At 38.0% G+C, this 72,089-nt stretch overlaps 1 non-coding gene across 1 annotated transcript; it reads right to left on the bottom strand.

The window, feature by feature from the left end:
• Positions 1–44,607: 44,607 nt before the first annotated feature.
• Positions 44,608–44,714, bottom strand: LOC145003696 (small nucleolar RNA R71). The gene has a single exon (XR_013662143.1). It is a non-coding gene; the product is annotated as a small nucleolar RNA R71 (small nucleolar RNA).
• Positions 44,715–72,089: the final 27,375 nt, after the last annotated feature.

The raw sequence follows: 72,089 nt of genomic DNA on the forward strand, positions 1-72,089 counted from the left end.
CTATACAACTCGCAATACGTATTAAATTAACAAATTTTATTCACGGATGTTTTTCTCTCTTCTATAGTTTATGTATTGAAAGTAATGTACTTTCAAAGTTAATCAGGCTTTCAGAATAATTCACTTAAATGTTACAAGTAGGGTAGATACATGTATACTTCATTTCGATTCGATAACAAACCACAAACTTTTAAGGATAATAAGGGTTTTTCCTGGGATCACGAAACTGTTCTTAACCAGATTGTGTAACAAACGAATAACTCAACTCTTCTTATAAGAAAATATGGGATTTTCTTGGATAACAACTTTTTCAGAAAACCAAAGGAAACTTGTTCTTTTACTAAAACAAATTGCTTATGAACTCACCAGCTTTATGCTGATATTTTCAAAACTGCTTGTATTCTCAAGTCCACATTAGACAGATACCCCGCGATCTTTTGGAGAAGACGGATCATTTTAGCAGTCACGTCTTTACTTTTGTTCAAACTAATGTATAGATAAATCATGTATTTCCTTACTTTCAAACAAATGTAATTATCCCTATGTAATGTAATGTTTTGTGTTTACTATGCTTACTATGTACATTGGTTGTGATATTTTACATGATGTCCTCCGCCCCGGAACGTTTTCGCCTTCGGTTTTGGGGTGTGACAGATTGGTATCAGAGCCCTTGTTTATAGTGAACTGAGTATACCGAACCTTACATGGTATAAGACTATAAACACTAAGGGGTCGAAGTGCTCTGAACTAAATGTATACTTTAAAATATAAGTATTTTTCAAAAGTATACAAGAATACCTAAATGTCGGATACCATAACCTCGAGTAGAACAAAACATAAGTAATTGGGTGTTGTGCACTACGGCTAAACCTGGGCAGTTATGTAGTCGTGTCTAGGGTCAATATAGCCTGATCAACTATATTTATTCGAGACACGACCGACATGTGCTTGGGAGTGACTGTGGTGTGCAGCATGCCTAAAACTTACCTAATATCCAAACAATGATTCATCGTTGTAGGGAAACATAAAATACTATAGGAGTATTTAGACAAAGCTTAATACGTTATAGAAAGTCATTCCAAGTGTTGCTACTCATTCTTTCCCTAGTGATAAATTCCCTTGTTTTGGTAGTTTTCCTACATATTATCTCTTAGTAGAACACTTTATCTGTCATAATGAGATATCTTTTGTTTCATATCTCATTATTCAATTAAGAGGACTTACCATCCTCTTTTTATTAATCTTTTTAGATCAATATGCCTCCACAGAAAGGACGCACCTCAAGGAACAACAACCCTCCGCCACTGCCTCCTTCTCAATTCGACCCTGTCCTATTTCAGGCAGTTGTTACTGTTGTAGTGACGGCTGCAATGGCGCACTGGAACCCTAGCAGGTCCAGTGGACCAGGAAGTACCACCTATCCCCAAAACCATGAAGATGATCAGGGGCACCAAAATGAGTGTGATGATAGTAGGAAGACTTCCTGGAAAAAGCGAAAGGGTCAGAGTTCACAAGGACCCTCCAAGAAGCACAAAACTGTGGCAGTCCAAGCTACTACTACTCCTGTCGCTGCGTCTACAGCTCAAGCACCTACCACTAGGTATGTTGGTAACCTCCCTTGGTGTAACAGGTGCAATTACCACCATCGTATCCCTGTCCCATGCTGCGAGATGATCTGCATCAGCTGTGGCAAAAAGGGTCATCTTGCACGAAACTGCAGAGCATCGGCTCAACCAACCAATCAAGCTTTCAGATCGAGTGTCGATCAGGCCTGCTACGGTTGTGGTGAGGTCCGAAACTTCAAGAGAAACCGCTCCAAGGCAGCGACAACTAGCGACATCGGGAGAGTCCTAGCTACGGGACGAGATGAGGTAGTCACCGATCCCAACGTTGTCTCGGGTACGTTCCTTCTCGACAACTCTTATGCTAGTATCCTTTTCGATTATGGTGCTGAAAGAAGTTTTGTTAGCCATACATTCAAACATCTTCTTAAACCTAACCCCCAACCATTAATTGAAACGTTTAGTGTCGAGATGGCTAACGGAGAGAAAGAAAACGCCAACGACATATTCATAGGATGTACCCTTACCCTGAACGATCACTCTTTTCCCATCGACCTAATGCTAGTTTCCATAAAGAGCTTTGATGTTATAATTAGCATGGATTGGTTGAGTCCTAATCATGCTGATATCCTTTGTTATGAAAGATCCATTTGTCTTAATCTCCCATCTGGCCAGACTCTCATGATCTACGGCGATAAACTTAGTTCCAATCTTCACATCATTTCGTGCGTCAAAACTCAAAAGCTTCTGTGAAAGGAGAGCCACGCATTCCTAGCTCATGTAATCGACAAGAAACATGAAGTTAAAGACCTCAAGAGCATCCCTGAAGTCCATAACTTTCCTGATGTCTTTCCCGAAGAGCTCCCGGGAATTCCTCCCGAACGTCAAATTGAGTTTCGTATCGACCTAATTCCTGGAGCAAATCTTGTAGCCAAGACTCCATATCGCTTAGCTCCAGCAGAAATGCAGGAGTTATCCAGTCAGCTCAATGAGCTACTCAACAAAGGGTTTATCAGACCGAGTTCCTCACCCTGGGGAGCCCCAGTTTTATTTGTGAAGAAGAAAGATGGATCCTTTCGGATGTGTATAGACTACTGCGAGTTGAACAAGTTGACAGTCAAAAATCGATATCCTCTTCCTCGAATAGATGACCTTTTCGATCAACTTCAGGGAGCCAGCTACTTCTCGAAGATAGACCTTAGATCAAGATACCATCAGCTTCGAGTTCACGAGAATGATGTTTCCAACACAGCATTCAGGACTCGATATGGACACTACGAGTTTGTAGTGATGCCCTTCGGTCTAACCAATGCACCGGCTGTGTTCATGGATCTGATGAACTGGGTGTGTCACCCCTTTTTGGATAAGTTCATCATCGTGTTCATTGACGACATACTTGTCTATTCCCGAAGCGAAGAAGATCACAAACAACACTTGAGGCTAGTGTTGGAAACTCTTAGAACGGAGAAGCTGTACGCGAAATTCTCCAAATGCGAATTCTGGATTCGGAAGGTAGCTTTCCTTGGTCACGTGATAAGCGAGGAGGGTATAAACGTGGACCCATCCAAGATTGTCACACCCCAAAACCAAGAACGGCGGAAACGTTCTGAGGTGGAGGACGTCATGTGAAGTATCATAACAGTGTAAAGTAGTAAACAAGCAACAACATCATCCATTGCATTAAAAGTAAAGTTTTAATACATGTGTGTTCTTTCATAATGTACAACAATAAAATGAGTAATCAAAATAAGAAGTGTCTTGTCTTTGCTCCGTCTTCTCAAAACCTGGCCATCGTACCTGTCTAACTGATGACCTGAGAATACAAGTAATTTTGAAAGCGAGTATCAGCTTTAAAGCTGGTGAATTCATAAGTATTTAGGTGTAATTGTCTTGTTTTGGAATGCTGTTATGAATGTCATGTAAATCTTTAAATGAACAGTTGATATAAGTATGAAAAACCCTATAAAATCCCATGTTTCCTACTAGTATGAAATGTAGTCTTCTATCAAGACCCGAATGTTTTGTTATGACAATGTAGTCTTCTACCAAGACCTGAATGTTTTGTTATGACAATGTAGTCTTCTACCAAGACCCGAATGTTTTGTTATGACAATCTAGTCTTCTACCAAGACCCGAAAGTTTTGTTATGACAATGTAGTCTCCTACCAAGACCCGAATGTTTTGTTATGGCAATGTAGTCTTCTACCAATACCCTAATGTTTTGTTATGACAATGTAATCTTCTACCAAGACCCTAATGTTATGTAAGCTAAAATGATGGTTTTTCCTTTCTATTGACTAGTACTAAAAGTACTTATTCTAACTCTTCGTTTATGTGAATATATCACAAAATAAAGTAAACAGGAAAAAGTACTAATGTAAGTGTTATCACTGGTTACTAGGATTAACACAACATCGCAATAAGTGAAATATATAAGCTAATGAACATCCAAAGATTGTCCACTTATCCTCTGTAGCAGCAGCAGGGGGCAGGAAGGGTTAGTCCCAAAATCGATCTACCTAGTATAAGTATTAACCGTAGACCTTTGTAGATGGTCATCAACCACTGGTGCTAATAAGATGGGATTCGGAATGGTTAGTCCCGCCTAGATATCCCGTTGAACTAGAATAGAAAGGACAATTTACACAAAAAGTACTAATAAATCATCCTAGTAAGGCGAGATACAAGTATTCATGTAAGCGTGTTCATGTATCATGTAAGCTTATGTAAACGTACTCATGTATCAGGTAAGTATATGTAGATGTACTCATGTATCAGGTAATGTACTGGTATAGACTCATGAATGAACTGACTCTTGTGTGATTCCTTGTAATAGGAATAATGTTTTGTTTCTTCAAACTATCCCTATGATAATTAACTGGAAGGTAATTGGTTGTTCAAGAAGGTAAAGGTAATGGTTTTGCAAGATATCTAAGAGTTTTAAATAATAATTAAGAGTGACTTAATGTCATGTTAATAAACATTTCAAAACTAATACTTTTGTTATCAAGGTATTTTAAGATAGAAAACCATTTCATGCATCACATTTTGTAGTATGTGAAATCTGCTGGATGAAAACACAGTTATAAAATACATATGAGTGATTAATAACATGTTGTTTTCTACTTGTATTCCCCCCCCCCCCCATTAAAGCATTTAACAACATTTAAAATATTCATTTGGGGGTATGAACTCACCTGCTGCCGGTGATACGGATGAACTGATGAGGTAGGACTGCTAGGTGTCAATTGGAGACTTTAGACACACACAATGGTCCTAATTACATATGAAGACATATGTATATAAAAAATTAGTGATTATTACACAAATTAAACATATATAAACATCTTAATGTGAGGAAAACACTTTTGGTCAAGTGTTAGGAGGCTAATGGGTTGCAACAAAGGAGTGCAAGACCTCTAATGGAAGTTTATGGCCAAATAACCATATGTTTTGGAGTTTACGGCCCAGGGGAGTAAACTCCTGGCCGTAAACTCTCAATAAAGTCCCTAAATGAAGCCTAAGATTTATACAACTCATGTGGTGAATTGCTTCTAGGCTTAAACAAGTTTTTGGGCCTCTTTTTAACTCCATTTAGGAGTTCACGGCCTTGGGACCACTCCCCCATGAGTTTACGGCCGTAAACTCATGGTAAGGAGTACCATTTGATGTTTTTGAGGTTTTCTAGTCCCTAAATTAACTAGGAACTAAACTAGGCTTTTGTACTTGGCTTTAGAAGGGTTTATGGCACCATTTGGCACCATTTTATGGAGTTCACGGCCCTAGAACCTTTTGGGTCGTGAACACCTTACTCTTGGTGTTTTAAGTGTGTTAGCTAGTCCTAAACTCATTTAGGTACATGCCCAAATTAGTCTCTTAGCTTAAGGAGGGTTTTTAAGGCATTTTGGCACATAAAAATGGAGTTCACGGCCCAAGAACCTCCTTGACTGTGAACTCACTTTCTCCCTTGATTCTTAATTGTTTGGTGGTCTAAACATGTAATGGTAGTCCCTATGTTGAGTTCTAAGGCTTTGAGGGGCATTGGGACACTTTTGGCCCTTAAAATGGAGTTTACTACCCAAGTGTTCTTGGGCGGTAAACTCCCAAATCTTGGGTTTTTGGCATGATTTTGATGTTTCTAAACACAATCTAAGCTATATAATATAACTAGATCGAAGTACTCACAATTTGGGATAAAAACCCGAAGATCCGTGAGAGAGAATTTGGCTTTTCTCTAATTGGAAATGTAACTAATGAATTATTTGGTTCAGATTTCTATATATAGTCCTGGGATTTTGGCAGAAAATGTTTTTATTCCTGAAATGAACTCTAATATCCTAGAGTATTGGAATAACAGTGTTGCACAAAACCCTAGTGCATCCACTCTCCTGATATTTCCTGAAGTGTTAAACCTGAACTACTCAAACTTATACCCAAAGTCTGGAAGTTCTCTATAATTGTTCTAACTTCTATTGGCTTGATATGGTTTGTTCAGAATGGAAATTTCAGGTTGTCACAAAGATCAAGGCGATAGAGAACTGGTCAACACCGAAGACACCCACAGAAATCCGTCAATTCGTAGGTCTCGATGGCTACTATCACAGGTTCATCCAGAATATTTCCAGAATCGCCAAACCCTTACCTACTCTGACACGGAAAGGTGTACCCTTTTTTTGGAGTGAGAAGCAAGAAACATCATTTCAAACGTGGAAGCGAGCCTTGTGCAGCACACCTATCCTATCCCTGCCCGAAGGAACAGAGGATTTCATTGTTTATTGCAGCGCGTCTAATCAGGGCTTAGGCTGTGTGCTTATGCAGAGAGGAAAAGTTATCGTTTATGCCTCAAGACAACTGAAGGCACAACAAGTTAACTACACGACTCACGACTTGAAGTTAGGAGCAGTGGTCTTCGCACTGAAGATTTGGAGACATTACCTCTACGGAACTACGTGCACGATCTTCACTGACCATAAAATCCTGCAGCACATCTTCAATCAGAAATACTTAAACATGAGGCAACAACGATGGGTAGAACTGCTCAGTGACTACGAGTGCGAAATCCGCTACCATCCCAACAAGGCCAATGTGGTAGCAGATACCCTTAGCCGAAAGGAGAGTTCAAGCCGCAAGGCGAAGACACTGTCGATGACCATTCATTCCCACTTATCCGTATAGATCCGAGAAGCCCAGTTGGAAGCCCTAAAACTAGAGAACGTGTTGAATGAAGCCTTGAGGGGAATGAATAAGAAACTTGAGATCAGAGGTGACGGAGTCTATTTTTTCATGGATCGAATCTGGACCCCAAAGTTTAGAGGTTTCAGAGAAGTTGTTATGAACGAAGCTCACAAGACCAAATACTATGTTCACCCAGGTTCGGACAAGATGTACTTGGATCCCAAGAAACAATACTGGTGGCCAAACATGAAAGCCGAAATCACAACCTTCGTGGGCAAGTCCTTGACTTCTGCCAAGGTAAAAGTCGAGTATCAGAAGCCCTCGGGTCTGCTCCAGCAGCCCGAGATACCTGAATAGAAATGGGAGATGATTACCCTGGATTTCATCACCAAGTTACCTAGATATCTGAGTGGGTACGATACCATTTGGGTAATTGTTGATCGTTTGACAAAATCTGCTCACTTCCTTCCGATTAAAGAATTGTTCAAGATGGAAAGACTTACGCGAACCTACATCCAAAAGATAGTCCGACTGCATAGTGTACCTGTGTCCATTATCTCCGATCGAGATAGCAGGTTTACCTCAAGATTCTGGCAGTCCCTTCAGAAAGCTTTTGGAACTAAGTTGGATATGAGTACATCTTATCATCCTCAGACAGACGGACAGAGTGAGAGAACTATCCAGACCCTAGAAGACATGCTGAGAGCTTGTGTCATTGATTTCGGAAAGTCGTGGGACACCTCTTTACCCTTGATCGAGTTCTCATATAACAATAGCTACCACACTAGCATCAAGGCTGCATCGTTCGAAGCCCTCTACGGTCGCAAGTGTAGATCCCCTCTATGTTGGACTGAGGTAGGGGACACGTAGCAAGCCAAGAGTAGAGTCCCCGATAGTGCTATCACTGGTCCTGAAATCATCCGCAAAACCACTGAGAAAATCATCTAGATCCGAGAATGACTGAAAGCTTCATGAGACTGATAGAAGAGTTACGCTGATAAATGATGAAAACCATTAGAATTCAAGATCCTTGCTAGGATCGGTCCTGTAGCCTATAAACACTGACTACCTCAAGAACTTAGCAACATCCATCCTGTCTTCAACATCTCTAACCTTAAAAAGTATCTATCTGACGAAACCCTAGTAATCCCTCTTGATGAGATCGAGATCAACAAAAGCCTAACTTTGTGGAAGAACCCATCAAAATCATGGATCGAGATATCAAACGTACGAAACAAAGTCGTATTCCAATAGTGAAGGTACGTTGGAATGCCAAGCGGGGACCCGAGTTCACTTGGGAGCGCGAAGACTCGATGAAACAGAAATATCCGCATCTCTTTCCAATTTCATGATTTGTATTTTAAATTCTAAATTTCGGGACGTAATTCCCTCTAACGGGGGGATAATGTGACAACCCGTAAATTATTCCGTCGCTATAACCCGTCCCTGTTAATAAAACCGTTAGTATTTCCGATTTTTATGTTGACTTTTGGATTAGGTCATTTAAATTAAGACTTTTATTATGATCTCGTGAGTGTCCAAACACATTAGAAACACGTGAAAACATCCCAAATTCTTATTTGGAAAATTTCTAGTTTCGACCACATCGGGTTACGACAACTAAATCGGGTACAACCAAAAGCCTCATTTAACGTCGGTATCGGGTAGATTTCCATCGAGCCTCAAAATCTAACCCTATATAAAGTTGAAAGAACTTCATTTGAAGCTTTTTCACACTCTCTTTCTCTACTCTCTCTCTCTCTCTCTACAAACTAAATCTTTGATCCAAAATCACCCGTTTCAAGCTTCAATTTTGTATGTAATCCATCCTAGCTCATACTATAATATGTTTGGCTTTCAAATTCATGTTTAAACCATGAAAAAGGACCAAAAACTTGTGTTTACGGCCCAGGAACAACCCCAAGCCGTAAACACCCTTAAATGGGATTTTGGAGCCCCAAAACCCTTCCAAACCACTTCTGGAGCTTAGATATGACTTAGGGGCTTACAAGATTGGACTTAGAACACCAAAAACTTAAAATTTGAGGGGTAAACTTGAGTTTATGACCCAAGAATATGCTTGGACCATAAACACCCATTCAAGGGCCGCAAACACCTTTTAAGGTGTTAAGATGCCCCTTAAACACCTCCTAAGCCTTGGAATAATGTCTAGAGTCATCCACCATTGTGTTAGGGACCTTAAACATGAAAGAAACCAACACCTTAGGAGATTACAGCTGAAAACCCCCCAAGGAATGGTTCCTGGGCCGTAAACTCCTATAAGGTGGTCGAATGGTGCCCTAACTTCCTTCCATGGCTTGTACCTTGGACTAGAAACACTTGTGCTTGACCTAGGATCACCAAATCACACAAGAAAGATGCATGTGTGAGTTTATGGCCAAAAACTCCTAGTTTACTTCCGTAAACTCCTTACAATGGTCCCTTTGATGGTTTAACCCCTTCCAATGCCTTAGAACTAAACCTAGCATCATCCCTCAATTGTTGTAAGACCAATAAGCAACCAAGAACCCACCACCCATGAGTTTACGGTAGTAAACTCATGGGGATATGGTCTTAGGGTCGTAATCTCCATTAGGAGTTTACTCTTGAAGAGCAAACTCCATATCTAGGCTTACACACCCTTAGATGCTACCCGGATCACTCCTAACACTTGAAATTAAGTGTTTTCGCGCCTTGGAGTGTATATTCTTATTTAATTAGTAGTTCAAAGTCTAATTAGATACAATTATCTACCTCTTCACATTAAATACGAACCTCTCATGTATTCAAGCCCCGATCTGACAATTAGCATCCTAGCCGACACATTTCTCGTCTGGTGAGTTCATACCCCTACACTTTTTCTGTGTTTTCCAATGTTTTCAGGGGGGATACAAGCAAATCATAAAGGTTTTTGAAACTTAAAACTAATATAATTACACGATTTCCTGACAAACTTTAAATACTCAATCCCTTTTGTAATATGCAGAGCATAAGGGAGATTTTCGGAATGTAATTACATAGCTTTCGAAATAGAGAATAGTTTGGGATCGACATTTCTGGTTTTATGGATTCAAAAACTATGACTGCTTTAGTTTATCCATGTTTAATCTACAGTATCTCGTTGAATAATTATCTCGTATTTGATTATTTATATTTTACCAAACTATTTCGAAACTCGAGAACGATCTATTTTTTCGTGAATTGGTAATACTAGCTTGTGAGATTCGTCTTCAGTATTCCCTACGGGGTATCAGTAAATCCTCTCTGGAAATATAACCAGAGTCTCCAAGGGGGAGAGTGTGAAATTTGTGGATAGATCTATTCGAGACTGACAATCCCACACAGTAACTATTAGCTACAGTTAGCCGGGCACGCTTGGGGTGACAAATTTTGGATTCTAGGGACGCCTGGAGAACGTCAAGGAGGTCACGGGACAAATTAGTATGGCTATACGGCTCCCAATACGTATTAAATTAACAAACTTTATTAACGGATGTTTTTCTCTCTTCTATAGTTTATGTATTGAAAGTAATTTACTTTCAAAGTTAATCAGGCTTTCAGAATAATTCACTTAAACGTTACAAGTACGGTAGATACTTGTATACTTCGTTTCGAATCGATAACAAACCACTAACTTTTAAGGAAAATAAGGGTTTTTCCTGGGATCACGAAACTGTTCTTAACCAGATTGTGTAACAAATGAATAACTCAACTCTGCTTATAAGAAAATATGGGATTTTCTTGGATAACAACTTTTTCAGAAAACCAAAGGAAACTTGTTCTTTTACTAAAACAAATTGCTTATGAACTCACCAGTTTTATGCTGATATTTTCAAAACTTCTTGTATTCTCAGGTCCACATTAGACAGGTACCCCGCGATCTTTTTGAGAATACTGAGCGTTTTAGTAGTCACATCTTTACTTTTGTTCAAACTAATGTATAGATAAATCATGTATTTCCTTACTTTGAAACAAATGTAATTATCCCTACGTAATGTAATGTTTTGTGTTTACTATGCTTACTATGCACATTGGTTGTGATACTTTACATGACGTTCTCCGCCCCGGAACGTTTCCGCCATCAGTTTCGGGGTGTGACAGTTAAAGTAAAGAGTTTTGAGAAAGAACAAGGTGTGTGATGCGTGAAACCGGCCTAGCTCAAGTAAGTTTTCTCCAAGATACCAATACATTTTATGTTATGTTATGTTATGATATGATTATGAGAATTGCATGTTAGATTAGGGCTAAGGATCTAGGAAGGATGCCGTTTATGCCTATTGTACGTGTATGAGAACTTTATGCTAGATTAGGGCTAAGGATCTAGGAAGATGCTTGGTATGCCAATTATACGTGCTTATTTACCTGCATGATAGTACTGATTAGATAGTGATATGATAGTTTGGGTAGGATATGCTTGGTTTAGTTTACTCAATGCCCGAATGCTGCTTGCTTTGTGCTATTAGGAGTTCTAGATATCTTTATTTAACTAATAAACGAATACATTACATTACATATTGTGAGGACTAAATAATTTCAAAAGATTAGGTTTAGCCCTATTTCCTAGCTCTTGTTTATGTCCAACCATTGTAGGGTAGGACCTCTCATTCGAAGAATTATTTGGTCCTAGTAATATGTAATGGTATTCGCGAGCTAGTTAGATGAAGGTAGCAAGGACTCCTTACAGAGCTAATGGAGGAGGGTGAGTCGGAGAGTTACCCTAGGATAAGATTAGAGCAGTGAGCTGTAATATTAGAAGGGACTTGGTGAAGTCAAAGAAATCCTTGAGGAAAGTATGGATGGATGTCGAAGGTAGTATATTCCCATACTACTGAAAGCACAGGATCCGTACTCGAATCAGGGAGGGCCGAGATGGAAATAGAAATTTTGTAGAGTGTATGAGACCTTTCGAGATTATGTATGACCCTGACACTTATGTATTTTGTTTCAGAATGGTGGTGATTACGCATTACGGAGAAAGAGGATCGGGATCAGACCCATTGATGAGGGACTACGCGAGTTCATCGCGTTAGAGATCACGAGAGGCATCCTTGAGGCAACCTCGGTGATTTTTAGGTCGATCAAGGAGGGGATTATCAAGCTGATGGTGGATCGCCGAAGGGCATTCAGGAGCGACATAGCATCTGGCCAGACAGGGGCACACACACTCTCCTTCAAGGACTTCAGGGGATGTGGTGAGCCAGACTTCCACATGATGAAAACCCCCATTGTTTCCTGGAGCTGGATCACAGACATGGAGTCTGCTCAGTTGACGAGCTTCTACCCTAATGGGTTGAAGGTCCGGTATGCAGCAGGATGTTTGAGAGACATAGCCATAGATTGGTGGGAGTCAATTGGTGACTCCTTGGGAGCCTCTGCCATTGAGGCTATGACTTGGTCAGATTTTGTGGTCCGGTTTAGGTCTAAGTTCGCACCAGCAGTGGAGCTTCAGTAGCTAGCCAGGGAGTTCCTTGATATGAGGTAGACGACTGAGTCAGTGGCTGAGATTACTGCCAAGTTCAGAGATAGGGATTTTATGGTGCTACAGTATGCAGGGGACGAGGAGATGCGGAAGACCTGCTATCATGATATATTGAGAGTTGACATTCGAAAACATGTCAGCTACTCGGCATTCGCTACATTGGATGACATGATAGTCAGGGATAGGGAGAGCGAGATTAACATAAAGCACCTCCGGAAGAAGAAGGAGAAGGTTGGGCAGGTTAGTGGGGATTCGGGGAAGAAACCCAAGGGATCCGACACTAGGTCGAAGGGCCAGCCGGGCCAGAGCCACTGCAAAAAATGCGGCAGGCCGCATGAGGGGGTATGTAGATTGGGATCATCAGGCTGCTACAAGTACGGAAATACTGGGAACTTTAGCAAAGATGTACTGCCACCACCCCTACATTCCAGACATCAGACCTGATTTGCTTTCACTGCAATCAAAAGGGTCATAAAAAGGCCGACTGCCCGAGACTGACAGCAGCAGCAGCGCCAGTGGTGGCACCAGCTCCAGCGACCCTGTGGCTTATGGTTGGCTGATAGGGCAAGACAGATACTTTGTTGGTGAGGAGTCGAGCCTTCTAGTTGACCATTGAGGAGGCGTGTGCCGCACCCAATGTGGTGATGGGTATGTTTTCTTCACCCTAGCTCTTATTATATGTCGTTTATGATATTTATGTTTATATGTCATGTGTTGTTTAGGATCGTTCCACGTGAACGGTATCCCAGTCCAGGTGTTATTCAATTTGGGGGATACCCGATCGTTTGTCTCTCTCGCACTTAGCAAGAGGTTTCCTGAGTCTTCGGGCATGTTAGATTGCCCTCTAGAGGTCGAGATTGCTAACGACCGATCAGTACGAGCTGTAGAGGTTTTTAGGGATTGTGTTTTAATACTATATGAGGAGCGCTACCTAGTACACTTGATTCCCATTCCGTTGCATGGCAAGAAGGTTATTATAGGCATGGATCGGTTGGCTCCTCCTAAGATGTAAGAGTTGTCTACATAGCTGCAGGAGCTGCTAGACAAGGGGTTCATTAGACCGAGCAGTTCACCCTGAGAAGCCCCAATCCTGTTTGTGAATAAGAAGGACGGGTCGCATCGGAGGTGTATAGATTACCGGGAGCTGAACAAGGTAACAGTTAGAACCGTTACCTACTCCCAAGGATCAATGATCTCTTCGACCAACTACAGGGATCATCTTGGTTTTCCAAGATTGATTTGCATTCAAGCTACCATCAGATGAGGGTCAGAGACGAGGATGTATAGAAGACTGCTTTCCAGACTTGCTATGGCCACTACGAGTTCGTTGTGATGCCCTTTGGGCTCACCAATGCTCATGCCGCACTCATGGATCTCATGAACTGCGTATGCAGAGAAATTCTGGATTGGTATGTGATAGTTTTCATTGATGACATATTGGTTTATTCCAAGATGCGGGAGCAACACAAGGAACACTTGCGAGAGGTGTTGGATACCCTGAGGATGGGGAGCTTTTACGCCAATTTCTCCAAGTGCGAGTTTTGGTTGCGCGAGGTGCAGTTTCTTGGGCACCTTGTCAACCAGAACGGTATTCTGGTCAACCCAGCCAAAGTAGAGGCCGTGATGACATGGGTGGTTCCGAAGTCTCCATCTGAGATTCAAATTTTCCTGGGATTGTCAAGTTACTATCGTAGATTCATTCAAGACTTCTCCAAGATAGTTGTACCATTGACCCGATTGACGAAGAAAGTTGTGGTCTTTCGTTGGGGGGCTGAGAAGCAGACAACATTTGAGACTTTGAGACAGAGGCTATGCGAGGCGCCGATCCTAGCCCTACCAGAGGTTGTAAAGGATTTTGTGGTATACTGCGATGCATCCATTTTGGATTTGGGCGCGGTATTGATGCAAAGATGGAATGTTATCGCCTACAACTCGAGGCAGCTAAAGCCTTATGAGGCAAACTACCCGACGCACGATTTTTAGTTGGGGGTGGTTGTCTTCGCCCTCAAGATTTGGTGACACTACCTCTATGTGGTCCGATGAACCATTTACATGGACCACGAGAGTTTGAGGTACCTTATGGATCATCCAAATCTGAACATGTGCATCATCGGTGGCTAGATGTGGTGAAGGATTACGACTATGAGATCCTCTACCACCTGGGGAAGGCCAATGTTGTGGCTGATACGCTTAGTCGCAAGGCACCCCCGATTAGAGATATTTTCTTGAGGATGACGGTAGTGACTCCACTGTTGGAGCAGATCTGAGAGGCACGAGTTGAGGGTTTGAAGGAGGAGCGCCGGAAATGTGAGCGGATCATAGGCCGGGTGGCCTCGTTTGACTACGACAACCACAAGTTGCTGACCCTGCACGGGAGGGTCTAGGTTTTGTACTGGGGCGGAGTAAGGCAGATTTTGATGGACGAGGCCCACAAATCCAGGTTCTTTATCCATCCCAGGGTAACAAAGATGTATAGACATCTTCGTCCCCGCTACTGGTGGCCCTGCATGAAGCAGGATGTAGCCTGGTACGTCGAGAAATGCCTGACCTGAAGGAAGGCCAATGTAGAACACCAGAGGCCTCACGGCAAGACATAGTCGTTGGATATCCCTATCTAGAAATGGGAAGACATTACTATGGATTTCATCACAAAACTTCCAAGGACCACACGGGGAATGGATTCTATATGGGTCATCGTGGATTGGTTAACCAAGAGTACCCATTTCATACTGATCCAGGAGAGCATTTCGGACGAAAAGCTATCCGACATCTACATTTGAGAGGTAATAGCTCGACACGGAGTTCCAGTCTCCGTGATTTCTGACAGAGACATGCGGTTCACTTCTAGATTCTGGAAGAAGCTCCACAACGAGTTGGGTACTCGTCTGCACTTTAGCACCGCTTTTCACTCGCAGACGTATGGTCAGAGCGAGCGGACCATCCAGACTTTAGAGAATATGCTGTGAGCATGTGTTTTACATCGGCGGTAGCTTGGATACCTACCTTCCCTTGGCAGAGTTTTCCTAAAATAATAGCTACCAAGCGAGTATCGACCATCCTCCCTTCGAGATGCTATACGGGAGGAAGTGCAGAACCCCGAAAATGATGGGGTGCGATTAGGAAGAGGGTCATGGGTAGTACCTACGTGGTACTCAAGATGATGGCGAGGATCCAGCAGGTCTGGAGCAGGCTTCAGACTGCTCAGGGTCGGTAGAAGAGTTATGCCGACTACCGTCGTTCGGACCTGGAGTTCCATGTTAGGGATATGGTCCTCCTGAAGGTGTCGCCTTGGAAAGGTGTCATCCAATTCAGGAAACGGGGAAATTTGGGCCCCAGGTACAATGGACCTTTCAGGGTTGTAGCTCAGGTGGGCAAGGTTGCGTATAGGTTGGATCTTCCAGCCGAGCTTAGCCAGATCCACAATAATTTCCATGTCTCCCAGCTGAGGAAGTGCTTGGTAGACGAATTAACAGTGGTACCTCTAGAGGATATTCAGGTGGATGATAGCCTGAACTACATTGAGTAGCCAGTATCCATCCTTGATAGGAAGTCAAAGGATCTGAGGAACAAGAGGGTCGAGCTGGTGAGGGTGCAATGGTAGCATCGCAAGGGCTCAAAATGGACTTGCGAGCCGGAGGACGAGATGAGAGAGCACTACCCCGAGCTTTTTCCAGACATAGTAGATGACTTTGAGGATGAAGTCAAAAATAAGTGGGGAGTATTTGTAATGCTCAGTTCTTGGCACGTACTTTAAATATGAATTGTTGCATTTTACTCTAAGACTCGGTGAGTTGGAAGCCCCAACTCGTCGAGTCAAGGAGAAACTTGGACGTGGGTGGAAGGCCCTACTCGCAGAGTCGGATGCCCCGACTCGACGAGTAGGGCTGTCTGGATGAAACCCTAATTTTAACGTTATGCTCCCTATTTAAACACCTTAATTGGCTTCCTTTACAGCCTCCGACACCCTCAGACCATCCTCACGAAACCCTAATCAATTTTTGAGTGATTTTGAGCTCCTTGTGTCATCTTGTATGTGTTAGAAGCTTGAGAAGAAAGAGGGGACTTGGGAGATCAAGATAAGGCAAGTAGATCCAAAAGTTTTTGCATATTTCCAAATTGTTTAAGGTAAAAAGCTTCAACCTTGACCATCTATCTCTTATATCTCTACTTAGCACTAGTTTCTACCTTTTCTAAGCTTTAGTAGAGCCATTTTCAGGATTTTGTTAATATAGGGGGTATAACTTCAAATTTGAAACCATTGAGGGTTCCCATGGCATAAAGGCTCCAACTTTATGGCCATGGGAGTCCTATGCACCTTGTGGGCCTCATTTTTGTGTGTTTTAAGCTTGAAGACCCACACATGGATGTAAAGTTTGTGACTTTACATGTAATCTGGACCCTAGGAGGTTAGATCTATGTTCTGGATGCATTAAGGCTGACTGAGATCCACTTAATAGTTTTAGACATGGAGGGACTCGACGAGTCGCCCATACGACTCGGTGAGTCGGGTCGCAGTTTCCCCTAAACCTATTTTGATAATGAGCAATGTGTTGAGTTCGAAGAAGACTCGGCCAGTTGAGTTCATTGTGGACTTGAAGATCATGGAACTCGGTGAGTTCAAGAACAAAACTCGGTGAGTTGAAGACTAATTCCCAACTGCATGAAGTGGAACTCGACGATTTCATGGAGAACTCGGCAAGTCCAGGACTAGATGTGCCATCTTGCATGTTGCAGGACTCAACGAGTTCAAGGGTGAACTCGAAAAGTTAGTTGTATAAGGTCCTGACTTTGTATGAAGGAGAACTCGGCAAGCTCTTGAAAGACCCGACGAGTAGGGTCGAAGGTTTTAGTATTCTAAGGATTATGGAAGTCGGCGAGTTGGTGGGTTAACTCGATGAGTTTAGTCAACCAGATGTTGACTTTAACCAAGGTGTTGACCTTGACTTTGACTATAACCTGAGTTGACCCTCGAAAGGGGTTAAGAGTATGAAATGGTAAATTAAGGAAGATTATTATGTGTAGGAATTGAGAGGAGTTGATCCCACCAACGAAGATAGTTCAGACACTTCATGACACTGAGGTGAGTTACCTTCCAGTAGAAGTGGGTCTAAGGCACCAAGGCCAGCCCACTCGTAAGAGTTATAGTACAGATTATTATCTCTGTGATAATTATCTAATATGTGCTATTTATTATGACTATGTACTAGCATGATATGATGTTAGGTAGTAGGGGGAATAGTCCCCATGTTACAGTCGCAAGGGCCGCAGGGTTGGTCGGGCACCCCAGATATGCTCGACAGTATTATTATGCTATGTGATTATGTGGTAGTAGCAGGGGTGAAATAGTCCCCGTAGCCGGTTGAGTTAAGCCGTAAGGAAGGTCGACACACCAGAATGGGCCGACAGGGTAGGTCGGCACGCCAGAATTGTCGGACAGGGTAGGTTGGCGCCCCAGAATTGCCAGACAGGGTAGGTCGGGCACCCTAGAATTTCCCAACAATATGTAGTTATGTAGTTATGTAGTTATGTGGTATGTGGTATGATAGGGGATCTCACTAAGCTTCGTGCTTATAGTTTTCAATTTTGTTTCAGGTACCTCTTCAGTGAAAGGGAAGGAGCTAGCACGGTACCTGCGCATCACTCTCACACACACACACACCAGATTTCCGCACTATGTCATTCTTTGGATTGCACTCTGATATTATTACTATTTTCATGATATGGATTGAGACATGTGATTGTGGTTTTAATGAAATGAAATGACTTAAATATGTTTTCTTATAAACGGTTTTCTAAATTGTTATATCGAAAATAAAATTTTTGGTCTTAACTTTTGGGATGTTACATTATGAACTAATGAAATCAGTAACCATTCTATTGAAGATCTCTTGCTATTAAAAAGGGAACAAGTAGTTGATTTTATGCTAATGCTATCTAGTTATCAAATTAAAATGATTCAATGAGGAGCTATATTTTAGTGGGAAAATAAAATTAATTTGGAGCTATATAGTGGTGACACGTTGTAAAAATATGGTGTAGAAGGATTCCATTTGGCCTAAATATGATTCTCACTAGAGGAGATAATATATATATATATATATATATATATATATATATATATATATATATATATATATATATATATATATATATATATATATGGGATAGTTCAAATAAAAACAGTAAATAGTGTGAGAACGTAAAAACACTATTTTTATGTTATTATTCTGTAATGAATTTTGTATCAACAACTTTATGCCATTATTCAGCAATGAATAAATGAATAGTTACATGTTAAAACTAAAATTAGAATTTACTACCAAAATATACAAATATAAATTTATAATAGAATAATAGCATTCTAATGGATTTATGAATAATCAAACGTTAATATTTATATGAGAATTAATTTCAACAATATACTTATACAACATTTATTACAGAATAACAACATAAACATAGTGTTTTTACGTTCTTACACTATTTACTGTTTTTATTTGAACTCTCTATATATATATATATATATATATATATATATATATATATATATATATATATATATATATATATATATATATATATATATATATATATATATATATATATCGAAAATTGTTGGCCTATTAAATTCTAATTATTAGTTATGATTTCCAAAGTTTTCGCACGGTTACACATATATTGCTCGCTTAGACTCTTCAACTCTTTAGTAAATAAACCCTAAATTTACTATAATATTTATTCCTCCAAGATTAAATTTCATCACATTTTTGTCTCTTTAGTTTTCTCATCAACAACTCAACATCAGAGGCTTCTCAACCTTCAAGCAATCAAACTTTCAACTCCTCAAGATTCAAGTCGCAAGAAACTCTATTTTTTCTTGATTCAAGTCTCAATAATCAAGCAACCAAGCCTTTAACTTCATTTTTCTTTCTTCGACTCTTTTTCTACGTTCGATTACTATGTTCTTCTTTTCATATAGAGGTCTAGCTTTGACTTTTATTTTCGATTGTGTTGAAATGATCGAATATTTTTTACTATTAAATTTCTTGTTTTTATGAATTGTGTCATGTTTTGATTTTTATGTTATGTATTTATTGTTTGTTTTGTATAAATGGCTGAATGGCTAAGCAGTTATCAAATGTATGTATCATTTGTATAATCGAATGTCTGAATAGCTGAATTTATATTGATTTTTACTTCTGATTGGTGGAATGTATCGTTTGCTTTGACTTTTTTGTGAATTGTTATATCTCATTTTTATATCATTTGTATATATATGTATAATTTATATCATTCGAATGTTGTAATTCTATCAAATTTCTTCTTTTTTCCGGTTAAATTGTGATATCATCTAATTTATAGATTTATAACTGTTTTTTTTACTAAATGGGTGTCAGTCGGGTTCTTTGTACCCGGTGGGGATTTTTTTACCCGCACCCACCGAGGATTAGGCGGGGCGGGGCGGGGCGGGGATAAGTGTGGGGATCGGAGTTCGGGTGCGAGGATGGGTATTGCAGTCTATGCCAATATCCACCCTCGTTTGCATCTTTACCATACAGTGCTCGGGGGTGGTATTGATCATAATGGTAATTCAAGTGGCTTAGTGATCGGAGCAGACATGTGTAGTCAGCAGAGATCAGTTTAAGGGGCATAGGGGCATTTCAATGTGACAATATGGATATGCCAAAAAGGTATGTCACTGGACTTAATATGGATGAGCATGAATCGGTTTAGGTCAGTTTTTTGGCTCCAACCAAACCCACACTATAGAAAGTTAGTTTTTCGGTTTAAAGCTCATTTACGTTAGGTTTTCAGTTTGGATTTTTGAGATTTAGGTTCACGGTTTTATTGTTTTGCAGGTCTATAGGCCTCCGTCCAGACTGGACCACCTTGCAGGGTCTTCAACCTATCTGATCGTCCCCGGGTATCTTGGCCTACAACAAAAATTATGACCGCCTTAACCCAACACAATATGTCGACATATTTAACAGATAAACATAAACATAGAACCAACAAATGCAAATAATCATACAGTTCTAACAATCAGTCATCTACTAGCATATCATTATCCTATAACCAGGATACATAATCTAATGGGCTAGCATTGGTGCCTTTGACCCACGGTACAGTAAGGAAAACTTACCTTGTAGTCTGACGAATAGCTGAACAATACACTACTCTGAATATCAGCTCTATAGTTCACCTATTCAACAGATAGAAACTAAGGCTTAACTATAGCTCGAAATACCTAAAATACCCTTAAGTCAAACTTGGTCAACCCTGGTAAAAATCAAAGTCAACAGTCAAGGTCTAAAAGTCAAAATCCCTTCCCAGCAGAGTACGCTTGCGTACCAAGATAGTATGCCCAATGTACTCTTATGTTCACCAAAAACGAGGCGCTGACTGTGTACGCACAGCGTACCACCAGGTACACCCATCGTACATAACCCAGTCCTAAAACTCCATTAAGAGCTTATTCCATGGCACGTGGATGTCAAACCATGTGGTGTAGCCCATAGCATTCCCAACTAAAGACCATGTGGGGTAGCCCATGGTACAAAGGTGTAAGATCCTGGGGGAGCCCATGGTATATCGTACAGGTTTATGTATACATGGCTTATGTGATATGTAGCTTTCTAGCTAATATGATATGTGGTATATCAACTGTGTGTGTGGTATGCTCTAGGGAACTCACTAATAAATTACCTTACAGGTTGTGGATTTGTTTAAGGTACTTCCAATCCCAAGGGCAAGGGCAAGGTGTGATGGTGTGGCGTGTACCCCCTCTCAGGCACTTTTACGTAATACTCGGATGTTTGGAATAAAAGTTGTATTTGACTTGTGTTTTGAAAACAATTAGAATTGGATTTCTTAAATTATGTCAATGTGTTTGATTATTCAAAAATGAAAATTTTCTTTGAAAAATTGGGTCATTACAAGTTGGTATCAGAGCCTTGGTTTGACGGATCCGGCCACACTCTCGGGTGTCTCAGGACTCACACTAAGGAAATGGTAAAAAAAATTCAAAAATAATTAAAAGCTTTCAAAGGAAGGAAAAGATGAGAGTGCAACGCGTGTGGTCATCTGAGCCAAGTAAGTAGTTCTCCAATGTGTTAGCCATGTTATATTGATATTTGGGCTTTGATGATCGTATGGAACTTGCTATGTGTATGGTTTTAAAATTGTATATAGTTAGGAGCTTATAGCCTTAGAATGATTGATCTGGACTTGTTTCCTGTTCCTTGTTTGGTTGTGGTCCTAGGGTAGAAGCTTTTATTCAAAAGTCTATTTTATCCTTTTCTATGTATAATTTGCATGCATAAAGGCAACTTGTTATGATTGGTCTGATTGATGTGAGTAGAGCAAGTATTAGGGCATCCTAGGATTTGAGATATATGGTATTATGTGGGATATGGCTTGTTTTGGGACAAATTGGAGTTACCAGGTAGAGCTTTAGGGAAAGGTACAGGTATGTGTGGAAAGTAGTATTAGGCCCATACTACTGAAAGCACAAGACATGTACCCAAACCAACATTAGACTTGGGAGCTCTAAGGAGGACCAGTGTGTAAGGATCCTTGTTATGGATATAGTGATCATTATGTTTTATAGTATTGCAATACAATATGGTGGTGACACGACATGGGATTGGGGGATCAAGATCGGGATCTGGATCAGGGGATGGATCAGGCGACACTACTGATGTCATTAACGAGAGGTTGTGTGACAATATGGATATGCCAAAAAGGTATGTCACTGGACTTATTGCATCCGAGATTATGAGGGGCATCCTAGACGCTACCCCAGTCATCTTTGGGACGGTCAAGGAGGGTATGATGGAGATCATGGAGGAGAGGCTCAGGGCATTCAGATCCGAGATTACTGCAGGCTAGGCTGGGGCCCGAACTCCCTCATTCAGGGAGATCAAGGCGTGCGGGGCACCAAAGTTTTTCAGGGTCAGGACTCCATTTTTAGCCAACGCAGGGTGGCAGATATCAAGAACGCCCATCGTACGATTTCTTGCCCGGATGTAGAAAAGGTGGGATTTGCTTCTTGTATGCTGAGAGACAGGGCCCAAGATTGGTGGGGCAAGGTTACTAGCCAGGTGGGAGTAGTCTTTGTGGCTGAAATGACATGGGCCGAGTTCATTCGGCTATTTTACTTGGAGTTTGCACCAGCCATTGAGGTGCAACAACTTGTGAGAGAGTTTCATGACCTTTAGCAGACCACCGAGACTGTGGAAAAGATCACTACCAAGTTTCGAGAATGATCTTTGTCGATCCCACAGTACACTACCGATGAGGATATGCGGAGGACGAGATATCATTCCATGCTGCAGAATGATATCCGGGAGTTTGTGAGCTTTACAGGGTGCAAAATCATGAATGAGGTGGTTGAGAAGGTTCGGGAACGGGAGATGGAGTTAGACTTCTGCACTAAGCAGAATTCAAAGCAGGAACATGCAACGGTGGGTCAGGCTAAGAAGCCTAAGACCTCAGACACTTCCAGCAGGGGCCATCAGGGCCGGAGACGGTGTGTCGGGTGCCGTAATTCATACAATGGGGGTTTTCGGCCAGTAGGGATATCGGGATGTTACTCTTGTCGGACTGCAACCACACTGGCCATAAAATGGCCGACTGTCCGAGGTTGTAGGGAAGGGGAGGAGCATTCGCGGTGCCTGCACACGCCACACTGAGTATCACCGATGGCCACCCTGCTAAGGCGGACCCCCCGACGGTGAAGAGTCGCACATTTCAGCTGACTACCGAGGAGGCTCGAGCAGCGCCAGACGTCGTGGCTGGTACGTGTCTATTACTCTCTATTCTTATTAATTATGTGACTTATGTGTACTATTTTCTTATATAGGGACCTTTTTGGTCAATGGTATATATGCACATGTTTTGTTTGATTCGGGTGCTACCTAATCATTCGTGTCTCTTGCGCTTAGCAAGAAGTTCCGGGACGCACCGGAAACTCTGGATTCCCCACTCGAGGTAGAGATTGTAGATGACCGCACTGTTAGTGTTGCAAAGGTGTATCAGAACTGTGTCCTGAATGTGCTTGGTGAGAGGTTTTGTGTTAATCTAGTACCGATATCGTTGCGAGGGTTAAAGGTGATTGTCGGGATGGATTGGTTGGGGGCTAATGGGGACATGATTGATTGCGAGCATCAGTTGGTGAAGGTTCGAAGCCCAAGTGGGGGGGAACTGGTGATACATGGTGAGAGGGCCTCGTAGGGGCCAACTCTCTCTTCGGCTGTGGGGGCTAGGAGATTTTTGTAGCAGGGGTGTACGGGATTTCTGGCTTATATCTCAAATACGAGGGTGGAGACTGCGACGGATGTGGGCAGTGTGCCAGTTGTACATGATTTTCAGGATGTCTTTCCCAAAGAGCTACCATGGGTGCTCCGGAGAGGCAGGTGGAGTTTCGCATAGATTTAGTGCCGGTTGTGTTGGATTAATGTCTAAGTCCATAAGTATAATTGGTCAGACTTGACCCGACCAGGCATGGTCCATTTGGGTTACATGGCATCGGGACAATTGGATAGACAAGATAAGGAAAAAGGATACTAGTGATTTATATTAATATATTATAAGTTCTAATATATTAATATATAATCATATTATTTAATTAGTATTGATCAAGAATTAATATATAATTAATTAGGTGATCAAAAGGAACTAATTAAATATGGACTCTTAGATATATATATGTGTGATGGGCCAAGTTCATTTAGGTTGGGCTAAGCTTTCATGGATAGTCCATGGAGTGTCTAACCCATGGATCATATCAAATGAAGGGTCATGGGTTTAACCCTAGTCTCGGCACTTTATAAAGATGCCATTGGTTGGTGAAATTTGAACTAGTGTGTGTATACAAAAGGGCAAGGCCGATTTCACTAGAGAGAACCAAAGTATCCTTATTCTCAAGGTTATTCCAAGTGTTCATGGTGTTTTGTGAACCATTTGAGGTGTCAAAATTGGGGCACTAGGCACTCAAGCTTCATGAAGACAAGTTACATCAAAGAGGTATGTATTCTAACTTGTTATGTTACCCAAGTATCAAAACACTGTATGCTAGATAGGTAATACCTTGGAATATTCCTATTTGCATGTATAATAGAGAAAACATAGATCCAAGGTATTTAGGGATGCATGTACACTTAGGAATGTTAGAATGCTCAAAACCCAACAGTGGTATTAGAGCCATGGGTTGTTTTTTGTTATATTGATGCAAATGTTTTATTTTCAAAGTTGAAAAAAAAGCGGAAAAAAAACATGACGTTTGTCAAATTTTAAGATAATTACTTATTTTTGTGAAAAACTAATTATTTGTAAAATTTGAATCATTTGCTATATGAGTTGAATTAGGTCAAATTTAGTAAGAGATAAAATGATATGATTATTTTATTAGTTTTAAAAGTTTGATCTGAAGAGTGTTTTTTTAACCTCCATAAGTTATGGATATGAAAAGGTTTTAAAAAAATTGATTCAAAGTTATTTTATGGAGTTACAAAATTTGGTGTTAATGTTTTAAAAAATTTCATAACTTATTATTAAGTTATGGAACATGAAAAGTTTCATCATAAAACAAGCTTTTAACTCCATAAGTTATGGATTACCAAAAGTTTAATGTTTCCTTGATTTATGAGTTAGTTTAGATTAATGAAAAAAAATATTTTTTAGTTGTTTTCAATCTTAATTAATCTAGAGGTAGTTCATAAAATGTGTTTTTGTAACTTTTACTCAACTTACATAAAAGGTCACATTTATGAATCTTAAAACTCATAAAAGTGTCATAGGTTACATAATAATGAAGAGTTTTTTTTTCATTAAATAGTATTATGACTCCATAACTTGTCCTCAAGTTATGGATGTTTAAGAGTCACTTCTTTAAAAGTGTTATTATACAATAAAAGGCTACATAACAAATGAAGAGTCTTCATTTTAATGAACCATTAAAATCATAAGTTATGAAATGAAAAGTTTTGAATAGTTTCAAAAACTTGCCCACAAGTTTTGGAATTTGTAAAGTTTTCCCATGAATACTTTAATTCCAAGTTAAGCCCTTTGAATTTTAAAAGTTAAAATTCAACCCTTATACTTTATAATATTATAAGTTAATAATATTTATATATATATATATATATATATATATATATATATATATATATATATATATGTATAAGAATAAACTCAGTCTTACCATTAATAGGCCTCATTCACGAAGCTGGGCTATAAGGGAGTATAAGGTTACTGCCTATAAAATACCAGTTTGATGGGTGTCCACTCTCACCCACCGCTTCCTTGACTGGTGGAGGGTCGTTAGCCGAACGAGTAGGACAAGGACTATAATTCTCCCTTCATTAAAAGTATTAATGATAAATACTAACTAACTAAACTCTTAGTAATAAACAATCTTAGTTACTTGGGAAAATGTGAATAAGGTGCTAATCCATGAAATTACACTTTGCACTTTGTTTAAGTCGGTTAGTGGAGCATGTGTGGTTAACGGACACACTAACTCGTATTTAACAAGGTAGGAAAAGGGTAACTTAATGTTTATCATAGTATCGATGGAGCGTGTGTGGTTAACTAGCACATCGATTGAGGGGTAAACACTTAAGAGTACCAAGTAATTTTCATGGTTACTTCACACCTTGTTTTGTGATCATCGGCATCCCAGTCACAAAACCTGAAGGGAACACTTGAGATTGAAACATGTCATTGAACAGTTCAATGAGTCTCAAAAGATCTAGGAGTTTCAAATAAAAACCTAATAAATTATTTCGTTTTTCATGGTGGAAATTGGTGAATCATCATTCACCTACCTTCAAATATTCTATAGCTTGGATTATGGCATCCCTATTCCAAGTTATTAAATATTGTGTTGGGTCCTAGCCTTAATATTTCATATTGGGTGTTATATTAAAGACTTTAAATCAACTATCTTGAATATCTCCCAAAAGATGTCTAATTCAGACATCTATGATCTTCCCAAATCTCTTGGAACTTCACTTCCTCCATCTCCTCCAATTATTCTCCCTAACTCACAAGTTCAAGGTCACTCAAGCCCTATTGGCAAGCAAAGTCTATGTGTGCTCACATCTTGGAGATAAAGTCATATATTGACAAGCCGGGAGAATCGGGTGTCAAAGTATTAAGAAAGTTGGATGTTCAATCACTTTTTAAGTCACATAGTGAGTTACCTTTAAGACTACTATGAAATAGACTATGACATGATCCTAAATGATCTTATCTATTTGCTTGGTACTGCTGAATCAACAATGATTTGGAGGTTGGTAAAGCAAATTTGATTAGTAGATCAACTTCCCAAACCTTCAATGGACATTGATAATGGTTGCATTGGATACCCCGTAAAAGCACTCTCTTCCCAATTAAAATGGATTGGTCATAGTTAACTCGTTTAACCAAATGGTAAAGAAAAAGGCTAAGTTAGAGATTGTCTCATGTACCATTCCCAAACGGTCCATATGGTTCTATCGCCAAAAGGAAAGGGCATTGGTTGCGAAGCTGCCAAATTTACCTAAAAGATCATAAGGTTGGCTCTACTTCAGGTAAAGTCCATTATCTAACTCGATTAAGTTTCTATTATGAGATTCTTATTACATGATGTGACTGGGTCACATGTTGATGTTTTAAGAATCAAAGGATAAAAGTGAAGGAAACTCAAAGAAAGAGTATGCTGAATCTGATCGCAAAGATGGATTTCTATCAGTTCATTGAAGATCGGATTCTTGAGCTACTTCTTAGGAGTTATGATATATTGATTAGCAATAGATAACAACAAAGTTTTCATGTGCTTTTGCACTGTAAGCATAGTTTTTCCGCAAAGTTTTTAAAATAAAAGAAATCATTTTGATTTTATTTATTTTAAAATATCCTTACAATGGCATTTAAGAAAAAAAAATTGTTGCTTATATGATTCCGTTAATAGCAAGAATGGAAATACGAATTTGATTCTTTCATTTGTGGTAGTGTCTAAATTTACCAAATAAGGAAAGTTTATCTTCACCCAAGTTTCAATTGGACCGAAACTTGGAATCATGCAAGTTGTATAGTATGATGAATGAGAACTTTCAAGCATTGGAAAATTAAGACTAATTCCTTATTCACATGTATATGTGAGTCAAGTGAAGGACTAAGGGATCGAGTACACATTCTTGTTCACTGGTCAGGTCCACCACAAAAGATCGATAGGACTATTCATCATGATTTACTAAAGCTTAGTAAATATGGTTATACTTACAAGTTTAAGTGTAATTCTGATACATTGGAAAGGTTCCAATGTATGGCAGAGCGAATAAAAAGAATCAATTTAGGAAGAAGGATAAAAGTTTCTCAAATCTGAAAAGATGGGAGAGTACTTTAGTATCATGTTATGTGATCATCTTAATGATTAAGAGACCTTAACGCAATTCATCCTCTAAGTGCATTCTGATAGCTAAGAAGATGAGCTATGAATTGTTGAAGTGGTCAAATCAAGAAGATGATTCATACTTCATTCCAAAACAAGTCTTAAAGTCATACTCCAAGATTGTAAGTTGAGTGACATATCTTAAAAAAAAGGTTTAAAACACTAGTCAAATGTAAGAGTAAAAGTATCCTACTCTTGTACATTTGAAATTGGTAAGTTGTGATGTTTTGGATAAAACAAAGACCAAATAAGACCAATTGTGTGAAGTGTTTATCTTGGTAAATAATCTGCACTATCTCTTGAAAATTTGGCAAGATAGTCTTATATGTTAAGCGGATAGTGGGAGTCTTAAATACTCTGGAAAGAATCTAATAAAGAATAAAAAAAACCTATAGTTTAACACTAGCACACGACGTGAGGTTTGTAACCTATCATGTTGACATATTTCTATTTCTATGCCCATTCCAGTTAAATTTGGCTTTGCATATGAGTTCCTAGAGTTCTCAATTGGTTGCATAACAACTTGGAAGCAATGACAGGCCCTTGAGCTGCCAGGTGGCAAGAAAATAAGATTGAGTTCAACCCATATGAGTTTAGATTTGTCATTATCGTTGTCTTGTGACTATGGTTTTGACAATTCACATGGACACGAACACATAAACCATAAAATCTAAGGATCATAAGGTTTCTCTCTGATTCATGAAAATGATGGTGAGGAAACACTTCCACCAAGTAGATTTGAAGCGGATAGCAAAGATCTAAACAATTGAGACTATGATTACGGTATCCCTTTTCATAGTTCTAAAATTGTTTAGACACACCTGTGATTTATCTAAGATAAGGTATATGATTTTGATAAAGTCTTATCAAGGCAATCTCGTCTCAGAAATCTGAACTTTGGTAAGAAAGTCAGTAAAGTATTTACTTCTAGAAGTCCAACTGATTTCTGAGTACATGTAAAAGCTAGTGGGAGCATAAGTGTTATGCTAATAATCATCATGTTAGTGGGAGCATGATAATTATGATAAAGGTTGCAAGTTAGCAATGTTAATTATAGAAAACAAAAGTTTCAATTCGTGAGGTTGTAGGGGTTGGAAAAGTTGTTTTGTATAATTAAGGGAAAGGAAATTATACTTCATTTCAATTCTAAAAAGATTAGATTGAGGTTTTAATCATCTTTAGTCAAGGATAAATATGAATTTTGTGTTGGAATGGCTCAACATAAGGAAATTCTATATATGGGTCTATTATTTGCGTTCTAAAATTTGATTATGATTACGGCATCCCTTTTCATAATCTGAATTATGAGAACTTGGCAAATAGAAATATTGTAGCAAAAGACTGGTATAGAATCATGTCTTTATGTGAGACATCGTGTCCTATTTGCTTTGGGTACGGGATTGATTGCATGTGCTATAATATTCATCATTTCTACTTTTTCCAAGCATTAAGAGGGGAAAAGGCCTAGAATTGGATATGACTAAAGTGATTAAGCAATTGTCGAGGACAATCTAAGGTTTACCAAAGATTGGTTGCTCAGGGACAGTTGGAAGTATAATGTTAACTTTGGAAGGACCATATTGACATATTCTGAAAAGAGGCAACACTGGTTCAGAAATGATAGTCAATGAGAATATGGCATTGGCTCCATAGATAGAAGCAATCTATGTAAGATTAGAAAAACTTAATGTAAGAAGCATGTTCAAAGCAATGTACTTTGAATATGAGACTTTTTTTCCATGGAGTAGATCTTCATTGGAATACCCTGTAATGATTGTTGACAAGTCTTTGTGACTTTGTAAATGTTCATTACAAGAGGGTAGTGCATATAAGTTTAACAGTCTAACAGATTTCGATAAATGATAAGGATTTGGAATTCTTACATTGACGATAAGGATTTGGGAGTGTGAAATTAGAATCATTGAAATTATGTTCAATTGGTTTATTTCACAAAGTAAGGATCATAGACAAACATAGAGTGCATACTTTGTGTATGGCAATGTTATTGTTTAGAAAAACATAGTGTACATGCTTAGAACATGGGACAACTAGTGTTTGTAATTCAAATACAAAGTTGATAAAACCGAAAAAATGAATAAGGAGTAATCAATATTGTGATAAATAAAAAGTGTTATGTTTATATTCATAGGTTTTGATACCATAATAGATTCAATTATTCTTATGTTTCATTTTGCATGTTTTGACTTCCAAAATAAACTAGGTTATTCTTCCTAAATGACTAAGTTATTCAACCCATATACAGTCGGTCATATGTTGGAAGTAGATATGAACCAAGACTGTCAAGGGTTGGCTTGTAGAGGTCTAAGATGTTGGACAAAGTGGTGCTACAACACTCATGAGTGCTCATAAGTTCTGAGTATTGGATTCAACCCACACTCATTTGACTCACTTCATGGATTTTATCACGAGTGATCATGAGATGATAATATCTTATATTCTTCAAACCTAGAGATATGAGTTGTTAATATGAGTTGGTTATACATTGATTGCATGAAACCGCATTGGTAACTCGATGTTATAAAATGTGCCTTTGTGTATGATTCAACAAGTAGTAGCACAAGCCATATTAGTCGAAGTTTATCCATTCCTTTTACCTTCGGGATAAAAGTAATATATGTGGGCCCCTCGATTATTTAATGATGATACATGTGAGTGCTTGGCCAAGCCAAGATAGATTTGATTTGTTCAATCAGTCAGTCATCATGAATCGGAAATCGGGAAACAACAAATGGACAGAGAGAATGATTTATAATCCATGTCTCAGTCCATATGGTATCTAGAATGGAGGAATATATGATCCCTTATCTAATGGACAAGTCATTGACAATATCAGAGTTCAGTTAACAGATCAGAGTTTGACAGAAGCTTTTGAGAGCTATGATTGCTAGTCGGGTTTTGAAGTCATACTCAATAATAGTTTTAGACTTATCTAAGTGGGAGACTGTTAGAATAGTGTCTAATTCCATAACTAAAATTGGTAAGACTTGACCCGACCCGACATGGTCCATTTGGGTTGCATGGCATCGGGACAATTGGATAGACAAGATGAGGAAAAAGGATACTAGTGATTTATATTAATATATTATAAGTTCTAATATATTAATATATAATCATATTATTTAATTAGTATTGATCAAGAATTAATATATAATTAATTAAGTGATCAAAAGGAACCAATTGAATATGGACTCTTAGATATATATGTGTGATGGGCCAAGTTCAATTAGGTTGGGCTAAGCTTTCATGGATAGTCCATCGAGTATTTAACCCATGGATCATATGAAATGAATGGTCATGGGTTTAACCCTAGTCTCCGCACTATATAAAGATGTCCTTGGTTGGTGAAATTTGGACTAGTGTGTGTACACAAAAGGGCAAGGCCGATTTCACTAGAGAGAACCAAAGTATTGATATGGGCTTATTTAGTCATAGAAATCATTCATTATTTTATTAATTATTGTTTATTTTATATCATTTTATAGACAAAAGGTACTTAATTAGCTTAATATTTCAATTTCAGCAATAAAAGACATGCTTGGATGAAAAAGGAAGAGGATTGAGTGATTGGAAGTTTGGAGATCAAGGATTAAAGGAAGAAGCTAAATAATAGAAGAAACTCGACGAGTTTTTAGCATAAACTCGATGAGTTTATTAGAATATTCTAGATTTAAGGATGCCTTGCCGTACACGCTGAACGCGCGAATTATTAAAGAAACTCGTCGAGTTATTCTCAAAAACTCGACGAGTTGGGTCGATTTTTGGAAACTATAAATAGATAACTTATAGGCTCGAAAACCTAACTTTTGCTGGAGGCTAGCTGCGACTTTTGAAGACCAGAAGGGTTCTTGGAGCTGCTATTTTCGAGATTTCAACATAAGAGACAATTTCAAAGAGAATCAAAGGCAAATAATCATTCTTCTTTTCTTAATCTTTGTTTTGAACCATGTTTGAATCATTAGATTTTGATTTTAGGTTATTACTTGTTTTAGATATGAGATAAAAGCTTTTTACTTATGTTTGGATGAGATAATCTTATGAATATGGTTTGATTGAGTGGTTGAATTGATATTAATTTGGTTATTCATCTTGTTAAGCTTATTAAAGTTCCTTATGTATTGATGATAAATGTTTTTAGTTAACAAATAAGTGATTGAGTTGCATGAATATCTTCTTGATTACTTGATTCATATAGTTTTATGAATATAAGATTATATGCCTAGGAATAGTGAATATGAAACTAGGGTTAACTATAAAATGTGTAATTCAATGTGTGAGCATGTGTGATGAACAACCATACATGAGTTGCTTGAATTGAACAAATTTAATTAACTATTGTTATAAGTCTTGCTTGATACGAACTGAACACTAGGAAACTTGTTAATTTAATCACTTGATCACTGTTTGAATTAACTTGTCTACTAAAGGATTGGTAATAATGAACATCAACCCAATCATATTAGGAATCGGTAACCATTGACATATTAATTCATTGCATTTGCCACGAAATCAACCATAGGAATAAGTGAATCGAATCTAAACAGAAGTCTCTTTTATCATTGAATCTAGTTGTCTTTTCTTGTTCTTCTTAGTTGTTAATTGTCTTTGTTTGAAAGTTAATTGATTGATTAAGTTTCTAGTCTTGCAAAACTAGAGAAAACCCCCCTCTTTTATTAATTGTTTTTAGTTAGGTAATACTAGTATTTAATTTGATTGTTACCGTTCCCTGTGTTCGATACCCTACTTGCTTAAACTAAACTACTATCGATAGGTACACTGCCTCTATGTGTTTGTTTACATTTGAGTTTGTTAGGATTAAAACTAGTTTGTTTAACACACATCAAGTTTTTGGCACCGTTGCCGGGGAACGGTTCTAATAGTTAATTTTATTTGCTAGTGTTATCGATCCTTTGTGTGATATTAATCTCATATAAAGTTACACATTTTCTGTTTTAATTTTTTATTATAGTATTATGTATTTTCCAAATCTCGATGCTTTTGATGCTTTTCTTGAGGAAGTAGTACAAGAAATTGAGCAATAAGATGAGGAATATGACTTAGATGATGGTTTGAAGGAATTTAGAAGATGGTTAGATAACATCTTGCCTAATGAAAAAGAGCAATCTTAGTTACAAGAGATAGAGTTAAAAGATGAAGAATTTAATCCAGAAAGAGATTTGGAGGAGCTGGAAAGATTGCTAGCAGAAGGGTTAGATGAAGAACATGAACAAGCTGAGTTGCAGGAACCAAGCCGTGGTTTGACCATTATCATGACATGGCCCCCTATTTTCCCAGATTGTGTTTCGAAGCATGGGGTGATGACTCCAACTTTGCAGAAAGTTCTGAAATGCAATCCATTTCTAATTAGTATCCAACCGGTCCCAACCCTTATCAAGATTCTTGGGTTTTATATATTCAAGCTCGTTTGGCCAATTATAGAAGCAAGGAGCCAAATTTTACAAATTGGTCCACCAAAGAAGATATTCAATGCAAGGGATGGATTGGAATTAAGTTTATTGGAAGTTCATTAAGTTGAGAGTCCAGCTAAAGACTCACACAAAAAGAAGCGCGTGCGGGAGGCAACCTGTCATTAGAGTTTGCTTTTCTTTTTCTTTCTAAACTTCTAGTAATTTAGGATTTTATTTGGTGTGTTTTCCTTTTATTACTTTTTGTTTGTTTCTTTTGTTGTTCTCAGAATATATGTTGAGGGAGAGAATGAAAGAATATAACGTGAGGGGTATGAAGTGAGACCGAGTCTAAAACGAGAAGAGTGAGAGGATTACATTTATTCACAAGAGTGGTGAACAAAAGAACTAAAAAGATATGTTATGCTGTAGAAGAATGAAGGGAAATACTGCCATAATCATTCCCTTCAAAACCATAATCAAAAAATATGAAGTTGGGGAATATGTTGTTCACAGAGAGAAAAACTCGTTGAGTTATTTAAAGAAACTCGACGAGTTCCTTCGAAGAATCCAGAATCTGAAGTTTTCAAGTTCACTTTATTCTCGGCGAGTTGGTGGCATATCTTACCTTTGAGTTGGTGATTTGACTACAATTTAAGGAGGCAATTGGCTGTGCTATCAATGACTATTTTCTGAGCAATTTCCAACATTTTTTTCCTCTATATTTTGGAGCATAACCACACGAGATTTGACACCCAAGGCGTAGATGAGCTGTTCCCATGTCCAAAGTCAGCTGAAGAAGGAGCTCAAAAGAAGAATATCAACATCGCAACTTCTATCCCAAGGGAGTCTGTTCCAATTCTCTCTTTACTTTTATGTTCTATATCATGCATAACATGCAATGGGGACATTGCATAAATTAAGTGTGGGGTAGGGGGTTGATTACATTAGTTATATTATAATCCTAGGTTTAATTTTTTTTTTTTTTAAATTGCATAAAAATTGCTACGGCCTAATTTAGAAAATTTTGGTAAAGTAATTAGGATTCCATGCTAGTATTGTGTTTGATGATTCTATGAAGACCAAAACAGTGCATTTGTGGCCCCCTTTATTCTACTGAAATCATGGGACAAAAACACAACCTCGCTTAGTTTGAAGATCGCAACATGTTTAGCATCGTGTACCAGAAATGTATCCAGGAAAACTTAAGTAGTCATTGCACACTAGACTAATGCCTTTAACCAATAAAGTATGAAGTTAAATTCCCTTGCTTAAGCATATGTTTTTCTAGTTTTTTAGTTTTGAGTGGAAAAAGTGGTTGAAAAAAAAAAAGAGTGATGAAATGTTTGAATAAAGAATCTACAAAGCTATGAAGACAAAGAAGAATACATTGAAGAAAAGCTACAAAGTATAAAAGATTCAATCAAAAGTAGTATTTATTTTTATTGTAATAGTCTTTTCTAGGTTATTTTATCATATGTATGCTTGGGGATTTAACCAAAAATGACTTGAGGTTAAGAAAGTTTTATGGGGATGGATTCGGAGGGATGCATAAAATGAGCGTTATTCAAAAGAAGTGGGCGAGTGTTTATGAGGATTGTAAGTATTTAGAATTGAGGGGGGTCCTTAGGAGAAATTTTAGACACAAATGCATGCGTTGCAGTCTTGGCATAATGGTTGGGCACGATTGGGATTGTCTTATGTGGTATTAGTGTGCTAAAATTCGGTTTTGCTTGGGGGCAAGCAAAAGTCAAGTGTGGGGTATTTTGATATGGGCTTATTTAGTCATAGAAATCATTCATTATTTTATTAATTATTGTTGATTTTATATCATTTTATGGACAAAAGGTACTTAATTAGCTTAATATTTCAATTTCAGCAATAAAAGACATGCTTGGATGAAAAAGGAAGAGGATTGGGTGATTGGAAGCTTAGAGATCAAGGATTAAAGGAAGAAGCTAAATAAAAGAAGAAACTCGACGAGTTTTTAGCATAAACTCGACGAGTTTATTAGAATATTCTAGATTTAAGGATGCCTTGCCGTACACGCTGAACGCGCGAATTATTAAAGAAACTCGTCAAGTTATTCTCAAAAACTCGACGAGTTGGGTCGATTTTTGGAAACTATAAATAGATAACTTATAGGCCCAAAAACCTAACTTTTGCTGGAGGCTAGCTGCGACTTTTGAAGACCAGAAGGGTTCTTGGAGCTACTATTTTCGAGATTTCAACATAAGAGACAATTTCAAAGAGAATCAAAGGCAAATAATCATTCTTCTTTTCTTAATCTTTGTTGGGATTGAAACCCTAATTGAGATTTGATGAACAAGATGCGGAAAATAAGAACAAACACAAATATGAAGATTATATCGAATGATCACTCGATTTATTGAAATATGAGGAATGAATTACACTTAAAGTATAGACTAAAGAATCTAACACTACATAAGAAACCTCACGTGGCGGCTACATTTTGCCTCACACTCTTAACCCTAATTATGAATAATACATGACTATTTATAGGGAAAAGACAAGTCTTGGGCTTTTAACCTAGAATTCATCAAAGGGGCCCATTGCCATCATCCATGGAGTGCTTTGAAACCCTACAATCTCCCCCTCAAAGTATGGAATGGATGACAATGCTTTAACTTCCAAAACAAGCACCTAGCAAATAAAAAAATCTGCAACGAGGAATATATGAAGCAATCCACGAATCTTGATTCTTCAATAGTCTTCAAACACGGGCTCTAGGATATATAAATCAAGCACTGAAGTAATGTCTTTAAACTTCATTTTCGAATGTAATCCCAAAGAATCTTCATGAAAACCAAACCCGCCATAAAAACCCATTTCAGAACAAAGAAACTGAATCACTTCTTGTCTTTGAAGAGCTCCCCCTCCAAGTCACAACGATCTTCAAATAAGCTAATGATATAAGCCATCAAAAAATATCATGTAACAACCCAAACTTTAAGATTCGTAACGCCACTTGATTGAGAAAATACAAGAAGTCGAAGATATAACAAGTCCTTAGCAGAGCTCGATGAAAAACTTCTGCTGTAAAGGATACTTCTCTGTAAAAACCTTAGTAGAGCTCGATGAAGAACTTCTGTTGTAAAAGCTACCTTCATAATTCTCCCACAAGCTTTATCAAAAATCTTCAACTTTGAAAAGTCACAAATCCAATTTCGAATGGCCATACCAAATTCTCCCCCGATTTATAATCAAAAACATGATTATAAAGCCTTCAAATGGTCATGAGAATGATCTTGAATGGATAAAAATTTACTAAGCTCCCCCGTGACAAAATGATATTAACGATGAAGTATAGAATCCGAAAAAGTCGTGAAAATTTGACATTATCACGAAAAACGACTTTCCGAACCGCCAAGACTTGATGGAATCATTATTTTTCTGTTCACGAAAAAAATATGAGCGTTGAAAAATCCAAAACTGTTCACCAGCCCTTAAAATTGCAAATTTTTCGAAAAATGGGCTGAAATTGTCACTTGCTGAAAATAGGGACTGAAATTGTAATACTGCATCAATACTCCCCTTAATTTCTGACAAAATCTGGAAATCGTCCATAATCGCCAAGATGTGAAAACAATAGGGACCAGAAGTGTCATTTCGTTGAAGTTTCAGGGACCATTAATGTAACTTGATATCTTCTTCCCCAATTTAGATGCTGATAAAAGGAATGCGCGACTGGAACAAATGCTACAGATCATACTTTCGTTTCAAGTACAAGCAGCCGAACCTAAGTTCGTTTCAAGACCACCATTTATTCATGCGAACCTGATTTAAAGAACCGAACGTTCGGTTCGTTTCTTATTTTCATATCAAGCTTCATCAAGCGAAACTCCTTTCGCTTTCGGTTCATCCTAGTCCCAGCATAAACACGCGAATCCAAGATCGAGGTTCGTTCTAGTAGCTACCAAAGCGAATCTCCCTCCTTTCGTTCCAAGTGCTAACAAATGACCCCAAGTTTATTTCACGTTCGTTTTGAGCACAAGCCTTCATACCGAGCCCTGAGTTCTGAACACCAAGAATCTCACCCAAAGCGAACCAATTTCAAACACGAACCCAATGTTAGATCGAGGTTCGTTCCAATTCCGTTGATTATACCCCAAGGTGAGTCTCTATTCCCAGGTTCGCTTATTGTTCTCACTGTACATTCTCTTCAAGACCTTTGGTTCCAATTTTTAACAAGCGAACCCAAGATCATTCTAGGCTCGTTCCAACTCCATCAATCAAAGCGAATCCACATCAACGAACGTCAGACCTTTTGCTCCGAATTAGTCACACAGATGTTCGTTCGATCGTTCACAGGTAAGGTAATTTTGACCTTCGTTTGATAATTGTTCTTCTCAATTGATTTCCAATTCCAGTTTCATTCGTTCACAGTGAACATCATCAATTTTGACTAACGTTTGCACCTGTTACGATTTCATTCCGATAAACTCTCAAATCCGATTCGTTCTCAGTGAGTTCAATGGAACCAAAGATTTTGCATTACCATTCCATCTAGTTCCGATAGATGCCATCCAACATCACAACTTTGAAACCAAATTCTGAGAAATTGGTACCGACTCCGAGATCTGTATTCTAATTGCAAAAGCCATCTGTTCTGATTACAAGCTAATCTCTGATTGGTGATTTGAGTTCCGTGAAAATCACAAGTCATTTCCAGATCGAATGTGTTTTTCATTTAAAATAGCAAACTTCCTTCAATGGTTCATCAATGTACCCAGAAACTCATGAACAACAATCAATAAAAAAAACTTGAAATCAAAAGGAATCGATTCATGAGTCGATAATCACGACACGGATGTTGAAATTCATAATCACGAATGATTGAATTTAAGCACAGAACAAAAACGCAAACGGAAATGGAGACATAGATGTAATATTAGGGCCACATAAAACTGGATCGTGATTTACCATATGGACGAGGAATAGTGAATTGACCAAAAGATTGGGCCAGATTGAAAGAATTTACGAACAGATCCAATTAGGTCAAAACAGAGTAATAAAACCGATGAATTGATTCAATATGAACAGAAGAATGAATCGAAAAATACCAGATGAACAGTATATATCTCCATGAACAGTAACTTGTACAAAAATCTTGATTCCATACCGCCAAAACACCAATAATCTTCAATATATGTGCAGAAAATCACCAAATCAAGAACCGATACTTCAAAAATCCATAGATCTTCAAAGACCCGCTCTGATACCACTTGTTGGGATTAAAACCCTAATTGAGATTTGATGAACAAGATGCGGAAAATAAGAACAAACACAAATATGAAGATTATGTCGAATGATCACTCGATTTATTGAAATATGAGGAATGAATTACACTTAAAGTATAGACTAAAGAATCTAACACTACATAAGAAACCTCACGTGGCGGCTACATTTTGCCTCACACTCTTAACCCTAATTATGAATAATACATGACTATTTATAGGGAAAAGACAAGTCTTGGGCTTTTAACCTAGAATTCATCAAAGGGGCACATTGCCATCATCCATGGAGTGCTTTGAAACCCTACAATCTTTGTTTTGAACCATGTTTGAATCATTAGATTTTGATTTTAGGTTATTACTTGTTTTAGATATGAGATAAAAGCTTTTTACTTCTGTTTGGATGAGATAATCTTATGAATATGGTTTGATTGAGTGGTTGAATTGATATTAATTTGGTTATTCATCTTGTTAAGCTTATTAAAGATCCTTATGTATTGATGATAAATGTTTTTAGTTAACAAATAAGTGATTGAGTTGCATGAATATCTTCTTGATTACTTGATTCATATAGTTTTATGAATATAAGATTGTATGCCTAGGAATAGTGAATATGAAACTAGGGTTAACTATAAAATGTGTAATTCAATGTGTGAGCATGTGTGATGAACAACCATACATGAGTTGATTGAATTGAACAAATTTAATTAACTATTGTTATAAGTCTTGCTTGATACGAACTGAACACTAGGAAACTTGTTAATTTAATCACTTGATCACTGTTTGAATTAACTTGTCTACTAAAGGATTGGTAATAATGAACATCAACCCAATCATATTAGGAATCGGTAACCATTGACATATTAATTCATTGCATTTGCCACGAAATCAACCATAGGAATAAGTGAATCGAATCTAAACAGAAGTCTCTTTTATCATTGAATCTAGTTGTCTTTTCTTGTTCTTCTTAGTTGTTAATTGTCTTTGTTTGAAAGTTAATTGATTGATTAAGTTTCTAGTCTTGCAAAACTAGAGAAAACCCCCCTCTTTTATTAATTGTTTTTAGTTAGGTAATACTAGTATTTAATTTGATTGTTACCGTTCCCTGTGTTCGATACCCTACTTGCTTAAACTAAACTACTATCGATAGGTACACTGCCTCTATGTGTTTGTTTACATTTGAGTTTGTTAGGATTAAAACTAGTTTGTTTAACACACATCAAGTTTTTGGCACCGTTGCCGGGGAACGGTTCTAATAGTTAATTTTATTTGCTAGTGTTATCGATCCTTTGTGTGATATTAATCTCATATAAAGTTACACATTTTCTGTTTTAATTTTTTATTATAGTATTATGTATTTTCCAAATCTCGATGCTTTTGATGCTTTTCTTGAGGAAGTAGTACAAGAAATTGAGCAATAAGATGAGGAATATGACTTAGATGATGGTTTGAAGGAATTTAGAAGATGGTTAGATAACATCTTGCCTAATGAAAAAGAGCAATCTTAGTTACAAGAGATAGAGTTAAAAGATGAAGAATTTAATCCAGAAAGAGATTTGGAGGAGAATTGGAAGATAGAGAAGATTCAGGGACAGTATCCTTTGTTTGTTAAGGATAGTCGTGGCCTTTTGACCCAGTGTAGCAGAGTGTGGGTACCGATGACTGGAGGAGTGAGACAAAGGATATTAGAGGAGGCACACAAGTCCAAGTTCTCTAGTCATCCAAGGGTTACAAAAATGTATAGAGACTTGAGACTAAGTTATTGGTGGCCCTGCATGAAGCGGGAGATCACCTGGTTTGTGGAGCGATGCTTGACCTGCATGAAGGTCAAGGCCGAGCATCAGCGGCCTCATGATAAGGTACAGCCGCTACCCATTCCCATGTGGAAATGGGAAGAGATCACTATGGACTTCATCACCATGTTACGGAGGACGAAGAGGGGCGTAGATGCCATATGGGTGATCGTGGACAGATTGACAAAGGGTTCCCATTTCATTCCGATTTCTGAGAGTATATCCACGGAGAAGTTAGCGTACATTTATGTACGGGAGGTGGTGGCTAGACACAGGATGCCAATGTTGGTAGTCTCTGACAGGGATGTTCGATTTACATCCAGGTTCTGGAAGAATTTCCACGAGGAACTGAGCACTCAGCTACATTTCAGCATGACATACTACCCCCAGACCGATGGCCATAGCGAGAGGACGATCTAGACATTAGAGGACATGCTTAGAGCATGTGTATTGGATTTTGGAGGGAGTTGGGACACATACCACCCATTGGTAGAATTTTCGTACAATAACAGTTATAATGCCAGTATCGACTAAGCTCCATTCAAGATGTTATATGGTCGGAGGTGCAGGACTCCGGTTTGTTAGGAGGAGGTTGGGCACCGGGTTATGGGGAGCACTAAGGTATTGATCAAGACTACCGAGTTGATTCAAAAGGTGAGCGACCAGATGCGGGTAGCGCAAAGCCTTCAGAAAGTTATGCTGACCGACGACGATCAAATATCGAGTTCCAGGTGGGGGACTTTGTGCTATTGAAAGTGTCGCCCTGAAAGGGGATCATCAAATTTCGAAAGAGGGGCAAGCTAGGGCCTCGGTTCATAAGCTTGTTCAGGATCACGGCTCGGGTGGGCAAGTTGGCATATCTCTTGGATATTCTAGAGGAGCTTAGTCAGATTCACAACACCTTCCACGTGTCTCAGCTTCGGAAGTGTTACACTGACGAGTCCACAATCATTTCGTTGGAAGATATTCAGGTTGATAAGGGATTGAACTACGTCGAGAGCCGGTTGCCATATTTGATAGGAAGACAAAGGGTCTTCGGAATAAGGAGGTGAAGCTGGTAAATGTGCAATGGCAGCACCGAAGAGGATCCGAATGGACTTATGAGACGGAGGAGAAGATGCGGGAGCATTATCCCAATCTATTCACATCTACGGACTTCGAGGATGAAGTCTAGTTCACGTGGGGGAGAGTTGTAACACTCTAAATCAGGTATTACTTTGAAACCCTTGAAGAAATTTAATTTGAGCAGAATAGCCCCTTAAGTACGCTAGGAGTACTTTTGAGTACGCTTAGCGTACTATGCAACGTTGATCGTGGAGGGGCAGCACGTACGTTGGGCGTACTTGTCGGATGTCCAAAACCCTAAATTTCGGACTTGAGGCCTATTTAAACGTCCTTAAGACCCTTGGACTTTAACCCTAGAGAGCCTCCAGAACCTTATTTCCCCCTTCTACTCCAGAGAGTGTTGTGAGATCATTTTTTAGCTTAGAAAGTGCATTTGTGGCCATTTTTAGTATCCATTCAAGAAGGAGAAGTTGTCAAGCAAGCTCGGAGTGACTTTGGGCTTTAAGAATCTGCATCTAGATCGCCTTGAGGAGCTTCTAGAGGTATAAAGTTTGGATCTTTCCATCTTATTCATTAGATCTAGTTATGGTTTTCTAGTTTGGTCCCTTTTGTTGGTTTTGGATCTCTTCTTTTGAGTTGAGCAACTCCAGAGGTTGGAAAGGCTAGATCTGAGGTCCTTTAGTCCATTTACAACATAACAATGAAGTCTTGATGGGTGTTGTGACCTCATGCATGGATTAGGAACCTTAAAAAGGTCGTAATGGGGTTGTTGGGAACATATGAGACATGCAAAGGCATAAATTTGCCAACTTTATGCCCTAGGTCGTCTTAATAAGCTTAGATCTGACTTTTGGACATAAGAGAATCGAGCATTAAGCACTTAATGTGAGAAGTGCTTAATTTGTTAGTACGTTGGGCATAACCAAGCATACACAACACGTAAGGCCCAGAGACTGAGTACGTTACGCGTACCAGGGTGGTACGCTAAGCGTACGCACAACAGATGGGCTTCAATTTCATTTTGGGCCTTTGAAATGTTGGGCCTAAATTGGTCATTGGGCATTGATATGTGCATATTTAGTGTGTATTAAGTATAGTTTTTTATTCATATATTAGCTAAATTATCGCATATTATGGACAAAAGGTACTTAAAAGTGTTAAATTATGTTTTTCAGTCCAAAGATGAAGCTCGGAAGCAAAAGGAAGCAGGAGAAGCGGTTAGGAGCTCGAGAATGGAATGAAGAAGAAAAACACTAAAAAAGGCATCCAGTCGTCGAGTCAGATAGCCTAGTCGACGAGTCCGGTCGAGGAATCAGAAGGATAATGACTCGGAATTCCAGATAGTTATCGCAATACGGGGAATGTGAGAGGGACTCGACGAGTCACCACTTGACTCGACGAGTCGAATCGCTTATTTAAATATAACTCCACAGATCGATTGGAGGGAGTTCTGGGACGATTCAGAAGTGTTTTGCTGCGATTAAGAAGCCAGAAGAACCCTAGAAGTCGACAAAGAAAGCTAGAATTCAATTCCGGGAGTAATTAAGGCACAATTTCATCATTCTACTTATTCTTTTGTTTTAGCAATATGATTAAGCAACTTGACTTTGTTTGTTTGCTGTTATTTACTTTAATTATGAACTAAAACCTTTAGACTTCTGTTTGGGGATACAAAGTTGACAATATGGTTTGATTGATTGGTAGGATTAATTCCAAGTTGGTGAATTTTTGTTATTTTAGCTTGCTAAAGAACCTTGTGCGTGAATAATAATTAATTTTCTGTTAATAGGAAGATAATTGATTAGCATGAACATCTATTGATTATCAACCTCATATGATATGTGACCACTATACTATATGTCTAGGATTAATGAATATGAAACTAGAATTAATAAGAAAATTGGGTAAATTCATGTGCAAGCTTGTAAGATGACCATCAAACAAGAGGTTAATTAAACATAATAAATTAATTAGCTATTGCAAGTCTAACTTAACCCGAATAATTAATCTAGTAAATATAATTAAATTAAGCAATTGGCCACTGTTTGAGTTAGTTTATTTGCTAAGGATTAGGGTAGTGAACATGAACCTAATCACTTGAATCGGTAACCAACGAAAGAATTAATCCATTGCACTATTACCTTAAAATCAACCATAGAGTTAACTGAGTTGAACTAAACAGAAGTTCCTTTCCAATTGTTGAATCTAGTTAAATCGTTATTTTCTAGTCTTAAATTAGTTATAGTTAGTAAGTTTCTAGTCTTGTAAAACTAGAGAAAACCCCCCATTTCTTAATCAACTTAGATAGAATTAGTTTTTAATTTAATTTTCCGTTCCCTGTGTTCGATACCCTGCTTATTTAGCTATACCACAATTGATAGGTTCACTGTCTTTTGTGTGTTATTTGATAATTAAAGTAGGTTTAAAACTAAGTGAGTTTAGACACATCAAGTTTTTGGCGCCGTTGCCGGGGAACGGTTCTTAAATTAGCATTAAAATTCTAATTCAATCGATCCTTTGTGTAAGATTCATCTTACACAAAGTTAATTTCTGTTTTTTTTTTAGGTAAAAAAAAATAATAATTAAAAAAAAAAAAAAAAAAAAAAAAAAAAAAAAACCTTATTTTACCTTGGACTCGCCGAGTGCATTCGCCCGGACTCGGCGAGTACGACGCTGAATCAGATTTAATTTTTTGTTCTTTTTTACGCATTTTGTTTTATTTTTTTTTGTTTTGTTTGCAGTTGTTCATGACCCGAGGATCTGATACGCCTCTGGTTCCCCCTCTTGAAGATCCGGAAACCGCATTAAGAAGAAACAAAGGCAAAACCGTTGGAGAATCCGCTTCTTCAAAGAACTCACCACTCAAAAACCTCAAATCCGTTTTTAGCAAGAAAAGGAGCAGCAAATCAGGAGCATCCAGTGCATCGTTGACAATCGAAGACCCGATTCAAAAAGACACCGAGTACGAGACCGAGGAAGAAAACGAGCCCACATACGAGCACACATCCGAGTTTGAAGACGATTTAGCCACCGCTATGGCTAATATTGATGAAATCCCCATGGGGGAATGAAAGAAAAGGATGCGTGATGACACCGGCCCGGGATTTGTGCAACCCGCAATTCCCGCAACCGCTACTTTTGAGCTAAAGGGCCATATTCTCGCTCAACTCAAGGAGATTCCTTTTCACGGGAGAGATCACGAAGACGCCTATAAGCACTTGGATGAAGTAAATGATGTGGCAGATTACTTCAATGTACCCAATGTGCCTCGCAAGATCCAGCTACTACGCATGCTTCCTGTCACATTTAAAGGAGCTGCAAAAGATTGGTTAAAGTCACTCCCTCCCGGATCGGTCACCACATGGGCCAAGATGAAAGAAGAGTTCATAGACCATTTTTGCCCACCTTCCAAGATAGCCAAGCTAAAGAAAGCCATTGCCAACTTTGAGCAACAACCTGGAGAATCTCTTTATGAAGCTTGGGAAAGGTACAAAAGCCTACTTAGAAATTTCCCACACCATGACCTTAATAGCCAACAAGAGGTCTCCATCTTTTATGATGGAGTAAATGTCACCACAAGGCAATTACTCGATTCACAAGGCCCACTCACTTGAAAGCCGCCTCCGGAAATAAAGGAGTTAATTGAAGAATTCTCCAAGCATTCTAGAGAATACCACAATCCGAGGAACGAAGTGAGTCGTGGAGCAATGAACTCGGTTAACGATAGCATGGCGGCGGTAATAGCTAAACTCGATAGCCTAGACTGAAGAATGACGAAAATGGATCAAACAATAAATGCTATTAGGGTTGGATGCGAAAATTGTGGCGGCCCCCACCTCACCAAGGATTGTGATCGAGACGAGAACGGAAATAAAAAGGCTCAAGTATTTTATTCCAGTGGCGATAGATACGATGAAGATTGGAGGAAACCGAAGAAGGAATGGCTCCCATATGAAGAATATAAAAAGGCTAAGGAGGAGAAATACAAACAGAGGGAGAGGGGATTCTATCAAAAGGAAGAGCCGGTGATAGAAAAGAAGGCAAATTTAGAAGATATGCTCACAAGGTTCATAACCGCATCCGAGAAAAGACACAATGATCACGATGTAGCAATGCAAGAAACCATAAACATGTTGAGGAATCAGCAAGCATCCATTCTCAACATTGAGAAACAGCTGGGACAGCTTGCACATCAAGTGAATGAAAGAAGACCGGGCCAACTTCCGAGCAACACCGAACCCAATCCAAGAATGGAGAACGTAAGCGTAATAACCTCCAGCAGTGAAGAAAAATGCATAGAAGCACTAAGGATCTCCAAGAAGAAGGAAGAAAAGGTAGAAGAATCGAAGCCAGCAAAACCCGACCCGACTCGCCGAGTCACTCCATTGGACTCGACGAGTCCATTCGAAAGTGAAACACCTATCAGTTCTTCGAAACCTTATAAGCCTCCACTGCCATACCCAACCAAAGCCATGCCTGCAGAAAAAGTAGAGGCATACAGAACCTTCATGAATCATGTTAACGCTCTACAAGTTAATGTGCCATTTGTGGAAACAATACTTCAAACGCCTAAATACTTCAACTTGCTTAAGGGCCTTTTTGCTGCTAGGAAGGATTTGGCTGAAGTCGCAAAAGTATTGATGAGTGAGCTACCTAAAAAGAAGGGAGATCCAGGAAATATTGTGCTTCCGTACCAATTTGGTAATAAGGTCTTCACCCGAGCATTAGCTGACTCGGGGGCAAGCATCAATATGATGCCTTTGTCATTCTTTAAGAAGTTGAATTTACCAGAACCAAAACCGGTGAAAATGAAGATCCATTTGGCGGACAAGACAATAATTCATCCACAAGGCGTTTGTGAAGATCTCCTTATAAAATTTGACAAGTTTATTTTCCCAGTAGACTTCGTGGTTGTTGATATGGAAGAAGACCCCGAAATTCCAATTATTTTGGGGAGATCCTTCTTGAACACCGCGTGTGCTTTAATTGATATATGTGAGTCTACATTGACATTAAGAGTGGGTGATGAGGCTGTGACGTTTAAACCTATTCCAGAAATCAAGCAAAAAGAAGAAAAGATTGAAGAGGTCTCAATGATCCAATTGGATGATGAGATATTAGAACAAGAGCTTGCACGTTTGCTAAAAGAAGACCCAAGCAAGTTTGTGATACACTCTGAAGAAGAAGGAGATGTTAACAAGGACTTGGATGAATTAGAAAAGCTACTGGAAGGAGCCCACTCAGAAAAAAACCAAGAATTTATGGAATTCGCTCCGACTCGCCGAGTCACTTTAATGGACTCGACGAGTCCAGTCAATTTGGGCAAACACTTGGCCGACTTAGATCTGCCTGTTACTAGTTCTTCACATACCTTGGATTTCAATAATATACATGATTCTTTAGAAGAACAAACAGTAGAAGGAGGAAAGGAAAGGAAAGTTCAATACACCGATGTAGCATGTCTTGATACGGTTCATCTCAAGGATGGGTTAAGCACTGGAAAGGACGAAGAGATAAAGGAAAGGAGGGAGGAAGCTGATCACCTATTCACTACTAAACATAAAGCACGGACCATCATGAAATGGGAAGTAATTAAATTTAAAGAGAAGGAGGTTCAAGAGAAGGTGAAAAAGAAGGGGGTAAAGAAGAAAAAGAGAAAAAGGGAAGCCCAAGCAGCTGAGGATGAGGCCGTGAAAAAGAAAAGAGATGCATTGAAAAGGGCTTACAAGAAAAAGATCCACGCTTACAAGACCAAGTACAAATCATAAAAAGTTAGGCGTGCGTTCCCGATGCTCGGAGATGACGAAACGTAGATGGGAAGGAGTCTAGCTAATGACTCCTTAAAAAGAAGCGCTTGGCGGGAGGCAACCCGTTATATAGAGTTTGCTTTCTTTTACTTTTTACTTTTTTTTTTATTTATTTATTTTCCCTTCGTTTTTTGAATCTTAATCTTCCAAATCATCGGACATGTCTGCTTGAGAGTGTGCATAGGCTAAGTGTGGGGTGAAATGATTTACAATAAATAACAAAATTTTGAAAATTATGCATTTTTTTAAGCGACTCGCCGAGTTGACCATGACTCGACGAGTCCACATGGATTTCAGAAAAACCTTGAATTCGCGACCAGACTCGCCGAGTCTGACCACGACTCGACGAGTCGGTATTATTTACAGAAAAAAAAATTTCGAAATTACTTTTACATTGGGTAAGTAGGGTTTTAACCCTAAGAATCAGTTTTCACAACCATACTCGTCGGGTGCCGTCATTCTCTCTCTCTCTCAAGCATTCATCATTCTTCTTCAAGTTTCTTTCAAATTTCTCAAGCCAATCTCAAAAGGTAACAAATTTCTTCTTGTTTTCTGTTAAGAACATGATTATAAGGCCATCTATGGTAGCAATTGCATGAAAAACCCGTTTTTGAGAAGTACTAAATTTCTAGGGTTTTGATTTTTCATGAATTAAGTTGTTTTGAATGCTTATTTTGGCCTTAATATATCAATACTAAGTGCTTAGACAAAACCCTTGACAAAATTTCCAGGTTTTATGGTCCAATTTGCATCGACCCGTCGACTGACTCGTGTAGTTTGCGCGACTCGTCGAGTTAGGCATGGACTCGACGAGTCCAGTCGAGTGACATACAGCAGACAATTTTTAATTATATTCTGTGTTTTCTGGGTTTTGTGTATTTGTTTTGCAGAAATCATGTTCAGAAGGGGATAAAGTTCCAGTGGCAACCAAGGGGAGTTTCCATGGCTAAACTTCCCACAAATCGAGTCTGCTTCGACAATGCGGAAATGGAAGAAGAAGCTATCTGATATCAAGAAGAAGGAGGTTTATGTGCCAAACAGGATAGATTGGGAGTGGCTGCAAAGTGTTCGATATGAGGAGGAATTAGCTCCTTACCTTTTGAAGGAGTTTCAACATGAAGGCGAAACAATGGTCTGTGACGGGTGGAGCCGGGTCTTCCGGATTCAAGAGTCGGTTTATTTAGAGCTTTGTTTGGAGTTTTTCTCCACGATATCTTTCACCGGGGGAGTGGATGTTTATCACCCAGCCAGCTTTAGTTTTTGCCTTGGGGGCGAGTATCGTCAATGCTCGGTGGTGGATCTTGCCTGTCGATTAGGGATCTACGATCAACCCTTGGTTTCAACAAACATCTTTCGGGCCTTTTTGGCACAAACTCATATGGTGTTCCTCGAGGGAGTTACAAGTACGGGCTGGTGGAATACTATTGGTAATAAAGTTTATATCCCAAAGTCTGCACAGGAAGGGAGCATCCGATCCCCAACTCACCGCCTAATTTCATCCACCATCAATCAAAGAAAGGATGATGACAAGGTTTCCAACCTTGATGTCTTCTATTTATGGAGCATAATTACACCCGGCGTCTTTTGCAACATTCCTTGGTGTCTGGCTTCATATCTCTCGGAGGATGCGGTCAAAGATCGCAAAACCTCCCGTATTAATGGTGGGATGTTTGTCACCCGATTGGCCAACTCATTCGGGTTGATGAACCGCGGTGCATGGAACTTCATGACATTGATCCCTACACCTCCGTTCAATCCCATTCTTTTCCGAAGAGCGCGTATTATTGAAGACTATGGAGGTGGCCATTATGCCATCCCAAATGATGACCCCGTTGTTGGTCCCGAAGCACCGAGAAGGAGGGTAAGATCAAGAAGAGAGCGGGATGTGGAGGACGAGCCGCCGATGATTCCGATCGAGAATGAAGACGTACCAATGGATTGGTACAATGTGGAGATGAGGCGGCTGCAGCATCAAATGGCGCGGGGGTTGAACTTTAGCAACCAATCTCATATCCGACTTTTTGACCACTTCAATATCCCACATATTGATGGTGGAAATTACCCATTTATTCCATCTTGGGATGAGGTGATTGGTGCGAGACGAAGTGGTGCCGGAGGAAGTTGAGCCGCCAATGATGATGATGAGGAAGAAGATTGATTTGTGTTTTAATCAAACAATTTTTAATTTTTGTTTCTTTTTATTTTGTTTTTTTATTATTTGGTGTGTATGACTTGTTCAAGACTTTATTGTGTTTAATGATTGTATGCATTAGTTATTTTTCAGGATTGGATTAGGATTGCTTGCTTAGGAAGCGTTTAGAGTTATATAATGGGTGTTATCACGAGTGAAAGCGAGTCAATGAAGCGGAACGTTAACGGCAAAGTGTCGAGTCCGGTCCTTAGGGGTATGAGCAATTGAGTCTAAACATGAGGAAGAGTTAGAGAAGTTTTTAGAGGCTGAGACAGTTGCAAAATACCAATTTTTCCTTCAGTGGCCTACTCATCGAGTGCACTTAACTGACTCGACGAGTCGCCTTGTATTTCCACATATTCTGAGAAGGCGCGCTGGTACTCGACGAGTCAACCATAAGACTAGGCGAGTCGTTCATTTTTTTACTGACGGACTGCTGATTTGATGCTGCTACTTGTACCACTTGCTCACTTATTCTTCCATATCCATTCTTGAAGATCTTACACTGATTTCCGCATATTTGGAGCAAGACACACGACACGAGACACCCAAGGCATGGATGAGATGTTACCATGTCTAAAGTTAATTGAAGTTGGAGCTTAAATGAAAGTGATCAACCTATCCACTGCTATCCCAGGGGAGTTTGTTCCAATTCCCTCTTTAGTTTCTTTTTATGTTTTTATGCATAATATGCAATGAGGGCATTGCATCACATAAGTGTGGGGTAGGGGGTTGGTTTGGTTACATAATAGTCAATTTTATAGTCAATTTTAAAAATTTTGCATACCAAAAGTATTATTTAGGACTTAATTAGAAAATTTTGGTAAAAAAATTAGGATTCCATGTTAAAATTGTGTTGATAATTGCATGAAAACCCAAATGTTTAGTTGAGCCTATATACGTTCTAGTGCATTTGTGGCTTCCTTATTCTAGTGAAATCATGAGACAAAAACACGACCTTGCTCATCCTGAGGGATGCAATATGTTTAGTAGCTTAAACCTGAAATGTATCCAGGAAAATTTTTATCGTTAGCCAATAAAGGTTGAGATTGAGCGCCCCTGCTTAAGCATGTAGGGATTTGAGTGACAAAAGTGAGGTATACATGTAAAAAAAAAGAGAGAATTACAAGAAAAGTTGTAAGAATTTTGGAGCAAATGAAGTGAAGATCTAAAGATCAAAATTCCAAGAAATCCAAAAAAAGTTGAAGATACCAAAAATCAAATAACAAGTTGGTGAATTCAAAGATATCAAAGATCAAATTATCAAGAAAGTGAAGAATTCAAAGAGCTCCATAGTGGTATCGAAAAGTTGTAATTCTAGAATATGTATGCTTGGGTTGCTCAATTAAAAATACCTTGAGGGTAAAGAGGTTTTCTGAGGATAGATTCGGAAGGTTGCATAAAATGAGCATAGTTCGGGGTGAGTGGGCGAATGTTTATGAGGATTGTGAGTATTTGGAGTATGGGAGGTTCTTTAAGAAAAATTTTAGACACAAATGTATGCGTTGCGGTCTTGGCATAATGGTTGGGTTAGATTGGAGTTGTCATACATAATTCTAATGTGTTAAAATTCAGTTTTGCTTGGGGGCAAGCAAAAGCCAAGTGTGGGGTATTTTGATATGTGCATATTTAGTGTGTATTAAGTATAGTTTTTTATTCATATATTAGCTAAATTATCGCATATTATGGACAAAAGGTACTTAAAAGTGTTAAATTATGTTTTTCAGTCCAAAGATGAAGCTCGGAAGCAAAAGGAAGTAGGAGAAGCGGTTAGGAGCTCAAGAATGGAATGAAGAAGAAAAACACTAAAAAAGGCATCCAGTCGTCGATTCAGATAGCCTACTCGACGAGTCCGGTCGAGGAATCAGAAGGATAATGACTCGGAATTCCAGATAGTTATCGCAATACGGGGAATGTGAGAGGGACTCAACGAGTCACCACTTGACTCGACGAGTCGAATCGCTTATTTAAAGATAACTCCACAGATCGATTGGAGGGAGTTCTGGGACGATTCAAAAGTGTTTTGCTGCGATTAAGAAGCCAGAAGAACCCTAGAAGTCGACAAAGAAAGCTAGAATTCAATTACGGGAGTAATTAAGGCATAATTTCATCATTCTACTTATTCTTTTGTTTTAGCAATATGATTAAGCAACTTGACTTTGTTTGTTTGCTGTTATTTACTTTAATTATGAACTAAAACCTTTAGACTTCTGTTTGGGGATATAAAGTTGACAATATGGTTTGATTGATTGGTAGGATTAATTCCAAGTTGGTGAATTTTTGTTATTTTAGCTTGCTAAAGAACCTTGTGTGTGAATAATAATTAATTTTTTGTTAATAGGAAGATAATTGATTAGGATGAACATCTATTGATTATCAACCTCATATGATATGTGACCACTATACTATATGTCTGGGATTAATGAATATGAAACTAGAATTAATAAGAAAATTGAGTAAATTCATGTGCAAGCTTGTAAGATGACCATCAAACAAGAGGTTAATTAAACATAATAAATTAATTAGCTATTGCAAGTCTAACTTAACCCGAATAATTAATCTAGTAAATATAATTAAATTAAGCAATTGGCCACTATTTGAGTTAGTTTATTTGCTAAGGATTAGGGTAGTGAACATGAACCTAATCACTTGAATCGGTAACCAATGAAAGAATTAATACATTGCACTATTACCTTAAAATCAACCATAGAGTTAACCGAGTTGAACTAAACAGAAGTTCCTTTCCAATTGTTGAATCTAGTTAAATCGTTATTTTCTAGTCTTAAATTAGTTATAGTTAGTAAGTTTCTAGTCTTGTAAAACTAGAGAAAACCCCCATTTCTTAATCAACTTAGATAAAATTAGTTTTTAATTTAATTTGCCGTTCCCTGTGTTCGATACCCTGCTTATTTAGCTATACCACAATTGATAGGTTCACTGACTTTTGTGTGTTATTTGATAATTAAAGTAGGTTTAAAACTAAGTGAGTTTTACACACATCAGGCATGGTCGTATTTTGGGAATAGTGGGCCAGTTTATCTGTTTTGGGCCACAGATGTTTTGATTGGGCCTTATTGGGCCATGAGACCCATTAATGATTTTTTGACATGGACTTTGGGCCCATTAGCAAAGGAAGAATATATGGGCCTTTATGGAAGGACTTAGGGTTTGGGTTTCCATTTGATCAAGCAAAGTTCTAACATTGGTTAATATTATTATTCAGTGTGGGCGGATGCAGATAGTTAGGAGATCGGTTTCGTATTCTTCGGATAGAGGTGAGTCTTCTCACTATACCCATGGGTCTAAGGCACCAAAGTCGGCCCATTATGTGATTATGGAATATGTGTTAGTAAAGACCATGTGGGGTAGCCCATGGCACGAAGGTGTAAGACCCTGGGGGGAGCCCACGGGATCCTTACAGGTTTTTGTATGTGCATGTAGGATGATAGTCATTTATGTGATTTGATATGTTATATTATTGTGTGTTATTGCATGAAAGACCCCCCGGGGGTGGCAATTGGATGTAAGACCATGTGGGGTAGCCCATGGCATTCCCAGGTAAAGACCATCACCACCACCCGCCAACACCACCTCCTCCCATCACCAAAACCACCACCCACCCATCACTACCACTCACCCACTACCCACCATTATGACCACCACCTGTCATTACCACCAACCACCAACCACCACCCATCACCCATCACCACCACCAGCCTTCACCATCCATCACCACCGCCACCCATCACCGCCACCCACCACCTATCATCGCCACCTGCCTCTACCACCCATCACCACCCCACCCATCACCCACCAAAACCAACATACACCATCACCACCCTTACAACCAACCCCCACCCACATGCCCACCACCACAACCTATCACCTTCACCCGTCTCCACCGCCCATCACCACCACTCACCACCACCACCTGCCACCTACTATAATTACCAACCTACATGCCACCCCTACCACCACCACCTACTACCTACCACCACCACCCATCACCACCACTTGTGATTATCTATATATAATCACATGTGATTATTTATATTTAGTCACATATGATTTATATGGAAAACATTCTTTTTTATACATATAAATCATGTGATTGGATACATATAATCACATGTGATTAGATATATTTTATCAAATATGATTAGATATATTTAGTCACATATGTTATTATTGCATTCTCGATTCAATAATTAATTTTTGTCAACTTTAATCATATGCGATTAGATATGTATAATCACACGTGATTATATGTATCCAATTACATATGATTTACATGAACAATATTCATTTTTGATTTTTCATTTCAATAAATTTTCTCATATATTTAATCATATATGATTATAAGTATTTAATCACTTATGATTAATGTGGATATAAATTTGTTTAAATGTCCTTGATTCAATAGTTGTTATCGTATATATAATTACATATGATTTATTGAATCAAGAACGTGAAAACAAATCTTTTTCACATAAATCGTATGTGATTAAATACAAGAGACGAACTATTGAATTAAAAACGCAAAAATGAATATTGTCCACAAAAATCATATATGATTAAATACATATAATCACATGTGATTATATGTACCTAATTACATATGATTTATGTGGACAAGATTTATTATTTCTTTCTTAATTCAACAGTTGTACACATGTACTTAATCACATGTGATTATATGTATCAAATCACATATGATTTATATTGATAATATTTGTTTTCGCATTTTTGATTTAATATTTTTTTCTTATGTATTTAATCGTATGTGATTGTATGTATTTAATCACATATGATTAATGTGGAAAAAGAAAAATTATTGAATCAAAAACGTGAAAATAAATCTTGTGTACAGAATTCATATGTGACTAAATGTACAAGAGCAACTATTGAACAAGAATGCGAAAAATGAATGTTGTCCATATAAATCATATATTATTAGATACATATAATCTCATGTAATTAAATACACAAGAACAACAACTAAATCGAGAACGCGAAAATGAATATTTTTCACATAAATTCTATTTGATTAGATATGGTAGTAATTTACTAAATATATTTTTATAATATGTAAAATGTCCTTTCAAAAAGGGTTTAGTCTTTAATAATAAAAATGAATGGATGTTGAATAGAAATTATGGTTTTGCTTATTTATATATTAAAAAAATTTAATAAATAAAATTGAGAAGATATTAAATGGAAGAGCGTATAGTAATTTGAATAAGAATGTCTACTTTACTAGTCAATAGGTAGTTTCGAACAAACAATTTTGTATTGAGGAGAACCCATTTGTCATGCATAGGAACAAGAGACAAAGAAAGCCTAGTACAAAAGTTACTTTTGAATGGTTATGTCAGTCCTAATTTTTTTTTTTATTGTTTTAAAAAAGAATGTGTTGTATGAATACATATTTTCACTCTTTAATTTACGTAAACAGATTTTTCATTGGGAGTTTCACTTGAATTATTGCCGGACACTGTCTTTTTTCTTTCAAACTTTCATATTTTGAGGATAAAAATCAACAAAAGTGAGTTTATGATGTACAGGAAAAGAAAAAAAATAAACAAGAGATCTAAAAGAAAAGAAACTTGCCAGAAACAAAATTTTACCGTTGATTCTTCTCCCCCTCCTCTACTAACACATCGAACCACCTTTGATCCATGTAAACCTTCACAACTTGGTTCCTCTTCTAGACAACTTCTATCGAAGGAACCATTGGCATATTCTAGTCGATGTTGATTTTAGTCAACTTGTTAGGGTGTTTCAAAAGTCAATGAAAGCCTAGCCTAACAAAAAAGCAGGTGAAAATGAAGGCAACGACGACGAAACCAGATCCGGTGGCCGGTGAAACAAAGATGACTCCTTGATTTTTGGTGAGAACTTTAACCTGATAGCATCGGAGGCAGATTCAATGGCGGTAGTAACCATTGCCGACGAAACCATATCTTGTGGCATTCCTCAGATCCGATGAAACGAGATGAGGATAGTTCTTGATATAATCTATCGTCTTCTCTGGTGGTGCTTCCGTTCTCCGTGTAAACGCAGTTTTAAACTTTCATCCTTGTTCTTAAACTACTCCTCGTTCTTAAGCTATTGGCGTTGTAGGAGAAGTATTCGTAGCCGGAAGAGTCAACGACATTGTTGAAGTTGGAGGCACTGAAATCAAAGAGGCCTTTTAAGAGAGTCGGAGGCGGTAAAACTAGATCTGGTGTTCAGTGATATGATATTGACAAATATTTTTGGTTGAAAAGAGAGTCGGATGGAGTTGGTTCAGAGAGAGGAGAGACAAAGGTGTTGTTTGTTTTTCTATAAAAACCTCTTCAAACCACTTATTGCTGCGCGGCACAACACACGCGCAACACTTTCCCTATCGCAACAGTTTGTTTTTTGGAAGGCTTCATACTACAAACCTTTGCGTGTGTGCTGCGTGGTACAACACTTGACTTGCATCTTCTAACCTCTTCAGCTTTCATTTTTTCTAAGTGTTTTTTTAAGAATTTTTGTATAACTTTTTTTTTTTTTTTTAAACTTTGATTTTCTTAAATTTTCATTTACGGATGTGATACAATTTATTTTTATAATTTTCATGATTTTTTTTAACTTGATTTTTTTAATTTTTTTTACCGTATTATTAATAATATTTTCAATTTCAGTTACATCTTTTTTAACGTGTGTAATTTTTTACGAACTTTGTAAACAACGTTTGCAATACTTTCTTAATTTTTTTATTATTTTCTTTTTTTTTAATGTTTTTTAAAATTAGTTTTTTTTTTCTAGAATAAAACTATTAGCTTCTTTTATATTTTTTTAAGCTTTTTTTTTTTTTAAAGTTTTATATATTTGTTTTTTTTTTACATGTTCTTGTTATTATTATTTCAATGTTTTAAGACTGGAATTATTAAATTTTAGTGTTGAGAACTATTTTCAGTTTATAAAATTAGTTTATTTAAATTTTAGTTTACTGCAGATGTTAAAAAACAAACATGCTTCTTATTATAGGTTGCAGCTGTTTGTTCCACCTCTTCTGCTACAGAGGATTACAGAGGTGGTCTACAGACTTCATGAATTTTTGCTTTGAAAAAACAAACAGCACCAAAGAAAGGTTGTCTCCGATGGTGGGAGGAGTAGGAGCGAATGTAGTAGATCTGGAAGTGATAAAGCGAATGTCTGGTGTTTTTGGCATTTTCGTATTTCCGGCGGCGATGCGGCGGTTCTGGCGACGTTAAGGCGGTTTCAAAGGTGATCCAGAAGATGAAGATCTAACTGACATACTAGCTTGATTGGTGGAATATGAGGGATGGGATCGGGGGTCGGTGGGTAGGATTTTTTTATTTGATTAGTAATAATTATAATAACAAATATTTAAATTTGCAGCGTGTTAAATTTTTACGGTTGAAAATTGCACTAAAATGTTCTCAAAATAATAAATGTTCTCAATTGAACGCATACATACATACATACATACATACATACATATATATATATATATATATATATATATATATATATATATAATCCGAATTAAGTAGTAGATATATTAAAAACTATACAATGTAATGATATTAAGTTATGATAAATCCTTTCTAATAAATAAAGAACTTTTTGTCACTTGTCAATTACTTTTGTATTTGGACACATGTAATTTTGTGGTTAATTCTTAAAAATTAATTTGCACTTATCATTTTATGGTAATTTTTGATTTTCTTAATTAACTATTTAATTTTTAGGTTATAGAAAGTAATTAATGTGTCATTAATTTGTTTCCTTATATTTTCAAATTTTAATATATTTTCTTCAACATATATAATTCAAAATTAACATGTTTCTTTTAAAGTTCATTGTCATTTTATGCAAAATGGTCTATATAAAAAAATCAAACTTTATTGTTTTTTATTGATAAACTAAAAAAATGTTATATGATCAAAATATAATTATTTTTCTGTAGTTTGTTTTATTAATATAAATTGAATTATTTATTTATTCATCATTTTGTTTATATATATATATATATATATTATGAAAATTTATTTTAAAAAATATTTAATGCTTAGACTTTAATATTTAATGTTTTCTTTAAAAAAATATTTAAAATTCATATCTTCTTATATAATTTTTTTCAATCAATTCGTATAATAAACAGGTAGTTCATAAGTTATGATAAATTCATATTCATATCAAATAATAGAAAATTATGAAATAAATCTCTTTCGAAACTCCGATGCTTTAATAAGCCCAAATTTATTGCCCAATAATTTCATTTAAACTTTTTGCTTAGATTTACGGCCCATAAAGCCCATTTTCTTATGTGAAAAAAAATATAACTTGCGAAACTTTAGAAGTCTCTGGAGTACTCCATCTCCATCGCTCTCGGAAGACACCATTGATCTCTATCGATTATCCTCTCCTGCTAGACCACGCTTCATCTCGAAACACCAGCGCACGATCACAGGTTAAGGAATTTAATCTTTTCATTTCTATTTCTTCAACAAATTTTAATCATGCGTTGTCAAATTATGATCTGTAGTTCTGTATGTGTTGATAGTTACTGTTCAAAGTAGATACTCGAAAATAGCTCACGTCTACTGTATGTTATATACTCTTCTCATTCTGTTAATAAGCGAAATAAGATGTCTTCTCTATCATTCTATCTATTTCTTCGATAAATTTCGATTTTTTTCAATTATCATGTAATAATTAGTGCTAAATTCTGTGTTTATACTTAAAATTCAGCGTAAGTGTAACCTATATCATATTATCATGTGCGTTTCATTCTGTTAGTAGGGTAGTTTTTCTCTATCTATTTCTTCTATGAAGTTTAAACTATGCCTATTATGTATTATACTCACTATATGAGATTTAACTTGATGCAGATTACTTGAAAGAAACAAGGAAAGAACAATCCGTATGCGTGGAATAACTGCATTATTGCGAGGAAACAGTAAATTGAATAGAATCTACCCTGTTAAAGCATCATGGGGTAATACTCATACCAGTAACTTAATTCAGTTTGTTAAAGTTAAACCTTTTGTCTGAAACTAAGAAAATAATTTGCATTTTCCAGTTGCCACTGTAACACCAAAGAAGGTAAATGATGATGGTTTTGAGAAGAAAGAAGAGATGAAAAAGGAGGAAGTTGATCCAATTGTTACTTTCAGTAAGCCTCCACCTATGCCACCTGTTCTTGGACCACTTGTTCTCTTCTCGCTTTGGGAAACATGGTCAACTCCAGACGACAAGTGATAACTCAAGTTAAGTAACATTTAAAATCTTGATCACTATAACTATGTTGTAAATCTTTTGTATTAATAGAAGTATGAGTTTTTGTCACTTGACCACTTGTTCTCTTCTTGCTATGTGAACCCAATAAGTTTCTTTACTTTTGGTAATGTTTTACTGATTCTTATGTTATGTATGATCTTTGTGAATAGCCCAATAACGAAAAAGAGTTCTAAACACAATAAACTAAGAGACAAAAATTCCATTTATTGAAACATAGAATTAGATTAAAAAGGAATGAATTATGACTAACTGAATGATTTATTTGCAACATCTAGTTCAACAAGGTTAAATATAAAAAAAGATCAAGGCAAATTAAAATATTAAAAGAGGCATAATGTTTTTAGAAACTTAGAGTTGCATAAATAACTTTTTGGCGTCCGAAAGTAAAGATAAGAGAGAATGGAGAGAAAAGTTGGAATATGATATGAAGGCCAACAAAAAAACTTATAAAAAGTGGGATTCATCTAGGCAGATGGTAGAGTCGTAGAGATAACAAAGAAACCAAAGATGTAAGTGGTGTTAGACCAACTACCCTTTGGCATTTATGGTGGTTTAGAAATAACAAGGTGAGTTGATATTCTAGATTTTATTCGTGAATTTTCTTTTTTGTTTTAACAATAGAAATAGGAATTCATCTCTTAAACTCTTTGTAATTTGGGATTTCTGTAGTTTTTTGCTAAAGTGTTTTTTTAAATATTAAGTTGGTTGTTTAAAAAAAAATGTTAGGTGTTTTTCTTTTTGTTAAAAAAGTTTTTTGTTTATGTCTACAGACAGAAATATATTTGAGAAAAATATTATTTGTTTTTCAGAAAACAACATATAAAAAAATTATTTTGATATTTTTTCTAAAAGATACAAAAATTAGTTTTTTTATTTTATTTTGGAAGATGTTTTCTAAGTTTTAATCATATGTGATATTTCTTTTCCACCACCAATATCGTCATCAACATTGACACCATCGCCACCGTTGCCGCCACCACCACCTCCGTCACCCCCACCTTCCCTACCTCCGTTATCACCACATACGCCACCAACACAACCATCATTGCCACCACCAACATCATTGGCCTTTTTTTTATGAAGACTTAAAAAACAAACAATTTTTTTATAAATACTAAAGACATGGAAAAAAAAAACTTTTGATCCACGTAAATAGAAAAAGACCAAAAACCTTTTACCTTTAAAAAACGAACACAACCTTAGTAATTTTTATCTATTTCTTGGCCCATAACACTACAAGAAATATACTTTTTAGCGGCGACACTATTATCGGCGACATGGGATTTTACCGGCGACTTTAGATAAAGTCGCCGGTAAAGCCTCATGTCGCCGGTAATAGTGTCGCCGCTAAAGGGTTGACACCCGAATCCGCACTTTCCCCTTCTGTTGCATCTCAACCATTCGATGAGATATCCAATCCAACGGGTGGGGTGTGTTATCTAGTATAACCTAATACCGGCGACACAAAAGTCACCGCTAAAGGTTAAAAAAAGTCACCGCTAATAGTCCGCTAAAAATGACGCGGTACCCTTCCCTCCAGTTTGTCGCCGCTATTACTCATTGTCGCCAGTAAAGGATCTGGTGTCGCCGCTATTGCATATCGCAGATAAAAAAAAAAAAAACGCACGAAAACCTTTCATTCTTCATTTTGCTTTCTGTTTGCTTCAAATTTCCTTCACCATTTGGCCGATTTTCTCTTCACTTTGTTTCTTCCAAGCAAATTTCTCCCCACATTGTTCCAAGCAAATATCTCTTAGTGTGGTTAAAGCCTTTGGACCAATTTCTACCTCCATTTCTTGAAGAAAGGTAAGTTTATTTAGTGATTTCATTTTTATTTTGTATGTTAATTTCGATTTGTAGGTTTATTTAGTAATTAAATGGTAATAAATTGTTCATATTCTTGTTTTTGGTGGTGTTGTTTTGGATTAGAAGCAAGTTATTCAATTTCTTGTTTGTGGTTATTGAATTTCAATTAGTTGTATAGCTTCCGATTGTAGTTTAGCATTTAGGGACATTTGTTGATTATTAAAAGCTGATCTTGATGACTAAATTGCAATAAATTGTTCAATTTCAGTTATTTTGATTGTGTTGTTCAGTTTTTCCGGTGAGGGTAGTGAAGACTAGTTTTTCCGGCTACATATCCGTTGATTTCCGCCACTACATGTACTATTATTTCATTTTTTTTTTGTGAATTTTGTATTTATATGTGAAATTACTTGAAAATTGTGATATGTGAAAATTAGATTGTATATTTCGTATTTGTTTGAGTATACGTGAATTTGGTATATATATACCAATGTATGTGTGTTTGATGTATATGTGGTATATTAGTATTTGGTAGAAATTATATGTATTTGTTATAAGTAGAATGTTATTGTGTGTATGTGAATGTATGTATGTTTGTTGTAAATGTGATATATGATTGTGAAACTTTTGTATTTCGTATAAATAGGATGTTATTATGTATATATGTGAAATTATGTGTATTTGGTTTAAGTAGGATGTTATTTTGTGTGTATGTGTATGTTTATGTATTTGTATTTGGTGTATATGTGGTATATGTATGTAAAAGTATGTGAATTTCATCTTCTTATGTATTATATAAAACTATGTGGTTTTGGTATAAGTAGGATGCTATATTTGAAAAAAAAATATTGTTATAATTTGAAAAAAAACGCAAAAAAAATTATAAAATTGTTTAAAAACTTATATACATAAAAATTAATTATTGTTATAATTGGAAAAAAAACATAATATATATATATATATATATATATATATATATATATATATATATATATATATAATTGTTTAAAAACTTATATACAAAAACTAGAAAGTTTTAGTTTTTACCCAAACTAACTCCAAATTAATTAACCAATAAGTTATATAGTTAACTTATAATCTTCAAATTAGTTTATAAGATTATATTTCTATAACCAATAATAATCGGTTACCATAAAAATAGGTTAAAGGATGCTATGTATTTTAATCTCGAGAGTAAAAAAGAATAACACAACATAATGTCTATTATAAAACTGTTTAATTAAAATTTTTAATTTATTTTAATTAAATTAATTAAAAAATGCATAAATAAAAATTTTTAATTTATTTTTTAATTTTTTTATTATTTAATTTTTGTATTATTTTAGATGTAAAAAATATGTGGGTTGGAAAAAAAACAATGCTAATTTTGTATACTAAACTCTAAACCTAAAATTATGTTTCAGCAACATCATGTCTATTGATAAAAGCTGGACTACTAATCCATATCGAAACCATCTCGAGTTCCAAGCAGGACTCAAAGCTTTTATCGAGAAATCCAAGTCACACCTTGATAGTAATGGTAAAATCAGATGTGCGTGTGAAAAATGTGATAACCGTTACTTCAAGTACCCGACTGCAGTTGAACGCCATATATTTATAAATGGTTTCAGTAAGGCGTACAAAATTTGGATCCATCATGGTGAATCTTTTATTCCTCCAGTCATCTTGCCAAGTAATGAAATTGCCGATTTAATCGACGATGTGATGTGGGAGTCGAGAGAAAATGATACCAACCACGATGAAGGAACCGCGAATACAATGGGGTAGCGGTGTGGATGATGATTTTGCACAGTTGTTGGAAGAAATGGAAACTCAATTGTATACTGGTTGCATCTTTTCTTCCCTTGAGTTTTTAGCAAAGTTAATGCATATCAAGGTGAACAACAAATGGACTGATAGTTCATTTGATCAACTCCTTGAGCTCTTGCAATTAGCATTTCCCAAAGGCAACAAGGTTCCCCTTTCACATTATCTAGCCAAAAAGAAACTAAAGTTTATTGGCCTGGGGTATGAGTCGATACATGTGTGCAAAAACGATTGTTGTTTCTTTTGGAAAGAACACGATTCATTGCAAGTTTGTCCCGTTTGTAAAGAGAGCCGATGGATCAATAAAAACACCAAGGGTAAGAAAGTACCTCATAAGGTGTTACGGTACTTTCCTGTGACCCCTAGACTACGACGTTTATATTGTTCGAGGCACACTGCCAAAAATATGATTTGGCATAGTACCAGACGTTCAGAAGATGGTGTGATGATTCATCCTGTTGATGGGGAACATTGGCAAGATTTTGATAAAAAAATACCCCGACTTCTCGAGTGAACCCCGTAACGTACGCCTAGGTCTTTCAGCTGACGGTTTCAATCCATTTGGAAACATGTGTAATCCACATAGCACATGGCCGGTCATACTCACCACATACAATCTGCCACCCTGGCTTTGTATGAAAGAGTCATCATTCCTGTTGACTTTGTTGATTCCAGGACCAAAAGCTCCAGGTAAGGATATGGATGTTTTCCTTAGACCGTTGGTGGAAGAGCTTAAAGATTTGTGGAACTCAGGCGTACGTATTAAAGATGCGGCGACAAACACATTCTTCACGATGAGAGCTATGTTGTTGTGGACAATAAACGACTGGCCAGCTCGTAGTAGTCTATCAGGTTGGAGTGGGCAAGGGTATATAGCATGTGCTACTTGCAATGAAGACACTCCTTCGTACCGTGCAACAAACAAAGTCGTATATATCGGTCATCGTCGTTACCTAGATGCTAATGATCCATTAAGAAAGAGGTTGGACTTTAACAGGATGGAAGAGACAAGACCCGCTCCGAGACACTTTAGTAATGATGACATACAAGATCAAATAGGTCATCTACTAACTCGTAAACCGGGTAAACATCCTGAGCATGGATGTAACGTCCGGGTTTCGGGGCTAAGCATTTTTAGATGATGTAATAGTCTAGGTCAACTATTGTAACTCTTTTTGATGTAATAAATATGAAATATTCTAATTCTATGTGAATTATGTGTATTTGTATGCTTATTACTTTATTATAAATATATATTTAATAAAGAATAAAAATAAGCGTCAAAATTAAAGTGTGAGATAAGCCCGATATCTCTACATAAAGTTGTAGTGATCGAAACAAGGATTCCGAGGATATAAAAAACGCCAAAATCCGAGTTATAACGAAGAAGTTATAGCCCGTCGAAGTTTTACGGCAAAACCGACACGACACCGGGAGACGTAAATAGTGAATTTACGATGAAGGGATTTTTAGCCTTAGTGATCTAAACCAAAGTTGTAGTATATGTTAAACCAAGAACATCCATAAAAAGAACGCCCAAATCTGACTTCGTATGAGGAAGTTATGATTTTTCTAAGATTCGGCTTAGCAGTGCACGGCCCGAAACTCGAATTTTAATTCGAGCGGTTTTTGGCTTACGCAACGTAAATGAGAGTTGAAGATCTCATTAATAGGAAATCAACGGTAAAAACAAAAACAAAAAAAGAGTCTGTATGTAGAAGTTATGAATTTTACGCAGACGTTTAACAGTATAATCTCCTTGTACTGTTAAATTTAAGATCGGTCGAGAATTAGCCGACGGAGTCAAAATGAAAGTTGTAGATCTTATTATTAACTACGCGTGGATATAAAGAACATCAAAAATGGAGGTCAAAAGTTACGGATTTTAGAATTCGGAAGTGTGCTGTGCGAAAATAGGTGATGTGGCACAATCTTGGCCATTGCTTTCTCCCCAAGGCTTGCCACCAGATGGTGACATGTGGCACCAAGTTCAGCCACATTTCACCCTATAAATACCACCTCTCCCACCCTCATTTTCTTCACACCTTTCCCATTCTTTCTTCTCTTTACTCTCTCTCTCTCTCTCTCTCTCTCTCTCTCTAGAACCTCTCTTTAGCCCCGAAATCCCCCGAAAAGCCTAGGGAACCTCCCTAGCACGAGGCGGAAGCCCCGGAGTACTCGACGGCTCCGAGAATAAGAGTTTTTCCGCTCGGAAACGTTGCTCCAAGCAAATCCTGGTTTTCTATAAAACTCGTTGTAAGTGAGCTACGCCTACGCTATTTTTAATATAGCTTTTATTTAATTATAGTAACGTTATTAGGAACTTATAATAAATACTTGGGCTATTATTATGGGTTATATAAGTATTTTTTTAACGCTTATATAATAATAATAATAGCTAGACTATTAATTAGTCTCGGCGAATAATAAACTAAACTCTAGTGGTAATAATACTAGGTTTCGTCGAAGAAAATTCTTTTTAAGAAGCAAAGCGCTGTCTGAGTTCGAAATCACCACCTTTTCAGGTGAGTGCATAGTTACTTTCATCTTACACATAGATATGAAGTATTTTATATATTACGTGCTATATGTGCATATTATCTCTATACTTGTTATCTATGCTGGATGAATGTTTTTATACAAGTTTTAAATGATTTAAACTGTATATGTATTTTATATCTACAAAAATGTTGGGGTAAAACATGGGTAGATGTAATAAGACGATGTGTGATAAAATTATGAGAGGCCTCAATGTTGTTGTTGTTGATCCAGTCATCTAGCGGAGTATAGATGACGACCACAGACTCTTCTAGACAGTCCAGTGGAACACTAGCAGGCTAGCAACTTGTAGGTGTTTGTGAACGATGTGTTCACCAGTGTACTCCATCCCCCACATGGTTGCCTTTAAGAAATTTATTGCTGAGGAACCCCCTTAGCAGTAGTGTCCGTCCCGATGATGATCCTTAGGATAGGTCCCTTATGAAAGGTGTTTAGGGACGTAAAGTGAGGATAACGGGAACAGGTAATCGGGTTATTATTGATTGATGAAATTAATAAACTTATTTATTGTGGGTTGAAAACCCTATGTGCTCACTAGGCTCCCAAGCCTGACCCACTCGGTTTTATGTATTACAGGTAGTGGCACATGAGCATAGGTGTGATGTTTTGGACGAGGGATTACGGATATAGGCCTGTAGATATGAAATAATGTAGTAAGGTTTATATTGTACTGTTTATGCTTTTGATCTGTACGAACATGACATCCCAAGTCTTTTAATGAAATACATTTCTATGGAAATGATTTTGATAAATCTTTATCATATTTTTGTTTTGGGACAAATTCCGCAACACTTTCATTTAAAATGTAACTCTGATTTTTTTAAACAAAGCATAAACAAACCCGTCTTTTCTGGCCGTGATTTTGGGGATGTCACAGTTGGTATTAAAGCATTAGTTTAAGCGAACTAGGAATTTGTAGGATTTCTAGACTTAAATTTAGAATGCTAAGCGATGATTGTGAGGTGTGAGCACTAGCTTATTTTAGGAATTGTGCCTAAAATGCTTTTATGTGTTAAATGCTTTATGCATGATATGTTGTTATTTTGTTCGGATCTATGGTCTGTTGCCGACCGAATCTGGAAACCTTATGTGTTTAGGATTCTAAACGTACGACTACGATATTAGAACTAGCATGTAAACGTTTCGGAGTGATAAGGACGATTTAAACGTCTATCCTAAATAAAGATCTAAATTCACCTTATTCAGTGTATAGATCAAGATGGCAAGGACCCATAGCGGAAACGTGAATGCGAATGGAGGTAGGAACCAACCCCCAGTGGTTCAGCAAATACCTATTGTTGAAGAAGTTGCACCTGAGCTAGTTACCATGGCTGGAGTTCAAGCCATGATTCAGGCTATGCTAGCTGAACAAAGGGAAGAAATGAGACGGATGCTCCACGAGAATAGGGACGAACCTACCATACATGTTGAAGCGACGGAGCCAGTTCCCGGGACATCTGAGGAAGGGAACTATAGCCGTCAACTGAGTCAAATAGGGACTCAAGGTGAGCAAAGGGATGGCCCATAAGGGAGAAACAACAAGGATGAGCGGATGTACAAAAATTTCTTGGGTGCAAAACCACCAAGTCTCTCAGGAAGCCCAAAGCCTGTTGAGATTATGGACTGGATCTCCGAGATGGAGATGGTGTTTGAGAGCTGCGACTGCAGCAAGAAGCAGAAGACTGTCTTCGCTGTGAGACAATTGAAAACTGGAGTCTTGAGCTGGTGGAAGCTATTGGTAGATACAATACCACGAGGAGAAGCTCTGAAAATGTCATGGGATGAGTTCTTGGAACAACTGAAGGCGCAGTATTGTTCAGAGATAGACCTGATTGATCTGAACAATGAGTTCCAAAATTTGAAGAAGGGGAGAATGAGCATCGATGACTATGCTGCTGCATTTATGGAAAAGATGAAGTTGTTTCCATACCTAGTGCCAATAGAACTTTCAAAAATTGAGAAATTCGCAAACGGACTGTCGGCTGACTTTGGCCCAACAGTCAAGATGGCAACCACTCTGAAATCAGTTGTTCGAGCAGCTAAGAACATGGAGACCCAACAAAAGGAAAGAGGTCTGGAAAGGGCTGAGGTTGGTGAGAAACGGAAGTTCGATGGGTCCTCGAAGTCCAACAAGAAGAGTAGATTCTTGAAGTCTGGTTCGAGAGGAGGAGGATCAGAAGCAAAGTGGTGTGACAAGTGCAAGAAGAAGCACTCTGGGAAGTGTGATGGAGGGGTCACTTGTTACAAATGCAGAAAGCCTGGGCACTATGCCAATGAATGCACCCTCAACCAGAAGGCATGTTATGGGTGTAATGAAGAAGGGCACATTTTGAAGGACTGCCCGAAGAAGAAGGAAGCAGGAAGACCCAACATACCACCGAAGCCGAAGGCGAGAGCCTTCCAGATGACGCTCGAGGCTGCGAAGGAGGCAGCAGACGTCGCTTCAAGTACCTTTCTTGTAAATGGTTTTCCTGCAAATATACTATTTGATTCCGGATTCAACTACTCCTTTGTGTCGCATAAATTTAGTGGGAAATTAGCATTGCCTATAGAAAAACTAGATAATGCCCTGATTGTAGAAGTTACCAGTGGCAAATCCGTACCTGTTAGTAATCGTATTAGGAACATCGTCATTAACCTAAACGGAAATGAATTCCACGAAGAACTATTACCCATAGAGTTAAACGGTTTCGACATCGTTTTGGGTATGGATTGGCTTAGCGCCAACGATGCTGAGATTCAATGTCGAAAGAAGATAGTAAGGGTGAACCCACCCGGAAAGGAATCATTTATGGTGTATGGGGATAAACGCAGAGTGAATTCTGGAATCATCTCCCTGATGAAAGCCAGGAAATGTTTGTCCAAGGGATGTGCATCGTACTTGGCATTCGTAATCGATGCTAAGAAAGAAAAGAAAGAGGTGCAGAATATACCGGTTGTGTGTGACTATCCGGAAGTCTTTCCCGAAGATCTTCCCGGATTACCACCTGATAGACAAATGGAGTTTCGTATAGACTTGTTACCAGGAACAACACCGATAGCAAAGGCACCTTACCGATTAGCACCGACAGAGATGAAGGAGCTCATGACGCAACTTCAGGAGCTGTTGGACAACGGTTTCATTCGACCTAGTCCATCACCTTGGGGAGCTCCGGTGTTATTCGTGAAGAAGAAGGATGAAAGCATGAGGATGTGCATAGACTACCGAGAGCTGAATAAGGCAACGGTGAAGAACAAGTATCCATTACCGAGGATTGATGACCTATTCGATCAGCTGCAAGGTTCGAGCTACTTCTCAAAGATCGATCTTAGGTCAGGATATCATCAGCTGAAGGTGAGAAAGCAGGATATTAAGAAGACTGCATTTAGAATAAGATATGGACACTACGAGTTCTTGGTTATGTCATTCGGACTAACCAATGCTCCCGCAACATTCATGGATTTGATGAATAGGGTTTGTAAACCATTCCTCGATAAATCTGTGATAGTGTTCATCGACGACATTCTCATCTACTCGAAAAGCCAGGAGGAGCATGGCAAGCATCTACGAGAAGTGTTGGAGGTGTTAAAGAAGGAGAAGCTTTTTGCAAAGTTCTCCAAATGCGACTTTTGGATACGAGAGGTCCAGTTCTTGGGTCATGTGGTTAACCAGGAGGGAATAATGGTTGATCCAGCAAAAATCGAAGATGTAATGAAGTGGGAACGTCCAAAGAGTCCCACGGAGATTCGAAGCTTTCTAGGATTAGCCGGATATTATCAACGGTTTATCCAAGGTTTTTCTTCGATGGCTTCTCCATTAACAGCTTTGACTCATAAAGGAGCTACGTATACATGGAGTGAGAAGCACGATGAGGCATTCGAGAAACTAAAGAAGAAGTTATGTGAAGCACCGATACTTTCTCTACCCGATGGAGTCGAAGATTTCGCGGCTTATAGTGATGCATCTTGAGTCGGGTTGGGTTGTGTTCTGACCCAAAGAGAAAAGGTGATAGCATACGCATCTCGACAATTGAAAGAGCACGAAAAGAACTACCCGACTCATGATCTAGAGTTGGCAGCGGTAGTACTTGCCTTAAAGATATGGAGGCATTACCTCTACGGCACGAAGTGCAAGCTCTTCATTGATCATAAGAGTCTCCAGTATCTCTTTAATCAGAAGGAGTTAAACATGAGGCAACGACGCTGGCTAGAACTTCTCAAGGACTACGACTGTGAGATACTTTACCACCCGAGTAAAGCAAATATTGTTGCTGATGCTCTCAGTCGGAAAGTCAATCTTGAAAGGAAAAGGCCAAGAGTGTTAAGAATTGAAGTCATCTCGATGATTGTGGAAAGTATCAGGAAAGCTCAAGAAGAAGCCTTAGAGAAGAATGACCGAAAGGAAGAACGTTTGGGAAAAACGTTAGTGTTCGGTACAAACAGTCGAGGACTGAAGGTATTCCAAGATCGAATTTGGGTACCTAAAACGGGAGGAATAAGAGATCTTCTGATGGAAGAAGCACATAAGACCATGTACTCAATTCATCCCGGTAGCACTAAAATCTATAGGGACCTAAAACCCTACTACTGGTGGCCGACGATGAAGCTCGATGTTGCAAAGTATGTGGCCGAGTGCGTAACATGTGCGAGGATTAAGGCACAACATCAGAAACCGTATGGGAGTTTAGAACCTTTACCTGTACCCATGGGTAAATGGGAAGACATCACCATGGATTTTGTGACTAAACTGCCCAGAACGAAGAACGGTCACGATATGATTTGGGTAGTCGTGGATCGTTTCACCAAGAGTGCACACTTCATAGCCGCCAACGAGAAATGGTCTATGGGTAAGCTCGCAAATGCTTACGTGAAGGAAATTGTAAGACTGCACGGTGTCCCTCTTACGATTGTGTCAGATCGTGATAGTCGTTTCACGTCGAGGTTTTGGAGGAGTCTGCAAGAGGAATTCGGTACGAAATTATGTTTGAGTACTGCTTACCATCTAGGGATGAGCATAGGCGGGTACCCGCCTCATTTGGCGAGAACCGGAACCGGAACCGGAACTGGCGGTTCCTAAAAAGTTAGAACCGGAACCGGAACCGGTCTAGGCGGTTCTTAAATTTTTGGATCCAGTCCCGGAACCGGCGGTTCCGGTTCCGAGAGCGGGTAACCCGGTTACATTAACTTTTTTAACTTTTTTCGATAAAACCGCAACTTAGTTCGATCCAAATCGAATCAATTCGGACCAAAAAGGGACATAATATATTCTAAACCGGTCTAAGTAACACACACATATTTATATGAAATACCAATATATATATATATAAACCGGTTTCGGCGGGTACCCAGCGGGTAGCGGTTCCAAAAAAATGAGAATTGGAACCGGAACCGCTTAAGGCGGTTCCATAACTTTAGGAACTGGAACCGGAACCGCTTAAGGCAGTTCCAGTTCCAGAACCGGCAATTCCAAGGCGGTTCCGGTTCCAAAAGCGGGTACCCAGTTCTGATGCTCATCCCTATTACCATCCACAAACTGATGGTCAGAGCGAAAGAACGATTCAGACGTTGGAAGATATGCTAAGAGCATGTACCCTCGAATTCCAAGGGAATCGGGACGAGCACTTACCTCTAGTAGAATTTTCCTACAACAATAGTTTTCACTCGAGCATCAAGATGGCACCTTATCAAGCCTTGTATGGACAGAAGTGTCGTACGCCGTCCTGTTGGCTTGAAGCCGGAGAGAAGCAGTTTATGGGCCCCGAGATAGTCCATGAGACTGCTGAGAAATTGAAGGTGATTAGGGAAAGAATGTTAACAACTCAGGATCGTCAGAAGAGCTATGCTGACAAGAAAAGACGACCAATAACCTTCGAAGTTGGGGATTCTGTTTTGCTTAAAGTCTCACCGTGGAAGGGACTTATACGATTTGGGAAACGAGGAAAGTTGAGTCCAAGGATTATTGGACCGTTTAAAGTTCTTTAGAAGATTGGGAACTAAGCTTACAAGCTGGAATTGCCCGAAGAACTCAATGGTATTCATAACACCTTCCATGTGTGTTATTTGAGGAAATTCATGGGAGATGCTCCCGACATAATTCCAATCTCAGAGTTAATAATGGATGAGAATAAGAGCCTAATCGAAGAGCCCGAGGCAATTGTTGACCGTAAGACTAAGAAGCTACGACGCAAGATGGTCGACTTAGTGCTAGTCCGAAGGAAACATTCGAATGGGCCAAATCTCACTTGGGAAACAGAGAGTGACATGATGAGTCGCTACCCTCATCTGTTTGCTGATGCATGATTTCGGGACGGAATCATACTAAGGGGGAGAGAATTGTAACGCCTGGGTTTCGGGGCTAAGCATTTTTAGATGATGTAATAGTCTAGGTCAACTATTATAACTCTTTTTTATGTAATAAAGATGAAATATTCTAATTCTATGTAAATTATGTGTATTTGTATGCTTATTACTTTATTATAAATATATATTTAATAAAGAATAAAAATAAGCATCAAAATTAAAGTGTGAGATAAGCCCGATATCTCTACATAAAGTTGTAGTGATCGAAACAAGGATTCCGAGGATATAAAGAATGCCAAAATCCGAGTTATAACGAAGAAGTTATAGCTCGTCGAAGTTTTACGGCAAAACCGACACGACACCGGGAGACGTAAATAGTGAATTTACGATGAAGGGATTTTTAGCCTTAGTGATCTAAACCAAAGTTGTAGTATATGTTAAACCGAGAACATCCATAAAAAGAACGCCCAAATCTGACTTCGTATGAGGAAGTTATGATTTTTCTAAGATTCGGCTTAGCAGTGCACAGCCCGAAACTCGAATTTTAATTCGAGCGGTTTTTGGCTTACGCAACGTAAATGAGAGTTGAAGATCTCATTAATAGGAAATCAACGGTAAAAAGACAGACAAAAACAGAGTCCGTATGTAGAAGTTATGAATTTTACGCAGACATTTAACAATATAATCTCCTTGTACTGTTAAATTTAAGATCGGTCGAGAATTAGCTGACGGAGTCAAAATGAAAGTTGTAGATCTTATTATTACCTATGCGTGGATATAAAGAACGTCAAAAACGGAGGTCGAAAGGTACGTATTTTAGAAGTCGGAAGTGTGTTGTGTGAAAATAGGTGATGTGGCACAATCTTGGCCATTGCTTTCTCCCCAAGGCTTACCACCAGATGGTGACATGTGGCACCAAGTTCAGCCACATTTCACCCTATAAATACCACCTCTCCCCCCCTCATTTTCTTCACACCTTTCCTATTCTTTCTTCTCTTTACTCTCTCTCTCTCTCTCTCTCTCTCTCTAGAACCTCTCTCTAGCCCCGAAATCCCCCGAAAAGCCTAGGGAACCTCCCTAGCACGAGGCGGAAGCCCCGGAGTGTTCGATGGCTCCGAGAATAAGAGTTTTTCCG

This window comes from Lactuca saligna, chromosome 6 (assembly GCF_052625555.1).
Source record: "Lactuca saligna cultivar CGN05327 chromosome 6, ASM5262555v1, whole genome shotgun sequence".
Lineage (NCBI taxonomy): Eukaryota > Viridiplantae > Streptophyta > Magnoliopsida > Asterales > Asteraceae > Lactuca > Lactuca saligna.